Source organism: Amblyomma mixtum, chromosome 1 (genome assembly GCF_055824585.1).
Source record: "Amblyomma mixtum isolate Tamu chromosome 1, ASM5582458v1, whole genome shotgun sequence".
Taxonomy (NCBI): Eukaryota; Metazoa; Arthropoda; class Arachnida; order Ixodida; family Ixodidae; genus Amblyomma; species Amblyomma mixtum.
The window spans coordinates 18,092,322-18,156,411 of record NC_143012.1 but is presented as its reverse complement, the minus strand read 5'-3'; the positions used below and the strand labels follow the sequence as shown (position 1 = coordinate 18,156,411).

Here is a 64,090-nt window from a genome sequence, read left to right as displayed (position 1 = left end):
GGGTGGGGGGTGGGGGATTACAATGCATGTGTGGCATAAACAAAAAATAAACCGAACAAAACGTAGAGAAGAGAGCTTCACATTCTCGTTTATTAGTGAGAACGCCTAAATAATACGTTTGGTTTGGTTTATTGGGGTTTAGCGTCCCGAAGCAACTCTGGCTATGAGGGACGCCGTAGTGAAGGGCTCCGGAAATTTCGGCCACCTGGGGTTCTTTAACATGCACTGACATCGCACACCACGCGGTCCTCTAGAATTTCGCCTCCATCGAAATAATACGGCTGCATTAGTAGGAAACGTCTTTGCCGTCAGGTTTTGAAGAAAGCGCTCGGCAAATTTTGATGTGGCCGGACAGGTTTTAACAATCGCATTTTAGCTTTCCCGGCCTACGTCATCGGCGCAAGTGCTTCCGGTTAGTGGACAAAACATGCGACTTCTGAGAGCGTCGTGTAGAAGGTGCGATGTGTACCGAGGCGGCTGTAACCGGGAGATGAAAGGCGGCGGGGAAGTCTGGCAACATACAAAACCGAAGCGAAAGTGGGCAATTTCGCCCATCGGGCCACGCCCCTTTGCTTGAATCCGTGTAGCGTGCGCTGTGAGGGGTTGTTGTGTTCCCAGGTGTTCTGTCCACACTAGAAAAGAACAGCAGCCATTTTGCGTTGCTTGGAACACACACAAAAAAAGGTGGGAATCGCGCAGGTCCAGCGAGACGGGTCGAAGCCACCAGAAAACTCCAAATCATGCGAGGCAAATACATGCGAAGCGCTTGCATTCCAGAACAATTTTTGATGGGGTTGAATAATGCAAAACTTAACGTTGCAGCCTCATAATTACTTATATGAGCAGCTTCAAAGGCGACTTCTCGCACTTCATTTCATGGCATACAAGAAGCAGTCTGAATTGCACTCTTCGGCTAATATGCAACTGCAGCTCAAGATAAGCAATCCTAGTTGCTGGACAAGAAGCCTAAATGTAGAGTATCTGGTCAAAAGACTGCGCTAGAATATGTTACGCCCATTGCGAGAACGTAACGAACGTTTACAAGGCGCCGAGTTTCACAGAAGATGATGTACTTTGGCCTAAGAGACTCCGACTCACTGTTTAAACAATCTCTGGTGCCACCCTTTCTTGGTAGAACACCAAATTTGCGGAATTCCACGCCTCACCCAGAAAGCGGCACCGGCCATAGAGGCACTGCCAAAGGGTGCCAGGCCTGCCAGACGTCGCAGCGCCCTCAACTTCGGGTATAGTCTCTTCGTACCACGCTTCGAGCGAGAGCCCAATTCTCCCAACCTTACATTGAGCGTCCTGGTTTTGACACCAGCCCTACACTCTAAACACATACGCCTATATGGGAGTAAAGAGGGAGTAAAGCTGTCCTCTAGCGCACACCCTTTTATAAAAGTGAGTGCGCTATAGAACAGCATACTCTCTTTTTACTCCTTTCTGCTTTGAATGTAGTTGCCCAAGCCAGGACTTCATCCCACACCCCTCGGTGGTACTAACGGACGCTAAAAGGGTGCAAGCACCGGTTCCGCTTTCGCTTCCTTCTCACCCTCTTAGTCTACTGACACGCCCGCAGGCCTCAGTGTTTCCCGGAGATGGCCCTGGTCTACCGCATGCGGAGTGAGGACAGACCCGCGAGGCCACTGCTCGTGCCCAGTGGCCCCTTTCTCTTTTTCCAAAATTCGTTCATCTACGAAAACTGCGTACAACTCAAGGTCAGTTTTCAAACATCGTTCCAAGCCTAAATTTAGAGAGATTGACGACGCGCCCTGGCTTTCGCAAGACATATACGAATCGCCATGTCCCGTCACATCGCTTCTCCTCGTCTCTGCCGGGACAACCTTCTACTGCCAGGGTCGAGTCGATGCCTCCTTGGCCAAGCACTTCTGCAGGACGAGTTCGGAGTGTCTTACAGCGTGTGCGATAGGCTGTGGTTTATTTCGGACCTCACGCGTGTCCGAGATCGACACCATATCATTGCGCCGTTGTGTTCATAGTAAGTCGCATCGGGTAATGACGAAAGCTTCAGATCATGGCCTCTCCTGTTGCTCGTTGGATTGTTGTGCGTACGTGCGGCGGAAACGGGAGTGAAACCGGGCTGAAGCAGGCCAGAGAGGAGGTGCTTCAACATTTACGTGTACACAGTGGAACTGTCTATACAGGGTGTCCCAGCTAACTTGGACCAAGGTTTATAAAAAAACTAAGCGTTCTTCAGAACTGAAATCGCGTGGATGTTGTTGAGGTTTGTCTAAAGTTACAGTACCATTTTTTCGCTTCTCCTATTTGAATAATTAGTCGAGATAAATAAATTAACTTTTTAAATATAGCTTGCAACGTTCAGTCGTCAATAGGAAAGTTGTGGAGCTCCACAAATATCGTCCAATCCAGGCACTTCCAACGACATAGGCTTAGCGTGGCCGTTTTTATTCGGGAAAAACGAAAGCCCGCGGAGTTTAAAAAATACCACGTGACAGCGCGCTCCGAGCGCCCGGATGCGCCGCGATTACAGCGCTAAGAAACATCACCCGCTTCGGGCCTTTCATGCTGCCCAATACAGGGCTTCGCGATGCGCTTGGTTCCAAGATAAGCGCCAGTGGGTTCGGGCGGGAGTTGAAAGAAAGCACGGCTCTCGTTTCTGCGGCAATAAGTGCACACTCACGTTAGCAGAATGCATGCGGAGGAACGATGACAATCTCATGAGTTTGAATTTGGGAACAAGGTGCGAACAAGCAAACAAGCTTGATAACGTTGTGCGAATTACGCTGAAAAACAGGAGCCGCGCTTTCTTTCCATCGCCGCCCGTACCCACTGGCGCTTATCTTGGAACCAAGCACATCGCGAAGCCCTGTCTTGGGCAGCACGAAAGGCCCGAAGCGGGTGATATTTCTTACGAAGCACGGATGAGAGCGCTGTAATCGCGGCGCATCCGGGCGCACGGAGCGCGCTGTCACGTGGTATTTTTTAAACTCCGCGGGCTTTCGTTTTTCCCGAATAAAAATGGCCACGCTAGGTCTATCTCGTCGGAAGTGCCAGGGTTGGACGATATTTGTGGAGCTCTACAACTTACCCATTGACGCCTGAACGTTTGAAGCTATATTTAAAAAGTTAATTTATTTATCTCGACTAATAATTCAAATAGGAGGAGCGAAAAAATGTTACTGTAACTTTAAATAAACCTCAACAACATCCACGCGATTTCAGTTCTGAAGAACGCTTAGTTTTTTTATAAATCTTGGTCCAAGTTAGCTGGGACACCCTGTATATACATTGAACTCACCTGGATCGAACAGCCACAAAATGTTATTCGTCCCAGATATCCTGCCTGTACTCGCCCATATATATGGGGCCGACACTCCGGCTGTTATCGAAAGGGCGCACAATGAAGAAACAAATGGATAGGTGCAACACTATAAAGAGGCCCAAAAAGGGCAGCGCTGATAAGGGAACAAATAAGGCGTAGGAGATACCCTATCTAAAATTATGAGGAAAGCAACGGACCTGTAGGGTGGGGCATGTAATGCGCTGAACAGATAACCGCGATGGCCCGAGAGGATACCAGTGTTTAGGTGTGTGTGAATTATTACAATTTTTTTTCAATAACAAATCGAATATCCATCTATTCGATTCGGTGAACGAATCAAACATATGTGCATGATCGAAGTTTTTCGAAACGAACCGAATTCGTTCTCGAGATCGCGTAATAACTGGCACGAAGTCGACGGCAATTTCAAAAACGGGGCCCACTTTGACATACGCTGCAGTGATCGGTCTGTGCGAGATTGAGGGTGCATCGACGCTATATACGATCCATTCGTGCGGCGGCGTCCATGATGCTCATACATACTGCGTTCAAGAATGACAGACCCGACGGGGTTGAGCCAGCTTTAGCAAATCCTGCCTTCATGCCTGATACCGGATGCCATGGTTCAAACTGTCGTCCCTCTATAGTCAACTGAGATTTGGCGCTAGTTTCTTCGCTGTTGTCATCAGAAGCATAAGGTAATTTTTCTTTCCGTTTCACATAACGGCCATAAAGCTAATACACTGACTGCAAAATAGTGAAGATCGATGTTGTGTCTTATGATATATAGCTACAGCTTTCCCCGCCACTAAATATAGCGCCACTCATAGCGCTTCGCTATTCCGCATAAACGCCTTGTACGAATATTCGCACTAGTGGAAATAACTGCACACATATTCGGTTCCTATTGGACTCGCTTTTCACTGTTTGACGCTGCGGTGGCTCAGTGGTTATGGCGCTCGGCTGCTGGGTTCCATACTAGGGTACCACTGGGGTCCCATACTAGGGACCTCCACCTAGTGTTTGTAAGGATCGGTCCCTTACGGGCTGATCCAAACATACCTCCAGTTCATTCGAAATAAATGTTTTCACCACCACCACCACCCGAAAGACGCGGGTTCGATCCCGGCCGCGGCGGTCGAATTTCGGTGGAGGCGAAATTCTAGAGGCCCGTGTACTGTGCGATGTCAGTGCACGTTAAAGAACCCCAGGTGGTCGAAATTTCCGGAGCCCTTTACTACGGCGCCCCTAGGAGCCTTAGTCGCTTTGGGACGTTAGACCTCATAAACCAAACCAAACCAAACCAAACCGATTCGTATTCGATTCTTAAATGCAGTCAGTTTGCAAAAAGTAATATTCGCATACCCCTACAACAGTACCTACCAAGGGAAGGAAAACGTGGCAGTGCAATATGGGCTCCAATCAATGACGCCATGACAATGAATCGACGACATTGGTTGAAGGGCCTGTTTTGAGGAGAATTTGCCGTTTCGTTCTTAAAGAGACACTGACTACTTTCACTAAAAAAGATTTAATAAGCAAGAAAAAACATAAAAAACGAAGTAAGGTATTGCAGCGCCACCGGCGTTTTCACATGCAAACTGCGATGACGTCAAGGCGGTTTATTTTTAGCGGATCCCATAGGCTGCACCGCCAGTCGCTTCCAAAAAGTGCTCACGGAGTCACTTCCGTACTGACGTACACGAGTTTGAATAGAGTGGCAGGAACAAAACAACAATTAAACAAACAAAATTTAGATACAAATACTGATTAGATTAGTGTCCATTTAATTTGTATCCGAATATAGTTTTTTTTCCTCACAGTCTCTTTCTTTAACCAGCCACGTGTAGACCACTAATGTTAGCTTTGCTGTTGCAAACGCAATATATCTCACATCGCTGTCATACGATACGTGCATAGGCTTATTTATTTCCACAGTTCAGGAAGCGAATCGTTGGAAGTCGGCGCTAATTGTCCCCACACAGTGTCATCGTCCCGTCCAGCGCCGCTATCTTTATTCCCACAATCGAACAAGGTAGAGCGCTACAGCACGGCACATTATGAGACAGTGTAAACCACTGCTGTCACGAAACGGCACGCGAATAATTGCAAAATAAAAATCGGCACAGAGACTAATTAAGACTGCTTACGTGTGGGAATGCGAAAGCATTACTGTACCAGGGTGCACTGACACCCACCCATATACGTAGGCATGTATGACACCCCATGGCACGTTGCATGAATCATTGCAACACGATTTTGATACAAAAATTGGTTTTTGAGGAAAGGAAATGACGCAGTAACTGCCTCACATCTATCTCGACCGACGCCTCAACCGTGCCTTTAGGGAAGAGGTAAAGAGTCTGGGAAGGCATACAATTGAAGGTACACATGCCGTCGGTTCGAATCCTTGTCGCAATCTAGCCTACAACTTGACTACCATATGTAAGCTATATTGAATTGAAGTTGAATTGAAGTTTATTTCAGTATTATGAGTACTGAGGACACGCAGACAAAAAGCCATACTTGGCTTGACGAGGTCCGCGCTCCGTTACAGGGCATACAGCATAACAGCTTAACAAATTACATTGCACCATGAGAATGCACAGACAACAAATGCAGATCATTCTAACTGAGAGAACAACCAGCAATTATAGAGGCTAACACTAAGCATATAATGAGAAGCATTTGGAGGCACTTATACAACAGGTAAAGCGCGGGAATTTAACAGGGTTGGTAGTTTGTGCGACAACATTTGGTGTCCATAATTAGTGCGGGCTCTTGGCACCTGCCAGGGTACGTTCAGTCGCAAAGAACGCACACGTTCTTTTGCACTCAAACCTGACAGACATTGAAGGAATGTGTCATTGTGTTTAGTTGATGTTTGGTATCGTTTTAACAGCGTATCTTCATATAATGCAGTTACAGGTTTAAGATTTAATGACGTGAAAAGGGGTGCAGTATGGGCGTCGTACGGTTGATTGGCAATAAGACGCACCACTACGCAACGAGAAATCGCGTGACGCCACCCGCAACGGTGTACGATAAACGGTTGCGTCACAATTTTGTGTACGAATGTTGTCGGAAAACCTGGCAGCACAACGAGGTCAGTCAGTGAACGACATGTAGTCAGAAGAACGACATGTATGTACAGGATTGACTGAAGTAGCGGTGCTCGGCTTGCTGTGTGCGCCCTGCTGGCGCTTGATGACGTCACCCTATTCTTCTTGTCATCGCTGGGATTTTCTATGCAATGTGCGAGTACACGCTTTTCCCGTAATCGGACTAGTAACGCTTTCACATTAAGACAACCAAGACCCTACGTAAGAGCCCAGCAGCTGCTCTGCACAAGAAAGGTATTGCGCTCGCAGTTAACACAACGCTCCAGGGAAACAGATGGCAGGCCCTGTCGATAAGCCGACCCGATTGCCTTTTCTCCTACGCGCCATTTCCTTGTTCGATTCGCTCGAGACTCGAGCGCCCGAATGACGCACAAGCACACGAGGTCGCTTTCCAAGCAGGACGCAAACGCAGGTTGTGAGAGATAACTCAACCCGATAGCCATCAGCACGTGCGCAATCAATACACCCCTGCGAAAGGGGAGAGGAAAGGACTAAGTGCCTTTTTGTCCTCCCCCGGGGCTTACTCACAGGACCTCCTTGAGCACCGTGCATGCAGCGTCGGCGGTCTGTCTGGACGCCCCAGCCCGGCCATCAACAACGCCGAAGTACCCTTTAACAGATGCTTCTACCAGCTTTGCAGCGATCTGCGGGCTTTCTATCCGCCAAAGTTTCAACAATCATGAAAAACTACCTGCATTAGTTTAGGTTTATAGGTTTATTGGGGTTTAACGTCCCGAAGCAACTCAGGCTATGAGCGACGCCGTAGTGGAGGGCTCCGGAAATTTCGACCACCTGGGGTTCTTTAACGTGCACTGACATCGCACAGTACACGGGCCTCTAGAATTTCGCCTTCATCGAAATTCAGCCGCCGCGGCCGGGATCGAGACCGCGTCTTTCGGCACAGCAGCCGAGCGCCGTAACCACAGAGCCACCGCGGCGGGGCACTACCTGCATTAATAATATTTTTAAATAATAATGCTAAAAAAAGTAAAGCTTACGGTAACATGAACTTTACTTACGGGGCGGAATAATAATGTTACGCTCGCGCCACCTTGCGGACTGTCAGTGAAACAGAATAAGGATTGTTGCAATACTGTGGGAATGAGTGCGAAGCTGCGGCACTGCTAGCAATAGCTGCACGGCCCCTCCCTCCCTACCGCCCGCCCTATACTTGCCTCACGTTGAAGAGGATTTTTGCCCGAGTACGTACACACACAAGAGAGAACCGCACAGGACAAGGGCTGGATTAACGACTGAAAATTTTTATAGAAAACAGGCCGCCCAGCAAAAGCCACGCATGCGCCAAGTCAAGGTACGTAATCTATACGTACACAAAGTCATTAAAAAAAAATCGAATTCCTAACATGTGAGCGCTAGAGATGGAGAACTCATGCAAACATCACCATGTTTCGCTATCTGGAAGGTCTCAAAGATTTCGCGTGCATTTCGTGTTTTTCCACGACCTAGAACAGAAACATCTGCAAAACGCGGGGAACATTTCATGGAACATCTGCTTCAATGCCATGCAAGATTGCCGCCCCTCCCCCCCCCCCCCCCCCCCGGGGCCAATTTTTGTTCGGTACTTGCGCAACCATTCATTCACACAGTCACCCGTCTGTACTATGTAAAATGTTCCGCAGGTCAGCGGAATCTTACAGATTACTTCAGTTTCGCATTTTGCAAATATATTTATAGGCTTGGTAGTGCAGCGTTTGTTCCATCCGCCGGAGAGTTTCTGCTCAAAGACCTGAAAGTTTTGCCAAGCAAGCCTTGGCAATGCCCCTCCTGACTAGTTTTGAATGCTTAGAATCGTAGGGCAAGCGCCCTTTTTATGTTCTAGGTGAGTATACATGCAGCACGCTAGTCAAGATAGGTATTTCCAAGGCTTGGTTCCAGAATGCTATGAAAAATTGGCAGTGGTTTAGCACTGGTGAAACCTGGAGGATTGCGAAAGCAACGAGGAGAGAGAGAGAAAGGCGATGGAGAGAGCGCGGCAGCGGCCCCGGCACGCTAGCTGTGCGCCGCTACTGCGCATGCGCAAATGGCGAGCGCGGCGGCGGCACCTCTGAGCCACCCGCGCAGCGACGGCGGCGGCGCGCCAGCTGTGCGCCGTGTGACGTCACTGCTCCTCGCGCATGCGCAGTATGGCCTTTCGTCAGCTTCGCGAAATGGCTCGGCGACTCGCGTAGTGTTGCTTTCGCAACAAAAAAGTTGCTGCCATATTGTGCCAATCAGCGTCATAACGCAGAACAAACGCTTTTCTGGTGCGGGCTTTCCATCAGGAATGACAAGAACAGTAGCAGAATCAGTATTAAAGCAAATTAATGGCAGCGCTAAGAAAGAAAAGAAAGATACTAGTGACTACAGGAAGAAAATCTAAGTTGTGCCGTATTTGCACAAAATGACGAACAATATAAAAAAAAAGTTGCCTAGCAAAACTTTTGCGCAATAACTACCCCTTGCGAACGGAGCAAACGCTGCACTGCGAAACATAAAATGTTTGCAAAATACGAAACTAATCTGTAAGAATCCGCTGACCTCTGGAAAATTTTACATACGACATACGGGTGACTGTGTGAACGAACAGTTGCGCAAGCACCGAACGAAAACTGGCGCCGGTGAGGACGGCAATCTTGCATGGCATTGTAGCAGATGTCCCATGAAATGTTCCGCGCGTTTTGCAGATGTTTTTATCGTATACGTTATAGAAAAACACAAAGAGCACGCGAAATCTTTGAGGCCTTCCACATAGCGAAACATGGCGATGCTTGTACGAGTTCTCCATCTCTAGCGCTCCCATCTGAGGAATTCAGTTTTTTTGAATGACTTTGTATAGATGACCTGCCCTGGCTTGGCGCATGCGTGGCTGTTACTAAGCGGTCTGTGTTGAAAAAAATGTCTGTTGTTAACCCAGCCCTCGTCCTGTGCGGTTCTCCCTTGTGTGCCTTTTTTTTTTTGGCTGAAAAACAGGCCCACCATTCAGCTTTATTTGCGTCAGGTGACAACAAAATTACGCCTTCTCACTGTCCCACGTGACACCCGGTTCTCTACCTTCATTGGTCAGAACATGGTCATGAAGAGAGGCCGCTCTTAATGAGCGCATCACTGCATACAAATTTAGACATGGAGAACAGATATGTACAGCCCTTGTCAAAAGTTTGGAGCCCAGAGGGTTTGCTTCTGAAGCACACTGTCTGGTTCGTAATGCATCTCCAGCGCTCCAAATTTGCTGAAGGTAAGAAGATTTCTGGTCCTGCCTCCTCCAATGGGTACGACTACCACGAATGTTACAGGAGTCCCACTGCGAGGCTTAGAAGCAAACCCTCTGGGCTCTAAACTTTTGACAAAGACTGTACATATTTCCCTTAATGCAAAGAATGAATGGCGAGTGGAAGCTACAACGGCACAGACATGCGAGGGTCATGGGTTCTATAACTATCAAGTTTGCTGTCATTAAAAGCTATCCAGGCTAACGAAAGAAATCTCTTATTCAAGTGCGTTTTCTTAGCTACATTGGTAGGAGCGGCTGTCACAATTTCTGGCATGATGTGTACCAAACACTGTGCCATTCAGCTCAAGACTGACTTGCGTCTGGCCAAGATGTGACGTAGGGCTAGTTGTAGCTTTGGCAAACAGGAGTAAACTGTGCTCTACGACAAAGGACGACATGAAAAAAGGAGACAGTATACCACTGCAGACTCAGCGAGCGAAGCGCTGAGTCTGCACTCTGCGCTTCGAACCAGAGCGCAGTTTACACTACATTTACACCCTATTTTACACCATGCTATACACCGCATGATCCCACCATCTTTTGCGCCCCGTTTTACGCCCGAGATAACAATCTTTTACGCTATGTATTACACCCCAGATTAAGCCGTCTTTACACCATGACAATTACACCCGCAGTTTGCCTCCGCTAACCTCCAGTGTGAGGATTAAGCATTTGCACGACTTCTACACTTTTCAAACACACGTCTTTGGGTCGCGTGCACCTACACATCAGCCAAAACGAATGCTATCTCTCGTAAACCAGACACATAATTATGTTGGGTATTACAGCCCACTGGCGACCAAGGCTATCATACGTTAAATCTGTCTTTTGCTTCAAAGGTAAGGATTGTTACAGACGTTTTATAGACGCGACAGGCGCAGAAACGAAGGCTAAACTGTTTATATTTTAATCGTATACGTGACACGCAAGGCATTACTCAGTTAAACTAGCGCACAGACGGTACGATCATCTAATCATTTCTTTTCTTTTTGTTTTTTGGTGCAGAGGGAAAACCTGTCGGCGACTTTTGAGAGCGTGCAGAGGTTGTTCTCGAGACTCGAGGACCGGCTGAAAACCAGTTCCCTTCCGCATTGGCGACCCGTTCGCCCATGACTCAACTGTGTGTTTTTCCGGACGAATCAGCGGTTCGCATGCAGAGCGTGACAATAGTCAGATATGCCATTAGCAAGTGAAATGAGGTGGGGAGGGAAGACAAGAGAGCGAAAGAAGGCCCCCCAGAGTCGCGCGACACAAAAGAACCGTATACAGTCCAAACTATTCCGCACCTTTCACGCCTGAGCCTTTTATGTGTATCAAGGCCAGGCCACTGCGAAGCTGGCTTTGACGCACGAAAACGTATACGCTGGATGGCGACGCTGTTGATATTGTTTGTTTGCTTTTTTTTTTAACTATACGCTAAAGACGCTCGGGTGGCCGAAAATAATCCGGAACCCTCCACTACGTACGGCAGCTCTTATGGACCTATAAGTGGAGCTTTAGGGACGTCTGCATTTGCCATACCAACTGCTACTACGGCGTTCTCATTATGCAACTATAACGTCTGAAATGACGACTAACAGTAAAATGTCACCTATATGCCGTATTTCAGCGAATTTATATAAAAGCCGCATTTAACTAGGTGAATGAGGATGATTTTGTCGAAATTTAAGAGTTATTTCATTTCTGTACCTTGCAGATATACACGTACTGCAGGGTATCGAGGGACCAACGTACGGTGCAAACAGAGTACGTACATGCTATACGCAAGCATTATAAAGCGACAGTTGGTCACTTTCTAATTAATTATTCATTCATTCGTTCATCGGAGCGTGGTTAAATTCGGGTTGATACGGTAATTGTATACGCACGGTTATTTCTTTTTAATTGAAGCACATGCACCATTTGACTTTGACCTAAAGTGACCAGACGTCCCGATTTAGGCGGGACATGTCCCTCTTTTGCGTTCGTTGCCCCGCTGTCCCGCCAGCATGCATGTGGGACGGCGTTTTGTCCCGCCTTCGCTGCACTGGCTACACCCGCCCTGCCTAGCTCCACCGAACCAGCCTAAATAATGGAAGAAACAAGCCATAGCCAGGTGGCTCGCAAAAAACACCCGCGACCACGAGTCGCGCCTTTTTCGCGTTAAAAAGGGCTCCCTGGGCGCTGCCATATTGTTCACTGGACTGCAGTGGGCACCTCGCGCTAGCACGGTAGAAGCGGCGGCGGAACCGGTTTTCGGCAGTCCAGAGAAGGGGTGTTTCGATTAAGCTCTACTCATACCTTTACATCTATACAGTGCGGGTGGAGGCATTCAAGGAGTTTTGCGACTTCGCATCTGTAGAGTACCAGCGACTTCTGAGCTACAGCAAGACGAGGTGGTTGGCATTAATGCCAGCTGTTGAGAGGGTGTTTAAGCTCTTTCAGGCTTTGAAGTCATTCTTTTTGTCGGCAGACAAATGCCCCTCTCTGATTAGGTCATTTTTTGAAAACCCATGTGGAGAGCTCTGGCTCCACTTTCTGCACAACCAGGCTGCCATGTTTCAAGCGACTGTGTTGCAGATTGAAGGAGACTCGAAGACTGCCATCGAAGTTCACAAGGCCCTGAACGAGCTGCAGACCAAAGTCCAAGACAGACATCAGCAGGCATTTCTGCCATCAAGTGTGCGCTCCAGGGTAACATCACTTGAGGAACTAGGAGAAGTTAGAAGAGGATCGGTAGCAGAAGTAGCGAGGAAGTTCTACCAGACCTGCACGTCGTACCTCGAGCGATGGTGCAACCAGTTTGATGAGATCAGCAATCTCTCGTGGGCCTCTCCCGAGTCAGCACCGCTTTGGGACGATGTGCAAAGAAGTGAGCAGCTCATAACTTCACAGTTCAGTCACATCAGTCTTGATGAGAACGATTTGTTTGACGAAGCCTGTAACGTTTCGCGTTATGTCACGGCTCAAAAACTAGAGGGATGGAAGAGCCAGAAGAAGCCCGTCGGAGAACGGTGGGTAGATGTTCTTCGGCACTTTGAGACGAATGATGTGCCGTGCGACAACATGAGGGCAATTATTGAGTACTGCATGTGCTTGCCAGGAACAAATGCACCAGTGGAGCGGGTGTTTTCTCTCATGAACAAGATCTGGTCTGCAGAGAAGACGCAGCTTCAAGTGACGACCCTTAAAGCGATGTTGATGCTCAAAGTGAATGTGCACATGACATGTGAACATTACCACGGACACATCTGCAAAAATGAAGGGCTGCTGAAGAAGATTCATTCAAGCCAGAAGTATTAAGTGTGTGCGCCAGCTAGGCAAGAGCTGGAGGAAAAGAAATGCTGCATGATATAGATAAAATAATAAAAAGTGCATGTCTAAACTATTAGCCGTGTCATTAAGAGGGACCCCCCCCCCCCCCCCCCCCCCTCAGTGTCCCGCTTTGGGGTCTGAGGAATATGGTCACTTTACTTTGACCTCGCTACGCACAAGGAGAAAAAAAGAGAGAGAGAGAGAGAGAAGGAAGGGAATGTGTAAATGTTTGTTTGTTTATGGGGTTTAACGTCCCAAAGCGACTAAGGCTATGAGAGACGCCGTAGTGAAGGGCTCCGGAAATTTCGACCACCTGGGGTTCTTTAACGTGCACTGACATCGCACAGTACACGGGCCTCTAGAATTTCTCCTCCAAAGAAATTCTAGCCGCCGCGGCAGGGATCGAACCCGCGTCTTTCGGGCCAGCAGCCGAGCACCATAGCCACTGAGCCACCGCGGCAGCAGGGATATGTAAACAAGGCACAATTAAATTTAATGTCTAGAGCAGCAGCTGTAAACGTTACTCTATATCCTAGACACTGCCTAAAATAAACGAAGCAATAAGAAAAAGAAACGGCGTAGAATGAAGTCATGTATATGCCTCTCCTTGAGACCGCGAGGGCCAAGAAGGAGGTAAATATTGCTCACATTTCGTATGGCACAAAAGGAAGGAAAAAAGATCGCACTTGACACTGTCAAAACAGCCGTTGTTTGAACACCTGCGCCGACGAGGCAAACTACGCTCTACAACAGCCATATATCTTACCTACGGACTTTTCGGCAGCTGTCGCGCTGAAAGTTTTAATTTTTTTTTTCAGCCCTCACTGCGAACGCGAAAAGGAGTGAGAAGTATACCTCCGCTTTCGCCGGTACATTATACGTTACTTGTTTTCTCGTTGTTCCAGATATACCCTAGCTTTCCACAGCGACGCACAAACTGCGCGCGATCCGCTATAGGTATGTCACGAAATGGAACTCATGGCGTTGTATCAAACGTCGCATATATCGCGCCGTCAGTTCGGTCAATCATGGACCATGAGTAAACGGTAGTTTCGCGAGCCAAAGTACTGATGTGAAGCCGCGCCTCTGAAACGTAATTAAGCTGAGCCGATACGGTCCAAAGATTGTCTTGGGCCGCTATTATTACAACCGTCGAACGAACATCAATGAAAAATAAACGAATAAACGTCCTCCTTCACAGCATGTTCGACACTGCACGAATTACAGGTGTCATCAACGTTCAAGACAGACGACTGAACTACACGAATAAACCCTTTTCATTTTGTCTTTTGCGTATACAGCATATATCTCTCGAAAGAAATGAAAATCAAAGTTAAAATAATTCGTGCTTTTCCTCAACAGAGAGAGAGAGAGGGAAAGGCAGGGATGTTAACCAGAAAGGATTCCGGTTGGCTACCCTGCACAGGGGAAGGGAATGAGGGGAATTAAAGAGGAAAGAGAGAAGTAACGGGAAATAATCAGCAACAAAGGCACTCGACGTGCACTGCCACCTGTGCGATGGAGACCTTTAAAACGCTGGATCAGCGCTGAACGTGATGGTCATGTAACTATATATTACATGTGCAAACAGGATGTGCGACATGACCTCATGCACGACTTTGTTTGGTTTGGTTTATGGGGTTTAACGTTCCAAAGCGACCCAGGCTATGAGAGACGCCGTAGTGAGCGGCTCCGGATAATTTCAACCACCTGGGGTTCTTTCACTTGCACTGACACCGCACAGTACACGGGCCTCTAGAATTTCGCCTCCATAGAACATCAAACCGCCGCGGCCGGGATCGAACCCGCGTCTTTCAGGTCAGCAGACGAGCACCATAACCACTGAGCCTTGTCGACAAACAAGTGGTAAGCAGGTTGTAGAGAACTCGTCAGCTCGAACATGTATGAACCGATCTATCGCAAGCGCTCGATACCGACATGCATAAACAAGAATTGGCCACGCGAAAATGAGTAGGGCCCAGCACAGGAGACGATTATCTACCATCGTGGCACGCAGCGGGTAATAAGGGCCAGGGATGAATGCTTCGGCGCTCACAGTCAGCCTAATTAAGAACAGCTCCAATAAGAATAATTGATGTGCGCGCATCCCACACGCACATCAAGCAGTCGCAGCTCAAGTGTCGGAGTTCAGCGACGCGAACACCTGCAGGGTCTTTGGAAAGCTGCACGACGTCACCTGACCATCTTTGTAGACGCGCTGAAATGTGTCTGAACAACGCAGAAGTTCACCGTTACTGCGGCATCTGAGCAACTCACACTGAAACCCAATTCTCGCCGTAATTCACATCAAGCACCGCGGTTCAACAAATAACGTCGCGTTAGAGGGGCACTGAATGAATCATCACAGCTAATAGATTAACGACTATCTGCCATCCTGCCTACGGAATGCAGGTTTTCGCAAGAAAACAACGGAGTGGCGTCAGCCGATGCCTTGAGACCGTCAGTGGAGAACCTTGCGCGAAGCACGAACTGCGCGACCTTTTCAAGAAATGCAGACACGAAGAGACGAAAGCAGCAGCACACGATGAAACCACTGCGGCGCATTTCTCACAGCAAACACGTCATGCCGACACATAAGCCCTTAACCAAGGTAGCGTGAATCGCCCATCAATCCGAAGAAATCGCGCTGGCAGCACGCACAAGCTAAACTCGAGCAACAGACCACCGATATACGCATGCACGCTGCGAAAGCAAAAATACGTGCGGCGCGCGGGCTCGTGCGTGCCAAGCCAATCCCGATGCAGGGACGACACGCTGGCCCGACGATAATGACACAGTAAAGGCGTTAGTAAGCGCCGGGACTCACACATTTAGGTCGCTTATCCGGACGAGATAAATGTCGCGGCTGCGATTAGGCCTGCAGACGACCAGCTGACTGAATGGCCGCGCACTGCCCGAGCCTTGTGCCTTGTGGCGACCACAGCCGCTGCACTCCTGGTCGACGTTCCTTCAAAAAGCAATTCAAATTCAAGCAAAACTTTTTAACTTGCGGATGGTCGCGCCACCTAGGCACAAATTGACAAACTGCGCCACACTTAAAATAGAAATGTTGCTGCAAACTGTTTGCGTTGCTCAGAGATGGCGAGGGCATCTGTTAGGTCCAAATCTGACACGGCATTGCAAGGTTGCGCTAAGCGCTGAGCATGATGGGTGCGCCGGTTCCCCGTCATTTCACTCTCTCCTTCGCTCTTTCTCGCAGCAGACGACAAGGGCGTCCGCAGAACTTTTTCCAGGGGGGTGCACCCGATGTCTGGGGATGGGGGAGGCGGTAGGTTTGTAGTTGTTTTCTACTAGGGCATAAATAATATCCGTAATCCCAAGGGGGGGCAACCGCCCCCCCTTGCCCCCCCTTCCGGACGCCCATGGCAGACGACGGAAGGTGGCCTCCGCTAAACCTCCGCTTCACCCATCATTTTCGTCCTTGCCTGAAAACGAGAGGAAAAGGAAGGAGCTCGAGTCGTTTCATTGCCTTTTTTTTTTGCATTTCGTTCCCTTTGGACCGTGTGTGCCGTTACGCTCCTCCAGCTTTTCCTTGTCCAGCCTCAGGAGCGTAACAAGAATAAATAAAATTGTACTGGAACAATAATAACAAAGGACCGTTGATCGCAGAAACCGGTCCGGGCGCTTTCTCTTGCACGGATATCGTCGCTATGCAGGCGTTGTTTTCGGTCATATTCATTGCACGATAGGTCGGGCAACGAGTCCGTGCAAGGTTATGAAAAGTAGCACAAGAAAAAAAAGAAAGACTTGAGGATGTTTACATAGTTGCCTGGATACCGGTTTCGTCACACCGTCCCGAACTGCGCAGCCAATGGCGTTCACGTGCTTTCGCACGTTCTCAGCCGGCGTCTCGCCGTACTCTTACCAACTCGACTATCTGCACGTGTCCGTCATGCGAGCTTTTGTGTTTATCTTGCGCTACGGCGCTCTGTAATGTATGGCATGTGCCAAAGGACACTGTAGCTGTAAAACCGGCTGCCTGTGATGCTTCGGCCATTACTGTGTCTGCCATCGCCGCGACGGGAGCTTACAAGCTTACTCCGTTCGCTCGTAGCAGACCGGAGGACGGTACTGAAAGGTGGCAGCATTTTGGTGGTGACACCCACACACTGTACGAGGTCCTGTGCGAACATGACGACTTCGGTCGAGAAGACCCACAGTCCGGACGAAGTTCTGTATTTTGCATATGGAAGCAACATGTGGTCAAACCGCATGCACATATGTAATCCGACGGCCAAGTTCTTCGACATTGGCGAGCTTGAGGTAAGTTCTTCTGCGCTCGAAAGACTTGGAAAACAACCTCGCATGCGCCGCGCGACATTTGCCGCCTGACCTGCTGCTGACGCCGCATCCGATAAGAAGCGAATGTTTCTTATCGTAGGCTTTGATATGTTTTGTTATTGCAAGTGAGATATTTAGTTCTGTTAAGTGTGGCGTAATGTACTACACCAGCGAGTATGCATGCATTTGTACCTTCGTTTCGGGGGGAAGGCCGAATTTTTGTGATATCTTTGCAGCCCGCGCAAAATTTATAGAAACATCAGGATTAGCTAGAATCCTTTCGAGAGTCTAATTGCGAAGTGTATTTCGCAATCAGCTGCACTCAGGTACTGAATAGAAAGTGGTAGCTGCAATAAACTAATTTCAATTAGCCCGGCTCTGTTAATTACTGGTGATCTAATTAACCCACACCATCCCCATTAAACCTACGTCACGCAAACCAAAGCATCATTTCTGCTGGAACACAGACTGACATCACAGTATCAAGGGGCAGGAGTTGTTAGTCGGCACTGTTCTGAAGCAGCTAGGTATTCAATATTGACAGTTGTGGTTCTTGAGATAGAGAAGAAAAAGGTTTGTGGAAAACAATAAGATTTATAAGCATTTTCTCGCTGTAACCTAGCTATTATAAGTTTATTGTGCTGTAGCCATGTAGTAGCCAAGTAATTGAAATTAATAGAAATATATGACATTAACTCAATTAAACTACCTTATTTTATGCTGTACCACAAACCGTCATCTTGCAAATAGTCTTCTTGAGTGGGAAATAAGCCCCCAAATATCCCAACTTACTGAAGATGGGTTTGATTTTTGTGCAATTTTCAGCACCACAAATGTGGAAGCTTAGGCAGGTTGGTGGATATTCAAACTCTAAACAATGCGAACCAGTCGATGGAGGGAAGAGGAGACATACAAATGTGTGCTTTATGTATGTATTTTTTTTCTGTCCCTTGTCTGGTTCAGGCATGTTTTGAGCATGTATAAAATCTAGAAACAAAAGGCCCTGAGGAACTGGGGCACGAGTGAAAACCTGAGGCGAGGGCAGGGAGCATTTCATGACACTTGCCCAGTGGAATTCTGCTGACCTATTTTTGATAGCTGAGTCATAGCGGACACTACAATATAGACGAGCGAGTCAGTTGACACACGTAGCCCTACACTACAATGTAGACGAGCGAGTCAGTTGTCACACGTAGCCCTACACTGAAAGCAAAATTGGCGCACAGCTGGGCCTGTCTTGTGAAAAAGATATTGAGATGGTGATAGAATTTTTGTTTCTATTTTAAAAATTTCTAATTTCACTGCACATGTATTCTTCTAACTTTGTAGCCTTTGACAGTAAGACGCAGTCTGGGCATACTTTACTAAATGTGTTTATGGCTAATTTTTGACACCAACTACAAAGTTCAGTTTTCCAGCTACTCTACTTTGTACAGTGCTAGTGAAAGAAAAAATAACAAAAGGAGCATCAAATGGAACACAGCTGTTAATGCTGAATTGGTTTTCAGTAGTGTTTTTACAACTTTCAAGGCTGCTGCAGTTTGGCTGAGGGATGAAATCTTGCTTCTGTGGTGTAATGTGTGGGGAGAAATTGAGAACTTAAATGTTGTTTTCTGCAGGGATATCGTGTAGTTTTCGTCGACGAATATCAAAGCTGGCAAGGTGCAGGCGCTGCACTCGAGAAGGATGATCAACGGACCACACATGGTGTGGTGTGGACAATTCCAGAGAAAGAATTAGAACACCTCGACAAGTGAGTTATATTTATAACAATAACTGATGGGCAGTATGGTCAGACATGACACATTGTTTCTCAGAGAGACACGTTGGTTCAGCGCTGTTTATCGTTCCTTCTCGTCCTCTGGCCTTGTGCCGTTGCGCCGTTTCACAAGAAATCATGGAGTTATATTTGTTGACAACAGAAATCCAAAACTTGTTGCTGAGTCTTGCAACAAACACTTCACGAATGGAAACTACTAAACATTCTGTTCTGTGTGACAGCAAGATGGCAATTGATGCTTGTACTTATGTACTGAAGAATTTCATGCACCACCACTAGCAGGCTATGCACAAGACAGAAATGAAGCCCACAACACAATACCTTGCCTTGCAGTCTTCGTGGTCGTGCTTGAGAGCTTTGCATAATGTGCACTAAACCAAAACTAATCTAAAATCTAGTACTTTCGTATTATGTTTTCTAATCATGGATTTGTCGTGGACTTTTGACAAAAGCTGAATATGATACCTTAGAAAAGGGAAAAATGCTAGCTGAAACAAGAATGGTTTGTAAATGTGGTGTTGTGTCCTCAGGCATGCATTGCCACTTTGGATTTGAATGAATCAAGCACTCATCTCGTCATCACTGAGCATCTGTGAAAAAAGCAGCTGTGATTGATTTCAAGTAATTTTACACTGCAAAAATTGGCCTGGCCTAACCATTTTGTGTCTGGCTGGACTGCGTCTTAGGTTGCCATGTATTTTGCGTGAACCAAATGCTTATCGTTATTTTTTAACCTGTTTTCGGTGGCAGCAAGAAAAAAGGAATATCTGCATTTATTTGAATTCTGAGAACCCTGATAACTGCTTTGTTTCTCAATACTAATGTGCCATCTCATTTTTTTCTCCTCAAACACAGGCAAGAGAGTTCCTATGACGCAGGCAATGTGACCGTGAAGCTGTCCTCAGGAGAAAAGGTGGTCTGTCGTACTTATTTCTATAGCACCAAGAAACCTGGGAAGAAGTGTCTACCTTCGCTTCTCTATAAGGCGGTCATCGTGGCTGGAGCAATTGAGCACAAGTTGCCGGAGACTTATGTGCGGGAACTCATCAAACAGCCTGACAATGGCAAAACGGAAGGCATCAGCGTTGGAATTGATGTTGGGAAGCTGCGATCAGATGTGAATGGGTACTTAACTATATAACTTTGTGGGTTTCAAGTTAGGCGAGATGTCATTACTGAGCAATTTCATGAGCACTTGCTCAACCAGCAGCAAGTGCGGAAGCACGTAATTTGGCGTGAACGCCCCACTAGCTGCAGGTAGCACTCCAGCCAATTTAGCAATGGTACATTGGAGAGCACAGATGTAATGGTTTATATTAGTCTGGTCGTGCACCAACAGCAGCTGTTCAGTATGAGGTGTGCCGGCAAATGCTTGCCTGAACTTTGCTTTTTCATGTTCACGGCGGGAGATGTGATAAAATCGCTGCACGTTTCCTGTCATGCCTCTATCGGCTACTGCTATAATAAAAACGCAACGCTGTCACTCGGGTTTTTGCAATTTTTTGTTATAGGCTTTTTCAAGAGCGCATCGAATAAAGGCATTTCTTTTGTTGCAAAGCTGCAAGTTGTGGCTCCTTATTTCACATTTCTTGAAATTCCCTTCGACGAGATTTGGCATGCACGTGCTTTCCTTTTATATTTTCGCTGTCTTCTTCATGTGGTCGATCTAAACATTCTGCCTCTCTGCGGAGCAGCGACGGCATTCGAGGACGGTAATTTGAGTGTTCGAGGCCGCAAGGCGCGCGCTGGCATCCCCTGCGTGCAGATCAAGGTGATCTTGCCCCTGTCCTCGGCGGGTTTGCGCCGGTTTTCAGCCGTTCCGAGAAGATCTTACAGCTTTCAGTGTGCCTTGATAACCTCGCGCGGTGTTGCGCTATCAGCCGCAAAGATACTTCCCAGAGCTTTCTCGTGCTTACCCCAGCAACGGCAAGGACTATCATTCAAGGAGCTTTCCGAAGCACTTGCGGTTTTATCTTTCCCGCTGATTTCGCCAGGGCATTAAAGCTTTAGGCGCGACATTCAGGCGCACTGTCAAGACTGCGTCGAAATGCCGGCACCGTATTTTGAACGGCGCTGCGGTTCTTCGTGACTGCAAGTTTTTTTTGTGTGCGCATAAAGCTTACATGCTTGAGTGACGTTGCATATATTTCAATTTTCGGTGAAAACTTTGCTTCCTGTTTTTACATTTTATTAATCATAAAGTAAATAAAAAGTATTCTTAATGACGATAGCAAAAGACTACAGCAAGCTTTGAAAAAAAGCCTCCAGAGGGCGTTACTGCAAAACTAGTTTTGCGCGGGTAGGAGTGCTACTACTAACTTGCTCTACATATATGTAAAAAAAAACAGGAAAAAACACAAACAAGTGGCAGCAGTCAAGGAAGTGAAACCCATGAAGACAGCCCTCCTGGGTCGATATTGGAGCTGCGGTCGACAGGTTCTGAGGAACGTGAGCAGGCAAGTGGGCCGACTGTCATGAGCGGTCGGTTTCGTCAATGCTCTCCGCTGCCGCCCCACTGTGTGAATTGATCTAATTGATCGGTGGTCAATTCTCATTGGCTGCAGGCGTCATTACTTCCTTTCCTCTCCTGCTCAGACTCAGAAAGCCGGCGCTGATACCCGCCGTTCGAACTTTCGCCGCGATGAGTGGTGAGGCTGCACGTGCCGATGCCGTCGCCGGCCGGCGCTACGTGGTCCGACGAGGAGCCAGTGGCGCGACGGTGACCTACCGCCCGTTCGACAACGCCGAGCACGGGCTCGAGCCGGAGTTTCGGCTCCTGGGCCTGGCTGACATGAAGGGATGAGGCTGCAAGGTTCCCCAGGGGGTGCTCAACAAACTGCTCAATTCGCTGAGGGGAGACGGCGAAGCACAGCAGACCGTGTCGCACCACCCTGAGGGAACACAGATCGGTGCGTGAAAGCTTTGGAGCGGCTTGTTTCCTTTGCACATTGAACACTTGTGCAAATACTTCGTTCTTGCCTTCGCCTCATTGTAGTACAAGTACCAGGACGGCACGCTCAGTCAACTTGTGTAAGATTTTTCAACTCTGATGGAGCTTGAAACGCAGCAGCATTGCAAACGCAGCATTGAAACGAACGTACAGGGTCGTTCAAAAGTTCACAGGCCACAGGGTCTGCTTTCAAGCGGCGTATACTGCCACTTACGATAGCATCAAAGACATCAAGGTTCTCAGAGGTGAGAATAGTACTTCTACTATCCTCTACAGAGATTTTTGGCTCCAGGGGTATCGTAGCTGCCCAACTATAGCGCTCTAAAGCAGACCCTGTGGCCTGGGAACTTTTGGATGACCCTGTACTACTTGCTTCAGCACATGAGTGCTCATCGTCATGTTCTGTACTTGTACCGGCGCAAAGGTGCCCATTTGTTCACTTGCATCCCAGCAAACCAAAAACCTCTCAGAGACGTCTAGCTAGACGTCTCTGAGAGGTTTTTGGTTTGCTGGGATGTGTTAGTGTCCAATAGCAGTTGCTAACATTATTGGGCTCTCTTGTCACTTTAGTCCAGCATTCAAAGAATACAAAACGCATCAAATTATTATTGTTGATCATTTTTTTTTATCTAGGTATTTAATGTTCGGAACAGTGCACTCTGTCAACAAGCTTGCCATTTATGTCATGATGAAATGAAGCTTCGTTATAGTACCAGCATTGAAATGAATATATAATGTGAACCAAAATATACTTCCTGATCGTTTTGTTCCATGCTTCTGCTGTTTTATAAAATTGCAGGTGTTGAACAGTCATTGGTGAGAGAATGCCTCTGGCATTCAGTGTAATACATAGGTCACTGTGGGGCACAAAAAAACAGCAGTGTAACTGCTGATAAGTTTTGTTGTCATTCCAGCTTTTGAAGCAGGCTGGTTTAATTGTTGTAGTGAATTAAAACTATGTATCAGCGTTTATATTGCAGGTATTTTTCGTGCCTCACGTCACCTAAGTGTGAACCACACATCACATCCATCGTTCGGTTGATGAAACCGAATTCAAAACAGCATGAGAGAATAAATTCAATAATAAATTGTTTAGCGGTCGTCGGTGAATCCCACACGGTGATTCACGTATTCTAACGTCGACGCATCATTTGAAAGAAGAAAGTACGCAACTAAAATTAGGTGTCTATAGTCCTTTCAGTCATAAGGGCTACAAACATTGCACTGATAGTGTGCTGGCAGTTTAACCCCATTGAAGACGTTTTAGGCACCTTGTATGCTGCTTTTTAACGTATTAACTCTGAGTACTTTCCTGAAAATGTCTCTTTATCAAGTCGCTACTGATACCAACCTGACTAATGTACATCTTTTCTCCTTTCAGACATTGGCATGGATTCCAGTGTTGTGCCCCTTGGAGATTCTGGTTATTCCCTTGTTCAAACTATTGATTATTTCTATCCATCTGTTGAAGACCCCTACATAGCAGTAAGTGTTCAGCAGTGTAAAAAAAATGCTTGTGTGCATTTAAATAGCCTAATTTTAGATTGTATTCTCCAAGTTGTTTCTAACATCACAGTTCTTTGTTTTCACATTAGCCCAAGGTACTAGAAATGCTGTGTGTTAATCTTTTATAAAAAGTCATGTGTCTGTAGTGTTAATTCCAAGCGACAAAACTAAACAAGGCAGTATTAAATATATAGTTTTGTAAAGGTAGAAATATCACTAAACTTCTGCCATAACCAGATTTTGCAAGTACTAGGTTTGTTGACCTATTGATTAGTCTACATAACAGGCCACTTACTGGCCAGTCTTACTAGGCTCAAATGCACACTAAACATCTTCTTTCTATAAACCTGTAAATCTACTACAAACCAAACTATGAATTTTCTGAAAGTGTAATAAATCCAATAAGTGCATAGGGCCTCAGAGTTATCATTGCGCGCATGATTCATTTTGTAATGTGACAGCGATAAGTATGACAAAATGCATAAAAAGGCAAGGTGTATAGAGCCTAAAAGAATAGATTCAGTTTGATTTGATGAGTCATGACTATAGGGACCTATGAACAGACATGCTGGTAGTTGTAAGCTCTCGCCCTCTTCTCATAGTCACTGATTATAACTCTGTTTCTTCCCGCTTCCCTGTACTGCTTACAGTAGTAGCAGGTTAGAGCAGTCAACGAAAGTTGAACTCTCTGCCTTTCCATTCATAAAATACTTCTCTCTCTTGCTATATACAGGCATTCATTGTTGCCCAAGTCATTGTAAAATCTGTTATCAAACTTGTGGAGCTACTGTATTGAAGGTTACTGGCCTCACATTGGTGTGGTGTGCTGGCATCATGGGTACAGGATGTATTCCTTTTCAATTTTTTTTTTTTTTTCATTCTTTGCAGGGCAAGATAGCATGTGCCAACGTGCTGTCCGATCTTTATGCACTTGGTGTGACCCGCTGCGATAACATGCTGATGGTAATGGCTGTCAGCACCAAGCTCACTGAAAAGCAGAGGGATATTGTTGTGCCTCTTCTAATCAAGGGAATAAAGGTAGGATCAGGCCTTCCTGCAACAAATCACGTCCCTCACCAGCATCTCTTTTCCAAACTCTCAGCTCTGTCACTTGACCCGCTTCTCTTATCCTGGATCCAGTGTTTCTTAACTAACCGCTTGCAATTCACCGTCTTTGCCAGTCATGCATCTGAAACTACTAGAGTAATCTCCGGGGCTCCTCAAGGATCGGTTCTTGCTCCGTTACTCTTTTTAACCTTCATCAACGATTTGCCATCTGGTATTTTATCATCTGTCCGTCTCTTTGCAGACGACTGCGTCATTTATCGCCGCATCAACAATAGCAGTGATCAGGAATTATTACAGGATGACCTAAGCCGAATTCAGAAGTGGTGTTCCGACTGGCTAATGTAGCTCAACGTTTCGAAATGTTCATGCACATGTCAAGCAAACGTTCGATTCTTCATTTTTCATACTCCCTGAACTCCATAGCGCTGTCTCAAACTAACTACTACCGGTACCTCGGGATCGAGATAACAATCAACCTAACCTGGGCTAATCACATCATGAAACTATGTGCTAGTGCTTCCAGATCACTCAGATTCATCAGGAGATCACTTTCCATGTCCACCGCAGCCACCAGACAATTAGCATATGAAACGTACATTCGGGCTAAACTAGAATATGCCTCAGCAATATGGAATCCTCACCAGACCTACTTGATAGATTCACTCGAAGCCATCCAGAATCGGGCAGCACACTTCATCACCTCACAGTATAAATCTCGGCTCAGCATCACTGCATTGAAATCATCTCTCGGCATCAAATCATTAGCCTTTCGCAGGAAAATTTCAATTCTTTGTCTTTTTCACAAACTGTACTTCAACTTTCCAGCACTTCGAGAAAACCTTCTACGAGCTCCGGTACGATCATCTCGTCGTTTATTTAAGTCCTTAAGCGTACAGCGTTTGCACGGCTCCACCAATTCTTTCAAAAAATCCTTCCTTCCCAATGCGATAGAAAGCTGGAGTAACCTCCCTGAGCACATTGTCATTGAGGCTAATCCTTCCAGATTCAGACAGCTCCTAATCGACCATCTCAACGACAAATAATTTTTCCTGCACCCTGTGTCAGCTTCCAAGCCCTGCAAACTGACCAGCCTGTTCTACTTCCAAAGTTGTAATCTCTTTGTGTTTATATTTGCCACACTCTGTCATGACTTGATTATTTGAATTTGTTACTCTTGTCTTTTTTCGTCTTGTTCTACCTTTTTTCTATTCTATACTTTATATTTTCTATATTTTTCTGTATTTCTACATCCCTTCTATATTTATATTCATGTATGACTGCTGTACACCCCTGTACCACCTCCCCCCCCCTTATGTAATGTCCGTAACGGGACCTTTAAGGGTTAATAAATGATAATTATGAAAACAAGACGCGGGTTCGATCCCGGCCGCGGCGGCTGAATTTCTTTGGAGGAGAAATTCGAGACCCGTGTACTGTGCGATGTCAGTGCACGTTAAAGAACCCCAGGTGGTCGAAATTTCCGGAGCCCACCACTACGGCGTCTCTCATAGCCTTAGTCGCTTTGGGACCATAAACCCCATAAACCAACCAACCAACCAACCATAATTATGAAAACGTAAGGTGTTTGCGTCAATTTCACTTGGTTTAGGAACGCCATGGGTGCCTATCGGAACCAACCTAAGTGTGAGGACACTAGTTATATGAGCTCTTAAAATTTGAATGCAGTTTCAGATTTGTTTTTTCAGGCTAGTATGCTTAGTTTGCTGAAGAGATAACATGAGACCAGATCAAAAAGAGACACCCCTGCCAGAAGGCGTTTTTTGGTGTTTCTTTTTGTTCAAGCGTTTTAATTTTTAACTCTTTTAACTGCCTGAGTTTATGCCTCAGTACTGAAGCTATAAGCATGCCACAACTAGCTTGAATAGCATTTGCGTTTCCACAGGACTTGGCTGAAGAAGCAGGCACTAGGGTCACGGGAGGGCAGACTGTGCTCAATCCTTGGCCTATGATCGGCGGTGTGGCATCAGCAGTCTGCAGGGAGTCTGAAATTATCTCGTGAGTACAGTAATAATCTTTTTTTTTTTCTTAGTGAATTAGGCGCTGCATGCAATTTTTGTCTTTGTTCGGGTTTATGAAATGCAAAATGTGAAAATGGGAGCATTTCGGGCTTTGTTGAGCAGTATGTAAGACCGATTTTTTCAGCATGAGCGTGGTTTGTAAAAATTGATACAAACCCAACTTCATACTAAATCAAGGTATCAAGTGCTACCTTGCACCCGGCAACAACGCTCTGATGCCATAGTGCATTTCAGTGAGTCAGTGCTCGTGCTGCAAGGTTTTGCAAGTCAAGTACATGCAACAGCCCAGCAGGTCTATGGCATCGACAGTGATATTCTGAAAATCCCAGAAGAAATGTAAACAGAAAGAATTGAAGCAAGAACCCTCTAACTTTATGCCTTCCTGCAGTGTAAAGAACGACAGATATAGTCATCTATACATCATAGCGCTAAACAACGAAGACAACACAGAAGACAAGACAGGCCCTATCTAGAGGCACTAGATAGTGCCTGGCTCCATTACTTTAAGCTACAGTGATGCCATGCCTATGGTAACATCTTTGCAGAAAATTAGCTGGAGAAGTAGCCACTGCGTCCATAAATGCAAGCTGTACCAGGACATGCGGAAGGACTCTATAGGCTAAAACTGCAGTGCACATCAATGCGGACGTTTAACCATCATCATCATCATCAGCCTGACTACGCCCACTGCAGGGCAAAGGCCTCTCCCATGTCTCTCCAATTAACCCTGTTCTTCGCCAGTTGCGGCCACCGTATTCCTGCAAATTTCTTAATCTCATTCACCCACCTAACTTTCTGTCGACCCCTTCTTCGCTTGCCTTCTCTTGGAATCCACTCCGTTACCCTTAAGGACCAGCGGTTATCTTGCCTTCGCATTACATGCCCTGCCCAAGCCCATTTCTTCCTCTTGATTTCGACCAGGATGTTATTAAACCTCGTTTGTTCCCTCACCCACTCTGCCCGCTTCCGATCTCTTAACGTTACACCTATCATTTTTCTTTCCATAGCTCGCTGCGTTGTTCTTAACTTAAGCTGAACCCTCTTTGTTAGCCTCCATGTTTCTGCCCCATAGGTGAGTACCGGTAAGATACAACTGTTGTGTACTTTTCTCTTGAGGGATATTGGTAAACTGCCATTCATGAGAAAAATGTTCAACAGTTGTATCTTACCGGTACTTACCTATGGGGCCGAAACGTGAAGGCTAACAAAGAGGGTTCAGCTTAAGTTAAGAACAACGCAGCGATCTATGGAAAGAAAAATGATAGATGTGACGTTGAGAGATCGGATGCTAACCTGCTCCCTTTGCAGGCCAGACAATGCACAGCCTGGTGATGTGCTGGTGCTGACGAAGCCCCTGGGCACCCAGGTGGCTGTGAACGCTCACCAGTGGCTCGAGAAGCCGGAGCGCCGTGCTCAGCTCGACAAGGCTGGCATCAGCGAAGAAGATGTGCGCAGGGTCTACTTCCGGGCAATGGACTGCATGGCACGACTCAATCTCACTGGTCAGTGCTGATTTGCTGTCTGTAACTGTTTGTTTAGTTGTTTAGGAACTTATGTGCTGCACCCTCTGCAATAATAACTTAGGTCGTACAAGCTTCACCTACAGTAATTGTAACTGAAATACTGTGATTGGGTGATATACTGTGATTTAAAGACAGCCGCTTTAAGATGATAACACACTTAAGAATATGTACTAGCTACACATGATAGGTTCTGCAAAATATGCAATAGCAAAGGGCACTGTGACATGTAAATGTACCGAAAAAAGTAAAAGCACTGGGGAATAATTGAGAGAAAAAGAAAGGAAATGCAGGGGAGAAAAAGGACTAAGAAGGTAGAAGACAGGGAAGGAAGATGTAAAAGAAAGATGGAAGAAGTGTACGATGCTGTCGCAGCCTGAACAAGAGGTGGGAGGCAAGACAAGTGCTCTTGTTGAAACATTGGCTGGTGGACTAAAGCCTACATCTTTTGCATTTTGTGTTATGAAGCATCCCATCTTTGCAGCTCTCTCTCTACTGTCAAAACGTGTCACTCAAGTGTAATGCTCTCGGTAAGGGAAATAAAAAATAATAAAAAGCACTTAAAGGGACACTGAGGAGAAATTGAAGTTGGCTTGTATCGACAGAATACCAGCTCCTGATTACAAAAACGCCACTCATACTGACAACAAAGCTCTTGTAACGTAGAAAAGAGCAAGAACCAAAATACAGGTATCGCCGCCACAGGCCAAACTCGCAAGTACAAGCGTGATGAGATCATAGAACAAAACAGTGTTGCTAGAACGAATGGTTCTAGCAACACCAGGAACCGAGAAACCATGCATCACTGAGGCGCAGCCAATGCATGCGCAAATCTCCTTGACGTCGCCAGATGGCGCCACGTGCCCGGCTGCTACGCGCGCTCCTGAAGCATCGGGACAAATCAGCGCCTGTTTTCCGGCGGTAGGCGGGCTCCCGGTATTCCGCTAGCGGTAACAAGGTACACGGTATGCTAAAGGTGTCTATTTGCGAGAACTTCGTTGACGACTTCGAGAACGAGATCCATCGTAACGCTGGCAAAACGCCAGTGCAAACGTAATCGAAGCGACCGTAGCGACGGCCGCAATAGCCGATAGATGCCTTCAACGTGCGGCCGGCGGTAGCTTTCTTTTCGGCTGCTGCTAGGCCGCACTGCTGGCAGCCAGAAATCACGGAGTCTGCGTTACGTCATGTACACGTCATGTTTCACGTCTCTTAGTCCTCTGTCGTCATAGACGAATCCCAAGTTTGAATCAGAGCGGCGGGAAAAACTTTTTCAACTTCGAATCCAAATTTCTTAGAAATAAATGCATCTTTCGCTGCCGGCCAAGTGGCAACAAAGCCATGACATGCCGAACTATCGGATTTTACTATAAAAAAAATATTAATAGTGCTCTCCTCAGTGTCCCTTTAAGGCCTGTCATCAGTAAGTGGAAGGAGGATGCAGATTTGCCCAAGGCCTGACACAGCTGACCGGGCTTCATGCGTGAAAAGTGATTGTGGGAGCTCCATAAGGAAAAGTGTTGCTTGCAGGGGTGCAGCACACAGTTCGATATGTTGAATGTTCTGCTGAAAGGGTGTTTTTCAAGGAGATAATCTAGCTAATTCAGCGTATCCGGAACTGACTTTAGTACTTCAGTGTCTGCGCGCAAAAAAGGCTGCCATAAAATGCTAGTCTTTCGATGAGCATAACTTTTCATTTTGATGGCAAGTCTTTATCGGACAAGCAGCATTTTTTTTTTTCTTAGAGTGCGAACTGAGAAACATTGAATGAACATTCATCAGTTGTGTTTTTTGTACCTAAGTGAGCAGTAAAGTTCATTTCACACCTTCTTGTGTACAAACAGCATTAAACCCGTAATTTCTTTTGCCTGTGTTGTTTCAGGGGCTCGGCTGATGCACAAGCATGGTTGCCATGGTGCCACGGACGTGACAGGCTTCGGTCTGCTCGGCCATGCCCAGAACTTGGTGCAGGTGCAACAGCGCTCAGTGGGCTTTGTGATTCACACGCTGCCCATCATTGCCAAGGTTCCCGCCCTGCTGGCTGCCACAGGAACCTCCTTCAAGCTCATGCAGGGGTATTCAGCCGAGACCTCCGGTGAGCCACTCTCTGGCAACATGTCAAATTTTTTATTTTTTTAGTGCCTTGGACAGCTCTTTAAAACTAGACACGACACAACTTTGCAAAATTTTGCCTTCACGAAGTGCTCAAATATCTACAAAGAATTGAGTTTTATTGAAATGTTTCTTCTTGAGATCCTGTCTTGTTTCTTGGAAAGATATGTTGTTGTCTCAATTTGGGTGAAATTCATAGTGTGATGACCGACCACAGACTTTTCTTATGTAAATTACTTCCTCCACTGTCACCAGTAGTGATAAAAAAAAATTGGCAGGACAGTCATGAAACTTCATGTGTGAAAGCTGCAGTAGCAGCTAAATTTTTGCTTGATTACTTTGATGCTTTCATTCTAAGCTGAGGCTTCACGCACGTAATAGAATTTTTCTAGCGGGCTTGGAGTGGGATGGGGAGCTGGGTTGAGGATGGTGCTTCTGGAAAACAGCTGGCTTTCCCGCTTCTGTCGTTAGATTTGATTTGGGCTTCTAGTGTGTGAAGGCCTTGTGTAGGGTGGAGGTTGGTCAGTTGGTGGGGTGAGTGGGACTTCTGTTGGGTGGAGTTGATGTGGAAAGATGGGTGGCTGTTCTGTAGTGTAGAGGCTTCACTCATCGAGAATTCATACATAGAAAATGTCTTGTCTTCAAGCATATACTGCCAGTATTTTTTGCCAAGGGCCACTCTTACTAATTAGTATAATATAAAATTTTGTCAGAAACGCACGCAAGAGCATCATAATTTATTCAGTGAAGGGACTACACCTGCGATACACTAGTGGTGCGGGCGAGGTCTTCTTCTATCAACCTCAGCCTGTAGTAGGTGAAAGGACGACAACTCAGGCGATGCTTCCTAAAGAAACGTCGAGACGTTTTTCGAATTTTTAGCTCCATTTCGAAGGTGCTTGCAGCGATTCCAGAGGCCGCAAAATATTGAGTGCCAGTTAGGTTGGCTTCTCCGCACAGTGCCACCAGCACGCCACGCAACAACAGAAGGAAGCACTAGCTAGGTTGGCTTCTCCTCATTACAGCCACACTGCGTGGAAAATGGTATCTCAGAGCAAAAGCTATTGCTGTTTTCAACACCTCCATGACTGCTGACATGAGTGCAGGAGGGTTACTACAAGGCTGCATTCGTCCACGCCACTGCTTCAGGGGTACTGTTGACGGGTGTGAGAGGCGTGAATGCGTGCTGGCTGCCTGGCTTCAAACCCTCCTTGCTACTGTAGGCGAGTGCGAGATGAAGCGTGAGCTTTGCCACGATCGCTTGCCGCACCACCACCACTCACTTGTGTATCGTACCGAAGCCTGCCACTTGGCTCAAAAGAGCTCGATGTAGATTCGTTCTGGGGTCAGCCGCATTCTGTATATGAAACGAAAATTACACTTTATTAATAATATTTAGGAACAGTTTGATGCAGCCAATAAATCATAATACCTGTGTTCATTATGGTACCTAGGTTTGACTGTACATACTCTGGTTTTTTTCTTTGGAACTTGGCTTCAAACCTGCTTGGCTTCATACGTTTGGTGGGCATTCAAGTTTAAAAACATCATTTTGATTATTTTCTCAAATGCTGTTACAAATTGAGCGTGCAGAATTTCGTTTCAAGTGAATTTCGTAGGTTTTGTAGTAGGTATTGGCACTAGTGAGGTGCAAGTTTCCATTTTCCTTTCCTCAGGTGGACTGCTGATGTGCCTTCCAAAGGAGAAGGCTGAAGCATATTGCAAAGAAATTGAGGAACAGGAGGGATACCCAGCGTGGATCATTGGTGATGTTGTTGAAGGGGAGCGAGTAGCAAGGCTGACAGACTCTCCACACGTGCTCGAAGTGCCTTCAGTCGACAAGGAGTCTGAGCTGTGGTAACACGTGCTTGAGGAATAGGGAACAGGGAAAGAATTGGTTGTGAGGAAGGTTTCGAACCTTTAAAAGAGTTTTGAAACGGCAGAGTTTGAGCTATGAAGCTTTCACTGATGGGGTTAATAGTACTACAAATTTTAAATTCAAGGCATTTACTTTATAGCTGTAATATGCAACTGTGAATGCCATGTGCCTGAGTGGCCACAGCTTCGTTCATTTGCTGCAGGCCACTGACATGAGCACGAGTTAAATGAGCTCCAAGCAAACATTTTGTGCTGTGTTTGTGACATTTTATGCACTTTATAAGCACACTGATATTTTTGTTAGTCATGAAACATAGTCCTCTACATATGTTTGTTATGTATAATATTTTGCTTCTTATTTCATTTAGTGGTGTTGATGGTTTGTTCAGTTAAGAGACTGGCTGTTCCCTGAAGAGACCTTTATGAATCTGCACTGACTAAATATTATGGTGGTGTGGAGGATGTTTTGTCTCCTGTGGGCATCTCCCACAGCCTGTCATTGCTTAAGCCTGTTAGCCATTTGCCATGCATTGTGAATAAAAATATTTTGCAACAGTTCTGGATCTTGTCTGTGCTGAGCGTGTATGTGGGCACGATAAAGCTTTATTCATCGCTATCATCATAATGAACAGACATCACTTAGCACCACTAGGGACAAGTCACTCCATTCACGTCTTTTATGTGCATCGAATGACTTAACTTTTGCGAATACTTAATTTTTGCATTTTGTTGTGAATCACTTATACAATGCCTTGTGAAAAATTGCTTCTATGAATAGTTTGGGAAAAAACACTAATGGGCTTTTCACTTCTTCACAAAATTGAGTAGTACTCGCGAAATAATCCGATATGGCGACTTTACCCAAATTCGCGAAATATTGAGCTTGCAAAAAATAAGTCCCTTACAGTATCTCTTTCGGAACATGAACACAGTGCTTGATCCAGTGTGTACTTTGTGCTCTGCGGATGTCAACAATGTATATGGCACTCCCACATATTCCTGCATGGTGTACATAAACATGGATGTAACATGCTGTAACAAGGCTGACACAAACCAACCTGCACATGATGCTGCCATCAGGGTAACAATGGCAACTTCTGTTACAATTGCACTAAATACTGTTGAAGGTTCCCATATCTGATCATGGGTTTTGGTTGCTGTAGCATTTCGCTGCTGCGGCCAAGTTCAAGAGTTTTATTCCGGCTGCGATAACTGCATTTCGAAGGAGGCAAAAATAAATTCAAAAGCACACGTGTTCTTATATCTCCGTGCGCATTAAAAAATTGGCTGAAGGCTTAGCTTGGTTAAGCCTGGCTGACTGCGAAAGCAATAACACCTGGCTGCGCTTGGTTCTGCTGGTAGTTTCGTTTCTCGAATTAACACATAGCAGACTCGAACTCGCCTACTCTTATCTCTTGTTCTTCACGTCGCTGATTCACGATGTCACTGTCTCGAATCACCACAATGCTCTGCTCTTTCTTCCTGGCTGTATACTGCAATCTTCTTTTAGCAAGCCGCTCTTCTTTCTGTTCAGACGTTTCTTCCTCATGGCGTTTTCTTCTCTTGTGATTATATCGCTCCGCACTACTCATAGATTCTTCCTAGGCATGAAGTAAAATTAATTAAGTTAATTAATTTAATTGAGTTAATTAAATTAATTGAATAATGTAGATTGAGTAATAGAACTAATTAAACGAATAATTTAAACTAAGCAATTCGATTAACAGATTGGGGTAATTAAATTAATAATTAATTCGACTATTCATTACTTAATTAAATTGATTAATTTCAGTAATGAACCCGATGCCGTCACATCTCAAACGGCGGGCCGAGGAGGCCGTCACGTGGTAGCTGCCGCGCCGAGCGAAGGAACGACTACGGCCGAAGAGGGGGGCCCCTGCTCTCCTCTGGTCGTGACGTCACGCTGTCACGTGGTCGTGCGCCGGAGCGAAGGAACGACCTCCACCGACGGTAGAAAAGTGCTAGCAATATTGCTTTCGCAATAAAAACTGCACGTGATCAAAAACAGTCTGGAGCGCACCAATACAGCCTGCCTCACAACCCACTGTCTTGCTTAGGTGCATAAAAAGGCAGTGGCCAATAACCTTCCTCCATCCGCTGTCAGTCCAGATTTCTCAAGCAGACCTTTCTTGTCTGCCGTCAGTGAAGAAAACTATTGTAATGTGCGGGGCGCAAAATCGCTTTGTCCATCTGCTCACACAGCTTTCGCTGCGTGAAACGTCTCTTGATACATTCAAACATGCCAGCATACTACATAGACCGATATGCATCTTGGCTTCAATGTAAAACGTATATTTTGCATCCACGCGGCATTTATTAAATCTGGCCCCAAAAAGTAAGCGAGGCCCTACGCAGTCAAACGATTCCTTGCGCAGAAGGAACGTTTCTCCCGGTCGCTGAGCCCAGCGATTGTCACGTGCCCTTTAGGCCTAACCGGAGTCGCCTAGGTGCTCGCCGTAGCAGCAGTCCTCCGGGACGCGGCGGGCGTGGACGGTGACGCTGGCTCGGGCAGGCTGAGGTTCACCGATAGCCTCTTGATGGGCCGGTCCAGTTCGTTGAGCGCGTTGTGCAGCTGTCCCAGCAGGACATTGCGCTGGCCGCAATCGCCGTTGTAGTCGTCCATGTCGACGGTCACCACGGCGATGCCACCCATACGCATTCGCTTGGCGAACAGCACCTGCACGGTATTCGTCGACCATTGTCTAGAAGGCGTAGACAAGTTCCTCTAAAAAAATCAACATAAAGAAAAAGAGAGGGAGCCCGGACGAGTAACGCTTTGCCAGGCTTAACGCCAATTCAAAAGAAATGAACCACAAACCCGGAAGCCGTACTCGCCGCGACGGCTCAGTCGCTTTAGCGTCCGGTTGCTCAGCTCAAGGTGGCGGTATTGAGTCCCGGCCATGTTGGCCGCATTTAAATGAAGGCGAAAAACGCTGAACGCAATGACAGCTGTTAGCCGCGTTTCGCGCATGTGGTGCTTCGCGATGTTTTACTGCGCACGCGAAGAGTTTAGCTACCGCTTCTTTAAGCACTTTTATGCGACAGCACAAGAGCCCCATGTCCCCGCACCCAATGGTGGTGCCACACTTTGCCACCAGCAAGGTAAAAAAGAGGCACCTTGGCAGGTGCGAGAGCCACCTGCCAAGAACACGGAAGAGCCAGCTGCGACCTTTCACTGTTGGCAGAGGGCTGAGTGCAGAAAGGAAAATCCCCTCTCTTCTAGGGGAGAGGAGAGAGAGACCGCGTGGTGGCTATGGGAAGAACCTTGTCACCTGCCAAGGCTGGAACACGGAAGAGCCAGCTGCGGCCTGCTACGTTTGGCAGGTGTGCATGCCAGCTCACAACAAGGTTCTTATGCTGTCGCATTGTCGCATCTTATCGTGATTAGGTGCACAAGTCTTGCAAACGTTAAAATGTAGCTACATATGTTAACGTGTGCATGACTTCATTTGTCATCAAGTGTGTATTACACCCCCAACGTTGCTTGACTGCGTTGTTGCTGGAACCGTGCGGTTACCTCATCTCACATTACCACCGGTTCATCCGCTACGAACAGCACACCCTTGCGGTCGCCGAAGTGGTTGCAGATTGTGTCCTCTCCGTTTCACGCCCGTGTAGCGGTTACGAGCCTCTCCTCCTCGCGCCTAGCTTCCGTGTTCCTGCCGCGCTGTTTCTCCTTCCCCGCAAACTTTCATAGTGCTGCTCGCCAGCCGCGCCGAGCGCTGAAGGGGGTGTGTCTCTCATTCGTAACTTCCGTAGTGCTGAACGGTGCGGACGGCGCACGACGCCAGTTGTTTCGGGGGGCTTCGTGCCGACAGCTCTCGCTGTAAACCGTGTGCTGTGCGATTTAGGGGCACGTTAAAGAACCCCAGGAGGTGTAAATTTATCTGCCCTCCACTACGGTGTCCCGCATACCCCTATGTACAGACAGCTTTGGGACCTTAAACTTCATATACTGCCGAAACCTACCTACAAGCCGTGAACCCTGCACGCACAGTTACTGCCGCCTGCAGCTATGTGATGTGGCATCAACGTGTCAGCAATGCACTCATGTGGCAGACAGCATGACAATTTAATATTTCTGTATTCAGTTTAGGCCTACCACATAAGTGGGTGAGGGGGAGGACAATTCCGCATCCAGCTCCAGTTCGAGAATACGTCCGCGAAAGATTTACGGGCCTAACTCTGCGTCGCGGAACTTTTGATGCTGCAATAACAAGATAGGGCACGGGTCATAGCTTACGGAATGCAGGTGGCCACTAGCGGACAAGAAAAGGTTTTCGCTATATACACACGTGGTCTCAAACATGGCAGCCACTACCTGTGGTGTCAGTGCAAGCCACCTCGCCGGCATGTGCGGATGTATGTGCCTCCCTGATTTTGAACGCGGGCTTCACGGATATGTTTCACAGGCAAGCAGCATATCGAGCGCGACTTTTCGCAAATCAGAAACGTTACTGCGAGCTAGGACGCGCGCACCAACCTTGTTGAGAATGGTAGCCTTGTTGTCGTAGCCAATCCACTGTCCTTTGTCCCGGTTGACGGCGATCTTGCAGTCGGCCTCCTTGTCATACAGCGACACCCATAGGTCTGAGCTGAATTCGAGGCAGATCTGCGTACACGTCCACCGCCCGTGGTCAGTGGGCATCTTGTGTGTAAGGACATTGTGCACAAGCGTTGGGAGTGCGTGAGACGGTAGCAAATTTATTACGGTTGCACCTGGTAATACAGTGTTTAGCACTGCTCCGTACGGTAAGCACGCTAACTAGGGTAACTCCAACCGTACCGAAAATATGGCTAAGCAAGCATGGCAACGTTAGTAACTGAGATGAGTCCTGGAATTGAAAGTGCAAAAAAACCTACCATGGGGGGGGGGGGGGGGGGGGGGGGGGGGGCACATCCTAGCCGAATACACTGGGCGAAACGACGTAGCTATAACACACTCGGCTATAGATCCTCTGTGGCCATTTTAGAAAGTTACACGCAGTCGAACCTCGTTATAACGAAAGGGTTTACAATGAAATAGTCGATATAACGAAACAATGACAATTTCCCTTGGAAGGTCGGTCAACACGGGCTATAACGAAGCTACGGCTATTGCGAAGTAAGTGCCGGGTCCCCTTCAACTTCGTTATAATGAGGTTCAGCTGTATATCTAACGATGATAAGTGCCGTTGGCGGAGATATTGTGAAACATGCGACGACGCGATTAGTGCCCACGGTGACGACCAGGATGTGCGGCTGCGTAGAAAAGACGCGACATTATAGGCACCTCGAAATAAGCGAGCAGCCCCCGCTCGTCGGTGAACGGTCCCGGGGGTGCGGGTCCACGGACGGCGGCTCGTAGCTCGTAGCGCCCGCCGTTGCGTAGCCTGTAGGCGTAGCCGAACAGCGGCAGCGCCAGGGCCACGCGCTGCCTCGAGCGTAGCTCGCCCAGGAACGCCTCGCACGCCTCCACCTGCGCGTCATACATGCGGTCGACGCGTTGCCTCGGACAAATGCGAGCCGCCACGTTGAAAACGCTTGGTGTGGCAAAAAAAAAAGAATTTGATGACTGCTGCGTTGGATCAGTGCATGAGTGGAGTCATGAACACCTGCTGAGTGGGCATGACACTGTGCATTCAGCGGCGCTGTAGTGACTTTCCTCTTGACGGCTCGACACAAGTGGCCAACACACGCTACTGTTTCTCTCGAGAAATGAGTTATAAAAAGACAAACTTTCAGTTCTGAAGACAACAATGAAGAGGTGTACACCCCTCCCTCCCCGAGAGAGCCCGCGTCCAGGTTCATGAACCATTGTCTTGAATCACATGCGCTGCAGATCGTAGATTACTATTGGCAGTAAGTCTTGAACGCGGCACACACGGATTTATTCTCAGCCCAGGAATTGCCCATATGATTGAGGAGTAGGGACGTCATTGAGCAAGGCCACTATTGCAACGACGGCGCTATGAATTTAGGAAAACATCCCAGCCTGAACAAAAAACTCTTAGGCGATCCTCCGTGGATCGTTTAAATGCGTTAGCAGACAAACATTCGTTATATCCGACGTTTACACGATAAATTTCGTTATATCCGAGGTCCAGACAGGAAAGTATGTTGTAACCGAGGTGGCATTCGTTCGTTATACCCCAAGTAGTACACAAAGTTCTTATAGGTAGGACAAGTCCAGGATTCTTTGACATCAATTTTAATTCTGAGGCAACTGTGGGATTCTGTAACGTTCTGTTATAGAAATATTGAAAGGGATGATCCATTCTTCTGATGCGGAGCAAAATAATTTTTTTTTAAAATATGGTTCATCGCTCGCATCGAGTAGTTAAGACTGCCATAGAAAACCAATGAGGAACGATTTTGACGATAGTAAAAAAGTACATAGCAAAAATGCAAGTCTGCTGAAGGGAGTTCTGTGATTATATTGATTGTTAGAGTGTGTGGGTTCCTACGTGGACACAGGCCACCACCCACCGCGGGTTCGAGCTTCGCGCGAGCCAAGGGCCCCGATCAGCCGTCACCACACACCACTGGGACACCGATGCAGCGCACTCAACCTCCGCTGGGAGGAGAGCGATTCGCCGCAAAGAAATAGGCCTCCAAGTTCACAAAGGAGACGTTTATTCACGCCGTCCTTCAGCAGTACACACACACTCAATCGTCACCCCGTCCCGGGGCGCGCGAGGAGCAAGGCTCCGCTGCGCGCACGAAGCGACTCGAGTAATGCGCACCGCTAGCACGCCGCTGCAGGAGAATGTCCCCGCGGCAGTGCTGTGATCTCTCTCTCGTGTCGACCGTTGGGCCGGTTGCGAGAGAGAGTGGGCATTCAACGCAAGGTACGCCTGTCAGAGGTCGCTGGACCCCGCTGGACAGGCTCGAGCCGCTGCAGGTCAGAGGACACGTGCGGGCGAGCTCGAGTAAGCACTGGTCCGAACGGCAAAGGCCGGCACGGACAAACAGTAACGTACGCACCTTACGCTGTCTCGGAGGGATCTCTCTCTGGGCCCCGCTCGGACGGTCGCGCGGCGCGCGGCCGCCCAAAGCGGGGTCCCGAATTCCCGCCAAAAGGCGCCAATGGCAAAGGCCCTTGGGGAGCCGGGGCGGAGCTGTGGCTAAATGACAGTGATTAGTCACCCAGCCGCCTCTCCACCGCCTGAGGCGGGGGCAAGGGAAAGAGGAGAAACAACGCGGGAGGCCGGCTAGCCGCGCAAAGGCGACGGCGGAAAGCCAGATTCCCACATCCCCCTCTCCTTAAATGCCCTCCTACCCATCGGCAAAGCACGCGGCCAAATAAAGAAAAATCAATACACAAAAAAAATTAGCTACACTTCAGTTCCAAAACTAAAGAAATGAATACACAAAAAAACTAGCTACACTTCAGTTCCAAAATAAAGAAATGAATACACAAAAAAAAACTAGATACACTTCAGTTCCAGCCACAACAATGTAAAAAAAACAAAGGAAAAACAAGGCAAACAAACAAACACTGGCATACGCTTCAGTAAATCAAAACAGCTTGCAGATTATATACACGGTACACAAGAAGATGTGAATAAAACTGTACAGCTATGTGACAGGTGGATGTCAGCCTCAAAGTTCGATGGCACGGCCCAGTGGGCCTGTCGGCGACTCACCGCTCGCAGACTTCAAGTTGAACGGGTTGGGAGGGCCGACGACTGATGGCGGTCTTCTTTCCGTTGATGTAGGGTGCGTTGATGACGACGGGGCCGTGGCAGAGCACTGACCTCGCGCCCTTGGACACGACATCACGTTCGGGCACAAGAAAGTTAGTGCACCCCTTTCACGCCGGCTGAAACGGGCGAGGACGTTCGGCGGCGTCCAGATGTGTAACCTTGTCCACAGCGAGGGGTCCTTCTCATCCTCGCGCTCACGCAGAAGGACACAACGGCACAACTCACAGGCGTCGCCTTGGCTCATGGTTACGCGCGCACACAGCCACAGCCGCAAACACGCATACACCGGCACGTGCGCGGACGCTGGTCGGCGACAACGACCCCCCCATCAGAAGCGTCCATAGGCGCCGCGGCGAGAGTCAAAGGGTGCACTTTCCGCCCCCCCCATCGCCCCAAACGCCCCTCCAACTTCCCCTCCATACGGGCCGCACAAAACTCGCACCGCGACACACGGCTCCTTAACGAGCCAACCACCCACAGTCGGGCCGGAAATGAGAAAAGGCGCGCTGTACAAACGACACCTAATCCAATCTATTCCTTCTAGAAGATAAGAGCAAGCACGAGCGGGCTGAAGTTTGCCTATGTACATCTGGGTACGTTAGAACGAAAACAGACGTACAAGCGGGGAAACGAAAGTGGCTAGAAACTGACTCAAACAAAAAAAATAAATAAACTGATAAACACACAAGGCTGGAACTGAGCATGCTGCAAAAACAAATAACAAAAAAAAAATAACACACCGTGCTTCACCTGGGTAGGGCCTGACGAGAAAGCTCGCCAGCTAGCTGAGGCTGCGTGCCTTCGGTTGCGGAAAAGTCCGCCGTCCGGCATCAATCACACCGGTGACCGTCGCCTCAGATTGTACCGGTGCTCCGTACGCTTGCGTTCCGCAGCACCAGTTGTGCTTTTGCGCTTGCCTTTGATACCAATGGGTACCGGCGCAAGCTCGTCAGACCGTGACGCGTAGGCCTTCAGGTCAATGAACCCCTGCTTGCTCCTGGGGAAAGGCCCCATCAAATCGCAGGTGGCCATCTGCCACGGACGCATACTGTCAATCGGTTTCATCATTCCAGGCGGCTTGCCGCCCCGTGACTTCACCGCTTGACAGACATGGCAGGAACGGCAATAGCGGAAAATGTCACGCTTCATGCCGGGCCACGTCACCGAATGACTCAGTTTTGCAAAAACTTTGGAGCCACTCAGATGACCGGCCAGTGGTTCGTCATGAGAGAATCGCAAAAGTGCGCCTCTTAGACTTTTGGGGATAACCACCTAGAACGGGTCGATGGACTCGTCATCGGTGGCTATGTACTTCAGCACGAGCCCGTCATGGTCCAGCAAATATGACTCCCCGGGGTTCGCCGCGACACACGCTGGCTTCTGCCCCCCTGCGCCCGCTACAATACAAGTAGCGTCACGGCGCTCCGTCTCCCTGAGACCGTCGCTCACCTCGCGACAAAAGGGGTCATTTTGCTGGGCTTTCAGTAGCTCTTTACGGCTGAAAACGATTCCAGTCATCCCAGAGGGGAGCGTGGTCTCGTCCCCACTCAGGTTTGCAGCCAAAATTTCCGTTCGCGTCGGCAACTCCGAGGCGCTCACGAAGAGCTTCGCCTCTCGTCCTCTTTGCGAAGCGCTGCTTGCCTGGTTTGCGGAATGGGTTAACCCGTTTCCGGGCTCCCCCTCCTTGCCGCCCGGCGGCTCGTCCGCTGTTTCGCCCCCTCCGCCTACAGGCGTCAAAGCGCCGCTGGCGAGTGGGGCACGGGATAGCGCGTCAGCTACCACGTTTGTGCTCCCCTTTCGATACTGCACCGAAAAGTCGTAATGCTGTATCAGGAGAGCCCAGCGCGCCAGCCGACCCGCAGGCTCGCGGAGCCGCATCAGCCAACTGAGCGCACTGTGGTCTGTCTGCACCACGAATTGCGTTCCATCAAGGTAGACGTCAAATTTGCGCAGTGCAAACACGATGGCGAGGCACTCCTTCTCGGTCACGGAATAATTCCTCTCCGAGGGCAGCAAGGAGCGGCTGGCAAAGGCCAGCGGTTGCAGCACGCCATCGAATTCCTGTAGGAGAACTGCTCCTAAACCCAGATCGCTCGCGTCAGTCTGGACTACGAACTGTCTGGTCAGGTCGGGTAGCCTGAGCTGCGCTGTCTCGGCAATGGCACTAGACAGGAGGCGAAAGGATCGCTCTTGCTCGGGCCCCCATCGCCACGCTGCAGTCTTTCCCAAGAGCTTGGTCAAGGGTGCCTGCACGCGGGCACAGGACGGGATGAACGACCGATAAAAATTGGCCATTCCCAGAAAGCGGCGGAGGCCGCGTACGTCCTTGGGCGCGGGAAATTCGAGTATGGCTCGAAGTTTCTCCGCATCAGGCTCAATGGAGCCCTCGCCCAGCGTGAACCCTAGTAACTGAACCCGGGTCCGCGCTATTTGGGCTTTCGCAGGATTCAAAGTCATCCCAGCAGCCCGTACCCTCTCGAGCACGTCGGCAATGTGGCCTAAGTGCTCATCGAAGGTTCGTGAATAAATCACGATATCGTCCAGGTAGCACATGGCGTGGGACCATTTCGCTTCCCCCAGGACGCGGTCCATGAGCCTCTGAAAAGTCGCAGGACCATTGCAGAGACCAAAGGGCATACGAGTGAACTCAAACAGCCCTCTGTGACACGTGAACGCGGTCTTAGACCGGTCAGTGTCAGCCATCTGGACCTGTAGGTAACCTTTGGAGGCATCTAGCGTGGAAAAGTACCGCGCGCTGCCCAGGTTTCCTACGATTGAGCTGATCGTCGGGAGCGGATAGGCATCCTTGCGAGTCAGCGCATTTAGACGGCGATAATCCACACACAAACGGTGGCTGCCATCTTTCTTAGGCACCAACACCACCGGAGACGCCCAGGCGCTGGACGAGCGGCGGATAATGTCCGCCGACAGCATCTCATCCAGCAACCCATCAATCACCTGCCTTTTCGCAAGGCTGACGGGTCTAGGGTTGCACTTCAAAGGAAGCGCGTCTCCAGTGTGGATCTTGTGGCTCACTAACGTGGTACAGCCAGGTTGATCCGTGAAGAGCTCATCGTACTGACGCAATAGCGCTGTCAAACGAGCCTTCTGTGTGTCATCCAATGTTACCGCACTGGCGGCCAGCGGATGTGGTGCCTGGTCGTGCCGCGCCGCTCGGTCCCAATGGGGAGGCTGAACGACGGAACGCTCGACACAAGGGCGTGGCCCTGTCCGCTGAGCGTGGCACTCTCCGAACGCCTTCACTGCGCAGGCAGATACTGACGCCGGTGGGCTAATGAACGGCTTAAGCTGGGAAAATGGTCCGTCGCGACAGCCGCCATTCGCAATGTCCACCACGATCCCGGTTTTCAGGAGAAAGTCCCGTCCGAGAATCATGGGCACACTGAGCCCTGGGAGATGGATGAAACGCGTGCGTCTCGTCCGCTCTCCCCACCTGACAGCCAGCCTCGCGGCGCCAGCCGAATGGGCTACGCCTTTCGCAAGGTTGAATGCCGTACGGCAGTCCCGCAAGCGCACAGAGTGCTTTTGCAAGTGGGACAACACCTCTTCACCGAACAAGGAAGCGCTGGCTCCCGTATCCAGTAACGCCGAAAATTCGCGGCCAGCAATGGTGACCGGAATAAACGGCGCGTGCGCATTAGCAAGGCAGCTTGCTCTGTACGCAGAGGGAATTAGCAGAGATTGGGCCGGTGGTCCCTTTACGACCGACCCCCGCCGCCGTTTCCCTGCCTCGCAGGAGGCCTGGCTACGGTGCATTCTCTTGCTAAGTGGCCCCTCTCTTGGCAGCGGAAGCAGCGCACACCGCCGCGAGCTTGGTCGCGGGACAATGGCGCCTCTCCCTGCCTGGGTCCGCCCGCTGCACGACCAAAGGGTCGGCCGAGTCGGGTTTCCCCCTCCGCTGTGCGTTGGAGCGCTTGGCGCCCCTCAGCACGCGCTTCAGAAAACGGTGCAGCGCAGGCTGCCCGTCTCCCGTACGAGTAGGGATCGAGAGCTCTGTCGCTCAACTCCCATGCCTCGTTTTGCCCGCTAACAGCTGCAAAGGCAGGTTGTGCGGGTGGTCGCCGGTTGGGTAAGGGCAAGGCCCCTCTCCATGCACAACGTGGCTCAAGGGCCTCGCTTGCCGGCGGTGGCGGACGATAGGCGCGCGCGGCGAGAATGTCGCCTTGAATGCGCTTTGCCTCGGCGGCCAGCTCCTCCAAATCTCGGAATCGGCCGCCGCGCAGGTAAGCCGAAAAGGTCGGATGTGCCTGCCTGATCGTCCTTTCGACACGCTCCTCGTTCGAGGCTCTGGGCTCGGCGATTGAGAAAAGGTCTTCCATCGCACGAACATACTCTTGCAGCGACTCATCCGGAGCCTGAGTACGGAGCTCCAGCTCTCGCCGCATCCTACGCTCGTAGTCAGCGGGCAGGAATTCGCGCAGGAATGCTGCACGGAACTCCTCGAGAGTCGCTGCCCGGTGGCCGGAAAGCCGATGCCACCGAGCTGCCGTGTCAGTCAGCGCTGCGGGGATGATGTGTGCAAGCACCACCTGCTCAGTGAGACCCATAGTTCTCTGATAATGGGTGAGGGACTCAAGGAAATCCCGGGCACTGAGTAGGTCATCATACCCGCGGTATGTTGGCATGGGCAACTTGACCGCGGGGTGAGACAACTTCGGCGTGGCCAAAAGCGTCCCAACAGCCCCTGACAGCGACTGGATCATCTGGGCAGCACTGGCTAGCAGCGCCTGCGCCCCGGCCTCAGTGGAGGCTTGGGCGGGCTGCACGAACGAGGGAGGCAAGGCTCCTAGTTCGATGAGCGGCGCGGTTTCCGCAGGGACCCGGGCCAGCGCCTCGCCGTTCCCAGAGCAGAATTGACTGCTCGCGGGGCACGGCTGCTGCTGTTCGAAACTGCCGGTTGCGGCAGTGTGACACGAACTGCTTTCGCACTGGGCGCAAAGCGTGCACAGCTGAGGCATGTGACCAGCGGATGCACCGCAGGGTGCTTCCGATACAGCTCCAACGGGAGCCGCGTGGTCGACATTTTGGGTTGTGTCGCCGTAAACCCCAACAGGGGCCGCGGCCAACCACGGTGTCTGGCTATTCGAAGGAACAGCAGCCAGCGGATCAAACGACGCTACAACTCCGTAGGGAGCCGACATGTAGCTACCGAGTGCCCCGCTGGGGGTAGACATGGTGCGCAAGCGTGATCGGCAAGGCGACCTGCTCGGCTAATGTGTCATCAAAGGCGTAAGCACCAATGACTTATCACGTTGGGCGCCAGTTGTGAGTTTCTAAGTGGACACAGGCCACCACCCACCGCGGGTTCGAGCTTCGCGCGAGCCAAGGGCCCCGATCAGCCGTCACCACACACACACTGGGACACCGATGCAGCGCACTCAACCTCCGCTGGGAGGAGAGCGATTCGCTGCAAAGAAATAGGCCTCCAATCTCACAAAGGAGACGTTTATTCACGTCGTCCTTCAGCAGTACACACACTCAATCGTCACCCCGTCCCGGGGGCGCGCGAGGAGCAAGGCTCCGCTGCGCGCACGAAGCGACTCGAGCAAATGCGCACCGCTAGCACGCCGCTGCAGGAGAATGTCCCCGCGGCAGTGCTGTGATCTCTCTCTCGTGTCGACCGTTGGGCCGGTTGCGAGAGAGAGTGGGCATTCAACGCAAGGTACGCCTGTCAGAGGTCGCTGGACCCCGCTGGACAGGCTCGAGCCGCTGCAGGTCAGAGGACACGTGCGGGCGAGCTCGAGTAAGCACTGGTCCGAACGGCAAAGGCCGGCACGGACAAACAGTAACGTACGCACCTTACGCTGTCTCGGAGGGATCTCTCTCTGGGCCCCGCTCGGACGGTCGCGCGGCGCGCGGCCGCCCAAAGCGGGGTCCCGAATTCCCGCCAAAAGGCGCCAATGGCAAAGGCCCTTGGGGAGCCGGGGCGGAGCTGTGGCTAAATGACAGTGATTAGTCACCCAGCCGCCTCTCCACCGCCTGAGGCGGGGGCAAGGGAAAGAGGAGAAACAACGCGGGAGGCCGGCTAGCCGCGCAAAGGCGACGGCGGAAAGCCAGATTCCCACAAGTGGAATCTTAGTATATATGAAAAAATTGCATTCATAAACAATTTCCGGTTGAAAAATGCGCTCGCCCAGAATTTCTGGGTATGCGTGGAAGATGGGCCACCTACCCGTGACTACTGACAGACGGCGGTCGTCATTTCCGCTTGCACAGACCCTCCTAATGTTAACGAATTAATACGGACTTTAGAACAGGGCGCATCGCCGCCCCGCTATTCCCCTATAGCGTATCCGAGAGGGTCACCCTATCCTATAAGTCATTTATAATCTGTTAAACCAGAAATCCGGCCTGAGGACTATCAGATTTTTTTTTCTTGGGCGTGGGAGGTCATCATTAACATCACCAGCAGCAGCCTGAATACGCTCACTGCAGGGCAAAGACCTCTCCCGTGTCTTTGCAATTAACTCTCTCCTTTGCCAAGTGCGGCCACCGTATCCCGGGAAAACTTACCCTCTGACGAGGGTCTTTAAGGTATTGAAGTAAGCTGTGAAGGGAAATGTAGCTTGGAAGGTAACAGTGCGAACAGAGAACAGTTTTTTTATTCACATACCCTAAAGGCCCTTTACAGGCATTACATAGGGAGTTAAAGAAAAACAATAAAGCAATCGTATTACATAACACAGTGAAAAATATCACAAAGCATAAACAAACATGTGCTCAGATAAATAGGGAAGACAACAGGATAAATAAAGTATTTGAAAACACGCACACACGTGGACCACATTGTTCAAGACAATCTAAAAAAGAATACACTTCTGATAATATTCCATTAAGGGCCAGCAAAGAGTAAGCTCTTCAGTTTGTTAAAAAATGCGTGGTGATTGTTTTCGGAAACGATTTCTGCAGGTAGTTTATTCCAGTGATAGATGGCAAGGAACAATGGCGAATGACGCATAAGTTCAGTGTGAGCTATCTTGGGTTGCACTTTGAAGCAGTGGTCTAATCGGGGGAAAATGCGATGTGCTGGTTTGATATGAGAATCTGTGAATGGCGAGTGATTGTGATAGATCTTGTGAAAGTGACATAGCAGGGTGACAAGTCTTCGCTTTCCAAGAGAGTTTAAATTTAGAGATGATTTAATATCTGTGATGCTGGAGTAGCGCGCGTATTTCCTTGTGATAAACCTAGCAGCCTTATTTTGAAGTGATTCCAGTTTATCCGCAAGATAAGCTTGATGTGGATTCCAGATGAAAGCGGCATATTCTAGTTGTGATCTGACTAAAGTTGTGTATGCTAAAAGTTTGGTCGCCTGATTTGCAAAGTACAAGCTACGCCTACACTCTAAGAAAAAAACCGGCTCAGAGGGGAGTAAAGACAACTTTAGTCCTAAAAAGGGCTCTTTACTCCCTAAATTTGCACACGACACACTCCTTGCCAAAAATGTGCGCCGTGCGTAAACTCAACGGACTAACTGCCGAGAAAGAGACTATCGGGGGGCGAATCGCAGCATAGCGGCACGCGAAAATCGCGCGAGAAGACCCTGACTGCAATAGTACTCGATTTTTTAAGCGCAGGGCGAGGTCTAAGGCCAGTGAGAGCACTGCCGCTGCCTGTGACGAAGCGGATACCCTTCTGCGTGAGAAAAAGGCTTCGTGCCACCGAAACGGCTGGCAGCTGTACAAGTGCATAAACAATTACTACGAGCTTCAATACGTGCCAAACGTGAGTTATAAAGGTTAGGGTTGAGCAAGTACACGTAGTTTCATGCCGTTGCCGTTATTTACGAGCTTATGTGATGCTGTGTAAGTATCGGCGACACTTAGCGAATCGGTGAGTGGAAGCAGTCAATTCCCTGTCACCGCGTCCGCCGGTAACAAAAAACGAAGTGAACCATCGCCTTCTACATTTGTTTTCAACAGGCTGTAATGTGCAGCTGCCAATTGCAAGGAATAAGACCACCTTATACGCAAAAAAAAGAAACAAAAAGAAAACAACTGTTGTGGTTGTGAAGTACCGGCCGTAATGTATACACAGTTCAGCACTTCAGTGCACGTAAAAGAACCCCAGGTGGTCGAAATTTCCGGAGCCCTCCACTACGGCGTCTCTCATAGCCTTAGTCGCTTTGAGACGTTAAACCCCATAAACCAACCAACCATCTTTCTTTGGCCAAAACGCGATTCAGACCGTTGTGCGTGCGCATTAAAGCTTACCGCAGGTTGTTTCAAAAGCATATGACACCAAAATCACCACACTGTGCTGTAAACAGCAGTGTGTTGGATAACAGTTTGAGCGCTAGACAGACAGTGTGTGTGTTTCGCATACAAGGCTTTTATTTTCTACCGTGGACCGTCCGCTGTGGTGGCCTAGTCATATCCGCGCTCGGCTCATAATCCAAAGGTTGTCGGTTCGAATCCCGGTGTTTTCATGTATGTTTATTTCTGTTTCCTTTATCGTTGTTGTATGTGCAAAGTTTGTCGGAAACTATCCCGCTCTAAATTACGCTGGAAATCACGCGTCGTTTGCATTTTTTCATCAAATGTCTGCTCGCGGGGGCTAACTGTTGCACCCTTTCCAGGGGACCAACAGTTACACCCTTTGCACTTAGTCCCGAAAAGGACGATTGCCAGTGGCAGGTCAGTTAGTCCCCAAAAAGACTAACCTCTCGACCCCTGTTAGCCCCTTTTTCCTAAGAGTGTAATGAAACCCAGGGTTTTGTATGCTTTAGTGGTTATATATTCAATGTGTTTGTGCCATGTTAAATCAGAAGAAATGTAGACACCTAGGTATTTGATTGCAGGAACTTTTTCAATGGCCATGTTACCGATAGAATAAAAGATGGGTTCAGTGACTCTAGCCGTCGTAAATGCTACAAGTTTCGTTTTCGAAACGTTCATTTCCATATGCCATTGTTCGCACCTATCCTGTCTTCCTTCTGTAGTGATTCTGACATTGGATGGGCGGACAGTGGACTCCCAGAGACGCCTGTGACCCTTAGACCGTGTTGTGCAATGGCTGCTTCGATTTCTTGCCGGTCACTCAACAACAGTATTGTAGCTGTACTAGTGGCCTCGTTGGAGCCAGTCTACAGGCCCGTGCTCTTTTTTTTTTTCTTCATATGGTCACAGCAGGAGCATTGGGCTTTATGGGCAGCCGAGCACTTCGCGCTGAGCCTGAGACAGCTTTCAGTCTTGAACATTTATTCAGCGAAAGGTGCTCTTCTGCCTATACCTGCCTATATCGGTTGCCTGTCGACTGGCTCCAACTGGGCCACTATCTCTGCCACACTCTAAACACGAGTACGTCCATATGGGAGTAAAAAAGAGAGTAAGCTGTGTTCTAGCGCGCACCCTTTTGAGGGCAAGCTATTCTGCCCAAGTTTCGGAGTAGATTTCGATCCCTAAATGTACGGAATGCTTACTGTAGGCAAATGTGATACAGTCCCTCTGCTAACCATAGTAACTTGATGCAGTTGGCAATGGGAGGCAGCTTTTAAACACGGCACCAGAGGTCTTGAGGTTATCAAAGAGAAGAGGTTGAAATTTTGGTTAAAATCTGCGCAACTCATAGAATTTGCATGTTTTGAAAAAGGGAATCCGCTTCCGTCGCCAACCTTAGGGCTCATTCACACTTGCGAGTCGCAAAGGGCACGCGACCAGCAGTCGCTTGAGACCAGGCAGCAGCTCGACAACACCGTTGTTCACACTTGCAAGCGCGACCAGCGGGTCGCCTTCTCGTTAGATTCTCGTTTGAAAACTCTCGGGAATGACGTTGTTCGGGCGCTTTCGAGAGTTTCGTCTGCTGTGGCCGCGCCTCCTGCACTCGCGCCCGGTCCTCTAAACTGGTATGAGCAATGTACTACAACGACCCGAGCGAAGATGAGGATGTCGTGACGGTTTTGATGTGCACCGCGGTCGTACAAGCCTCATGATGACAGTATGCTGGTGGCCGGCGTCAGAAAAATGCACCAATATTGCTTGTTCGCGTTCATACCAAGCCCTTGGGTAGAGGAATGTAAAAAATGAATCATTCTTGAAGATCGCTGGCCAATGCCGAGTTGCTGGTAGAAGTGATGGCTGCGACACAAGCAAATTTTTTATAGCCGCTTTGCTGCTGCTGCTCAATGCGGCTCGACTGTTGTCTGCTAGCCCCGCTGCTGAAGTCGAGCATGCTTTGATATTTTTATGGTACGAGGTCCACAACAAAGCGATGACGAAAGCAGCATCTTAATTATTAGCGCTGGCCGGGATCCGAAGCGCCCTTAGCTGCGGCATCGATATAAAACCGGCTAGGCTTGCAACGAGGCAGTCAGCTGAGCAGCGCAGGCCGTCGCCCGGCGCGCCCGCGAGCGGTGTCGTTGCCGGAAGCTTGGCTCGCTCGCTGATTGGTTCAGCGGTTTGCGACTAGCAGTCGCGAGGCTGAAAAATCGAGCAGCGAGCGACTGGCCCGCGACTGTCGCTTTTCGACCAGGGCGACCGTTTGCGACTGTCGCTTTTCGACCAAAACGGTCGCGCGACCTCTGCGACTCGCAAGTGTGAACGGGCCTTCAAGTATTCCGTATTTTTAGTGATGGAAATCTACCTCAGGGCTTGGACAACCCTGCCCTGCAAAGGGAGTGGGCTAGAGGAGAGCTTACACCCTCTTTACTTTCCGTTTAGAGTGCGCACGCAGACAGAAGAGAGTTGAGAGGAATGTGAGACGAAAGACTGAAAGAAGACTCGCGTGTCGCAACAACCACGACCGCCGAGCCGAGGGCGACGGCTGCTTCGTCCCTATCACTCTCAATCGTTTGCACCGCAACTCGGTAAGACATTCTTGGTGCTGCTTGCGCTGTAGCCACTGACGACTCCTCATAGAAAGCCTCAGTGGGAGCAGACAACAGAAAGCCGCCTACCAGGTCTTCCTTGAAGATGATTGGTGGGACGGCTGTCTTGGGAGTATCTTCCTTGGAGTACGTGTGAACGATCAGCAGGTCGCTCATGCTACAACGAAGAGAGGAACGTCGACGTTCAGTAGGCAGCTTAACAGTACTGCACCGACACGCAATACACCAAAGACAGGGGTCAATTTTCGGGTAACATTTGGAGAGGTAGTAGTATCTGCACTATTTACTTTACGAATTCGGCGAAAATGTTAGTATCCTATACGGATTTCCCGGCAAAAAAAAATAATACTAAAAATACCGCACCCGGGGAGACCGATAGCCCTCGTTTAAGTTTGCCGCTGACCAAGGCAATGGCAACGAGCAGGCGCATGTTACTTTAACCTGGCCTCTCGCGTCACCTGACCGTGACAGCGTCTGTTAAAGACACAAGAGAGTGAATCCGCGCATTAAACTCCTCTCGTTATGCCCTGACCTCTTCATTGTGAGCGCTTTAATTCCGAAGCTAAGTCCTCGTAATGAAATCATATCTTGCCATTAGTTTGAGCACTGCTCTCTCTGAGGGCTTTTTGGAAAAAAAAATTCCTCTGCTTAAATTAAGCAGAGAGCATAGGCTTATAAAGAAACCTTTTATATATTCCCCTCATTCACGCATAGATATCTCTAGTCTTCGGAACGCGGTAGCCACGATAAAACTCACTTTCCTGGCTTGTTGGAGGCGTGGCCTAAGAATGAGAGGTCTGCTATGCAGATAATGCAGAGAATTAAGTGCAGAGCACACCTTTCAGAGCTCTTGGCAGCATGCATACACTGCCAAGCAAGAGCAATTATAGACACTTTCGTGATTTCTGCGTTTCCAAAACCTGTACAATAGCAGAACACATTTCGTGCACCGGGGTGCTTACAAATGATATAGCGAAGCCAAGACAACAAAAAAAAAAATAAAAAAAACGGACAGGCTTTACCTCCTCTTTGGTACGAGGAAGTGATAACTATGTATGATAGACTCATACAGGTAAAAATGTAGGTCACTGTCAAACTTTGTATCTCAAGAAAAAGAGTACAGAAAAACTCTCACGAAAAAGCTAAAGGGGCACTCAGGACTGCTGCATTCCATTATTGTTCTCGGTAAAGATTTTTCTCGGGCTCTTTTGGGCATGTTCACGCTTGACCGACAGCAAAAAAAGAGCATATGGAAGGGAGAATAGAATTCAAAAATTTTCCTGCGACTCCGCTCAAACTCATGATTTCCACACCGACTGTATAGGCCAACTTACCATACCATACCATACCATACCATACCATACCATACCATACCATACCATACCATACCATACCATACCATACCATACCATACCATATGTCATACACCGTACCGTACCATACCTAACGATACCATACCCCAGCACACCATACCATATTATCTACCATTATCAGTAGCAGTGCAACATATTCAGAGCCCAAATCAAGTGTTCGAAATGCGCTTTGCCTGCCACCACCTGGCCGACCTGACTCTCTTCACGAGAAGAAGCCAGTTAGGTATGCCTGGAGAGAACTGCAGTGAGGGGGGGGGGGGGGGGTGGTAGAAAGGAGACTTAATAGTGACAGGACTGTGGAAGGGCCAGTGCACTACCATTGCGTTAACTTACGATTAAGATAGTGGAACAGGCGGCAGATGCTAGACCCATAAGCAGCTTCAACGAAACAAGATGGTGCTAGTGCATTTGCAGCATACGTTCGGTTAGGTTAGGTTAGGTTAGGTTAGGTTAGGTTAGGTTAGGTTAGGTTAGGTTAGGTTAGGTTGCAGCATACCTATGCAGGGCTTCCACATTGTATGAAGGTCCCCACTTCATGTGAATACTGACAAGCGTCAGCAGGCGGATCTTCTTCGTTGCTATACGCATCGCCTGCACAAACGAAATGGGCGCTTAGCATATAGAGAAAGGGAATTGTTACGCGCTTAGTTCTCGCAGGTGACGGGTCCTGTGCAAAAAAAAAGAAATTATTAAAAGGAGATCACTCCAGACAACCATTTCGATTACGTTCTTCGTGAACTTTTTGAACAGTGTTCTTTTAACAATCAACACCATTTAGCACGCTTTCCACCGTGTAAGTCATGACTTTCCGTTTCCTCGTTTGTCGGTGCCACCTGTGTTTGCTGATGGAATCGTGTGCAGATTTGTTTTATGTACGTCCGTATGGTGCCTGAGATGAGCTCAAAGTTTAAACGGTTCACGTCGTGGTTTTCTTGCGGTATCTTGAAGATCTTTTTGCGTGTTTCCTACAACACAGCGAAGATACGCAGTTGCCAACATGACGATGTGGGAATTGCAGTAGTGACGTTCGCTTTGGCTATTTAAAACGCCTAAGCAGTACCAGGGAGTCCGGGAACAATAAAATCGTCAGTATGTTACCAATCAAATTTAATAATAAGGGAGGTAAGCTGCAGTTTCATCGCTTACCTAATCGCTTACTAATCTGCTAAATTTGTTTTTCTACAAAACCATCAGTTTATAGGGTAACGCGACCAGTACATCATCATCAGCCTGACTACGCCCACTGCAGGGTAAAGGCCTCTCCCATGTCTCTCCAATTAGCCTGTCCTTCGCCAGTTGCGGCCATCGTATTCCCGCAAACTTCTTAATCTCATCCGCCCAACTAACTACAGTGTAAGTTATGAACGGGGAAATGCGGTACAAGGACTCACCAAAGGTTCAGAACAAAAAAATATCAACGGCTTGCATGTGCACTACACTCCCAGTCTGTTGAAATGGAGGGTGTCTGCTGGATGTTTTGAGGGAAGCCCGCCACTAATTTTTAAAAATAGGCCTTCTTGCGGCATAGCAGTATGAGTGTTGGCAGATACCAGAAAACAGCTGAATCATATGAACTATAGTCAATTCAAGAACGAAGCGGCTTTTCCTCGTCAAAGGACCCCCGGCTGTCCAGCCAATGGCGTCGGCAGATTCTCATGAGCCTGCTGCTAGCATGCCAATGTAGGGAGGCCACTATCTCCCACCATGGGAGGAGGGGACTATGCCGTTTCATTGCCCACTCTCTGCATTGTCGCGCTAGCAGGCTCATGAGAACCTGTCGACGCCGTTGGCTGGAAGAGGCTCTTTGAGGGGGATGAGCCACTTCGTTCTTGAGTTGTATCCGACTATATGTAAGTTGGTAAATCTGTGAAGTTAACTTTTTAACTATTACAGTTAAACGCCTGGTTGTAATTAGAGCTTTGTAGCTGGCTGTTAGTGCAGCTATGTCAATTTCTAAAGTTTTGAAAGACGAAGTACTCTAGGCGCTGCTGTTCAAACAGTTTTGCCCATCGCACGCCCCTTTCGAAACCCTGGCGAGCGCAAAGTGACGCCCACCGGTACTATGACGAACTACGGCGAACTTTACGGCGAACTTGACTCGTGCGCCAGGGAGTGGCGTGTACTGGTGGGCGTTGCCGCAACCACTCATCAACACCCACCTGAGCGCAGCCGCACTGGCTTTTTTTAAATTTTTTTATTCACATACCCTAAAGGCCCTTTACAGGCATTACATAGGGGGGTTGAGAAACCCATAGTCAATGTAGTAAGTACATAACAAAGTAAAATTTGAAACCTGGAAATGTGAAAAGCATAAACAAACGCGCTCCAGTAAAGAGTGAACATAACTGGGTCAATGAAAGGCTTGATAACACTCACACACATAGACCATAATGCAGGAGACAAAACTCAATCCTAGAAAGAGTGTAATAATAATAACTAAGCTTTGAGTAAGCACTTCAGTTTGCAAACAAATGCGTCGTAATTTTTTTCGGAAACGATTTCTGCAGGCAGCTTATTCCAATGGTAAACGGCAAGGAACAATGGCGAATTGCGCATAAGTTTGGTGTGAGCGATCTTGGGTTGCACTTTAAAGCAGTGGTCTAATCGGGGAAAAATGCGATGTGCTGGTTTGATATGAAATTCTGTGAAGGGCGAAGGACTGTGATAAAGCCCGTGAAAGTGACTTATCAGGGTGACAAGTCTTCGCTTTTCAAGTGCGCTTAAATTTAGAGATGATTTAATATCGGTGATGCTGGAGTAGCGAGCCTATTTCCTTTCCTTTACTATGGCTCATGTGTATGTTGATGTTAATTAGGCTCACTCGTGGAGCGTACCCTGACTAGGTCGACGTAGACGGGGTTGAGGTCCGCGGGCAGCCTGTCCCAGTCCAGCTCGACGCCATCGAAGTTGAACTCTCCCAGCCAGCGGGCCACGCTGTCGGCAAGCTGGGCGCGCCTCGAGGCCGCTTCAGTGCCTTCGGTCAGGTTCTGCGGGCCGGAGCCCACGAGCCGCACAGACAGCACCAGCTTAAGCTGCGGGTGGCTCGTCTTCAGCGCGTCCATGTCGCGCACGGACTTGAGCCCTGCGGAGCAGCGCACCACCTGTCAAGTTTTCTATACGTGTAAGCACATCTCTATTTTTAGCGTGAATGGTTTTAGCTCCTCTTCTCGACAAACTCAGGCGAGCATGGAACAGAACATGGCGCCGAACCTGACGCGAACATTGCGAAACTTTTCGTCCGCACATGAAAGGAACCGGCGTGCCGCGAGTGGAAGGGCGCCATGCGGGACTTCGAAGCCTATACCATCACTGTGAAGATTTGGTTGCCAGTGGCAGCATGTAGCACAGCGATTCTATCTCCTCGGAAGTGACTGAAATGTTGATTGCGTAGCCCCAGTTTGGGGCTCAGTGTGGGAGTTCAGTTTGACTGGAAGCAGTAAGCTTAAGGGCAAGAGCGTACGTTGTTGGGCTAGTCGGTCAATCATGGTAAATACAAGGGGGGGTACTGCGCACAAAAAGACAAGGACAAGAAGATAACACAACAAGCGCAGTCTCGCGCAGTCGCGAGACTGCGCTTGTTGTGTTATCTTCTTGTCCTTGTATTTTTGCGCGCAGTACCCCCCCCCCTTGTATTAACCAAGCTTAAGGGCCTGTGTCGTGGGCTCGTCAGCGCTCATCATGAGTGGTGCGTCTCTGGCTCGTTACGCGCTACAGCGAAGTCGGCGGCGGAAGTGCTTTGTGGTGTGATATGGCATGACCGGTTCTAGACCGATTCCAGTGATACTCCGTAACCCTTCACAGACAGTGCTACACCTGTGCTTCAAAGCACCGATTTCATGCTTACCGAGGAAATTATCCAGTTACTGCCGGAAAATAAACCTGTACTGAATTAAGAATGCACACTTTACAGTCTCAACTCGCAGTGCTTTTGAACGTGGCGAGCTCCGGTCCTTTACAAGCTGGCGCTGCTAAGAAATATACATAGTTTTGTCATGAGAATACTATAGAGTGAAATCTGACTCTATGGTCTGCAGAATCAGCGATTATGGTAGGAGTTCATCCTTCATGCACTTTAAACAGAAAGGTGTAAAAAGGGAGTAAGTTGTCCTCTAGTGCACACCTTTTTATAAAAGAGAACTCGCTACAGGACAGCCTACTTTCTTTCTACTCTCGTAGAGTCGTATTCTTGTTTACAGTGTAGAGTTCACGGAACATAAAGTTACCTAAGTAAAGCAGCCAGTACTGATACTCGTTAAGACAAGAGCTACTTGGCCGGTGTCAAGAATAGTTTCGTGTGTCCAAGGAGCTCCGCAGTTTTATTGCTCCTCCTCACTTCGTAGTTTTTCGCATTGAACCAAAGCGTCGCTATTCCTTGCAGGCGCAGAAAATGCGCTTGCTCACCGGTGTCGTCCTCCTGGAACTGCAGCCGGAGTCCGTTAGGGTCCACGCGCGCGCCCATGTAGACGAGGTGTGTGCAACAGTGGACGCACAGCTTGCTTAGGTCGTAGTCCTTGGGCGCGGCCCTCAGAAGGCTGGACGAGTTCCAGTAGCACACCACCGCGGTCCGACCGCCGCTCATACCGGGAACGACCGCGTTGGCGCCCATCCAGCTGGAATCTGCGACGTTGGAACAGCAGCCGTAATACGAAGGGAATTATTGGAGGGTGCACATAAGCTCCGCCATAAGGGTATGACGCGATAGCGTAATAGTTCAATTAAATCCCGTATATTCAGAAGGTCGTTCTCTACTTTATATTCGTAGATCCCTGAGAGTCCTCATACCCCTACTGGCGCAGTGGTGCAGCGGTTAAGCGATGCGCAACTGCTCTGCGATGCTCCCAGCGGTGGGCCTTTTGAGGCCCACGTTACTCTTCCCGAGCGACCAATCATTAACTGCCACCTGCCATGGCTATTCGATGGGAAGGTTGTGATGACGCCGCAATGTCACGTGACCTAGGTGACCCAACTGCCTCCTAGGTTGCTCTCTGGGGACCACATGTCAGAGCCATGCAGGTGATTTGTCGTTCACAACTACAAAGCCGACGCCGGATTATCTGACTATAGAAAGTAAGAATTATTAAGTAGGGATCGTGGAATGAGTCCGCATAACGAAATAGGGCAGTTTCAAGCAGCAACTTGGAACGGAAATATGACGAGGATAGAGATGAATGCACGGGTATTGTGAGGGTATCCTTCACGGTATCTGCCGCTGTTGACCAGGGCAGCTGAGCGCACGCAGTGGTCACTGCGGAGGCAGCAAGTTTTGGTGCCAAGGCCACATGTCCGCGAACACGTGCTGGAAGCAGTGCGGTATGGTGGGCTGCAATTGCTTCCACGGCATTTATTGGAATGCCTCTTGCGTCTGGTATTTGCATAGTTTGCACAGCGCGGAGAACTACAAATTGCATGGAAGAATTTTGGGGAACTGCACTTTTTATGAAGCAATTCAGATGTTAAGAAGAGAAGACGGGACAAGTTTAATGAAAAGAAGGGCGAAGAGGCCGGCCGGAAAGGTGGATCTCTGGCCTGCTACTCTGCGCCGGGGAAGGGGAAGAGGAGGGTCGTAACTGGTGACGATGTGGTGAGAATGGAGATGAGAATATGTGCGTGTACATTTGATGGCGTCACAAACGCGAGTCGAGGCCCATGTTAACAAGGCTTCCGTGCGGAAGACGAAATGTATAACACTTTAACAACAACCTTTTGGTCGGCGCTCCTTTTTCTTTCAGTATGAGCCTACTACCCGACCAGACGAGACGTCGTCAAACCTTAGATTGCATCCTTACAAGCCCGTATGACTGCCCGTCTCCTCAAACGTACCGTATGGCTGTGTGTGATCTCGGTCCGCTCCACCTGGGCAGTGGGTAAATGCACAGAAACACACGATCAGCTGTTGTTGTCCATAGTTACGAAAGTAAAAGTAGCTTATCTTTCGCGATCGATCGTCACAAACTTACCGACGGTTTCGAGGTGGTGGTCATCAGTGGCTAAAAAGGTAAGGAAAGGAGGAAAATGCGTCATTGGTTTCTAGTGAAAGTAGTTCCAGTCTCTCACAAGCCCAAAACAAAAATTCACCAGATTTGCGGTTTATGTTGGTTTCATATCCCAAGCCGACTAAGGCTATGAGGGACACCAGATTTGCGGAACAAACTACAGCCTGCTTTAGCAAAAGTGTACACCCATAAATAAAGCAGCCGAAGTTTTCATGCTGTGTTGTAATAGTATTCAGTGGCAGCAGCTATTAAATCAGCGCTCAGAATATGTATTATTTGGAGAATTTGAATATCAGATCAAATTAAATCAAATCAAGTTTTTATTTAGTACCATCCTTCTCCTACAAGCTGAAGAAAGAAAGAAGATACCAAGGATAGGAACAAAATGCTACAGGCATAGTAGCTTCACGGGGCTCCTGCCCCTGTCTTGGCATTGGTGGTGAACAGACCAGCATGGAACTCTACATTCTCAAAAGGTAACAGGTACACATCCCATATAGACTGTACAATTAAAGGCGTCTCCCTGCAGCCTGAATATAACGCATGTATTCTGCAAATACCAAACATAATATAAATGTTCAAAGCAAGATATCAATAAGAGGACAACAAGACAGTACGCACGCATGTTGAGCACGAAGAAGCCAACGACACCGATGAGGATGGATACGGTGACGAAGGCACCGGCCAGCGAAGACAACACCCACGTGAAGCCTGGGGCGGTGCTGGACACGTCGAGGTAAGGTCGAGGGTCCATGCCTGCCTCGACAACGCGCGGAAGACCCTGAAACGCAGGACGCGGTGCTGTGAACGACAGCGTAGACTTGCTGAATCTTAGGCTCAGCCCTTCGAAAGCTGGCTTTCAAGAAAGAGCACGTCTTCTTCTGTTCTAACTTTCATGTATTACACGTAGGGGCCCTTCGCTGTCAAGAAGTTCCACTGTGCCTCTCGCATGTCATGTCTTAGTACCATCACCTACTGATCACAGCAGTGCTGTAGCTCTCACATCTTATGGACGTTTACGGAACAGTGACACGTACCATATTAAGGACCATAGCAGCAACATAGGGGGATAGCAGCCCCATGCGGTTTATGCAGAGAGTGAACCCGCCAGGCCGAAACTCACTGAACTTATGGCAACATTTCTTCAGCTGAGGATTAGATCCGAGATCGTTACGTCGCATACTTCCAGTAGTCAGACACTTGCTCTCCTGTTGGTTCTCTGGTAGCCTCACAACACATCAATTAAATTCCTGACTGTCCCTCTGCATGGGGTTATAACCAAGAGTGAAGGGACCGATCCTTTCATGCAATAAATCTCACACTATATACGGTGGTGCTTCACATAACCAACGATTCCAGTTATGAAGTGAGAGTCCTGACACCTAACATAGGCTAATCTGGTCACGCCTTCACTCCTCGCAATCGGCAAACGACGGAATAGACGCGAAAGACGCTAAGGAAGCGGCGAAAAATGGCCGGTGATTGAATGAAGCACAGGGAGGTACCAAGGAGAGTTGTTTAGGAGCTCTGCAAGGCTAAGTGCTAGCGCAGTACCATGTCTCCCGCTTGCAGCTGCCGCCGAATGTCGTGGCGGTGGGCGAAACGGGTGGCCTGCTTGCGCACGCGGTGCTGCTGCTGCGGCGGCGCTGCAGGGAGCTGGGAGGCCGGAGGAGGAGCGGGCGCAGGAGCAATCACCACCACGGGAGTCTCCGGTACTCCCTCAGGACCGACTGTTTCTTCCTTTCTCTCGACGACGACGACAGCGCCACCCTCACTGTGCACGAGGACGAAGAGGAACAGACTGAGGTCAGATAGCACAGTCTGCGGTACATTACTGAACCTTCGTGTAGGAATTGTTCCGCATGTTGGCCTGTCACGGATGCTGAGCGGACATCAAGTGAAGGGGAAAGTAGCCTGTGGCGGCAGGTGCGGAGAAGAGATAAGGAAGGCAGGGCTAACTGAGTTTTGTTTTCTAAATGAGCCCAATTTACCTTGACAAAACGGAGAAAATCGGGAAGTTTCTTGTCTGCAGCAACGAAAATGCTTTAAAATGCTAGTTACTTGGCACATTTAATATTGGCAAGTTTTTGATGGGAAACATCCATGGAGGAACTTAGAATTACAGCTGAACTTCAGGCTAGGAGACGCTATCCAACTCCCCGCTCTAAATTAACTAAGGCACAAAGTGTAATTTTGCATCAGCTTCTAACATGCACGCACCGGTGCCTCTATATGCTGAGCAGAATGCACCCATCCGCGTATGCAGACAGTATAGCATGCGGGGAAAGGGCCACACTGTATTACACTACATGTGCCTGTCAAAGAAATACGGCGGCACCCAACATACATAATCCCTCCCTGGATCGATCGATGATCAATCAATCAATCAATCAATCAATCAATCAATCAATCAATCAATCAATCAATCAATCAATCAATCAATCAATCAATCAATCAATCAATCAATCCTGAGGCTTCACATGGGCTATAGACGCCGCGGCGGAGGGTTCCGAATAAATTTCGACCACCTGCCATTGCTCACCACAAAAATTTCCATATGCTGTGCACGTTAAAGGACCCCAGGTGGTCGAAATTTATCCGGAACCCTCCACCGCGGCACCTCTTCCACTCTGCCTTGTTTTCCTCTCTTCACCCCTCGTGCACAGAGTAGAGTGTTAACCAATTACTGCGCATGTTCCCTTTTCTTGTAACACCTCTGCGTTTCCCTTTTTTCCTCGCGAGAAAAATCTGCTCCATATTTTTCTCACTTTCGGATCCCGCGCGAACAAACACGACATTACGTTGCTATCGTAATCCGTTCCTCAACTGAAGGTAGGAAATACAGTGACATTCGTTAGCACAACAGGAGTGTGACTTCGGGAAAGAGGACTTTCATCCGCAAGCTTAATGCTTAGGTGCTCAAGGCTTAAGGGCCTATGTGCTTCGGCTCTAAGTGCTCAGGTGCTTGATGCTCAAGGCTTAGGCGTTTCTCTGTTTCGGTGACCAGGGCCTAGGTGCTTGGATACTGCACTGCCTGCTTACCTGACGACCCGCTCGCTCGGCTGCCGCACCGGCCGAGTAGCGATGTTCGGAGACCGCGTCTTGCGGACATCCGTGCTGCGGGCGGGGCGGCGGCCCACGGCGCTTACTGCAGGACGACGCTCCGTCATTGGCCGGGAAGTTGGCTTTTCCCTAATACTCCTTAGCTGTCGTGCGTCCTCGCGAAAAGCAGATGCTTCGCAAGCGGGGCTGTGACAAGCGGCTGACGCTTCTCTTTCTTCGTCTTTGAAAAGTGATGATGGTGATGCCTTCAGGCGTAATGGCACATACCCACTGCGGGAGATTGGCCAGTGTGCATAAAACGACGCCAGAGGGATAAGGTTGATGAAATGTGACTGGAACGGTTGGGGTATGTATCAGAAATTGAGATGGTTGGTTGGTTGGTTGGTTTATGGGGTTTAACGTCCTAAAGCGACTAAGGCTATGAGAGACGCCGTAGTGGAGGGCTCCCGAAATTTCGACCACCTGGGGTTCTTTAACGTGCACTGACATCGCACAGTACACGGGCCTCTAGAATTTCTCCTCCAAAGAAATTCAACCGCCGCGGCCGGGATCGAACCCGCGACTTCCGGGTCAGCAGCCGAGCACCATAACCACTGAGCCACCATAATAACTGATCAGGTTATTTAAGTTTATAAATCTGACTTTCCTTTTATTGATTTACTTATTATTATTATAATCATTTTTATTGTTTTTATTACCTTTATAAAGTTTAATTTTATTTCATTTTTAAACCTTTTTAGCACCTGTCAGTCGCCACCTGTGACTTGGTCAATCCCCTGCAGTGGGTACGCGCCATTATTTTGGGGACAACAACAACAACAGCAGTATCAGAAATGAACGCCATTTGATTTTCTCATGCAAGCGCATAATTTAGAGTTTGCCGCTTTCAATCATTCATTTTTTTTCTGCGGAGATATTTAAATTATTTTGTTCCATGCTCTGTCTCCAGTTTACGTCAGTATTGCTGGCACCAAAAGGTTTGCATCGTCACTGTAAATTGCTTTCTTAATCCTCACTAAGACGGCGAGTTGAGCTAGTTAATGTATACTGAGGAAAATTAGAGAACACGGGGGGGGGGGGGGGGGGGAATTAAAGAACACCGAGATCAATTAGGCAAGAATGAAGGCAATTAGGAGTTGGCCTGCATCGACAGTGAACCGCATTCTTATCATGAAGGGAGCGCTCTCATCGGAAACGGGGATTTTATAAGCAAGAAAAGATCAAGAAACGAGATATAGCTGTCGCCACCACTGGCCGATTTTGCAAGCAAAATACATACGTCGACACTGAACTTTGGGCGCGGGTCTCAGCTACGGTACACCGCCATTCACTTCGAAATGATGCCAAACCGGCCTTTTCTGTAATGACGTCACGAGTTGGAATTGACTGGCGAGATCTTTAAGCACAATTTTCCCGCCGATAAATGCTTTTTTTTTTTGTTGACGGACAAACGTCAGCTTAGTCAGAAAGTGAGAGAGATTTACTGAGAACTGGATGGATTTGTTCCCTGTGTTCCTTTACATCGATAGGAAAGTGCTCACCAGTGCATGGCGCTGTTAGTATCGGCAACAGCTGCCCTTAATTTTTCCTTGACAATGTCGAGACATGTGTTGCAATGCTGTAGGTACTGCACCCATGCTTACTACACCAAAACATGATGCACTCCTTGGAAAGAGGGCATCACAAGTTCTCACTTGGATGTTGGTTGGTTGGTTTTATGGGGTTTAACGTCCCAAAGCGACTAAGGCTATGAGAGACGCCGTAGTGGAGGGTTCCGGAAATTTCGACCACCTGGGGTTCTTTAACGTTCACTGACATGGCACAGTACACGGGCCTCTAGAATTTCTCCTCCAAAGAAAATCAACCGCCGCGGCCGGGATCGAACCCGCGTCTCTCGGGTCAGCAGCCGAGCACCATAACTACTGAGCCACCGCGGCGGGGATTATGACGTAGAATTAAAACGGGGGCATATTCGTATGGATGTGAAAATTTTCCATTTCGCACAAAAAAAAATTGCCGACGATTACGTTACTTCCTAATGCGAAATTTGAGCGCCGCTCGTCAGCTGTTTAAGCTTTTCGATAGACTGAGGCAAAGAATTCGAGCAAGGAATGAATGTACAATTACTGACAACTTGCTATTTTTCATACATTTTCCTTCTTCAAGAAACATTCCCTCTAACAGTTCTTGATCGTCATGAGGAAGCGTTGTGGTCGGAGAAATAGATGGACATATGCTCCACTTGCTGCAGCAATGCCTGTTTCTCAAAGACGAGGTCTACGCAAGTATTAAGGCGGAAGCCTCTAATGCCTCATCGTTGTAAGCAGGAGCTGTCGACAGAAATGTCATGCTTTTCACTTGGTCGAAATGGTTGTGACGTCACAGAGCACGAATTTCAAACGGGGCTTCGGCTAGTATCCATGCAACCAGTTAAAGGATGGTATAGTGATTCTCCAAGTAAATAAACAAAACCGAGTAGGAAATTGGTCGAGTTGGGGAATCGAACCAGGGTCTACGGAGTGCGAGACGAGCACGCTAACCACTCCGCCATACCAGCTCGATAGTTTGGAATGAACAAAGGCGCGTCTAGTGAATTTCCTTTCTTCAAAGACCAATTTACCGACGAGCAAGGCGTAGAGCCAAAGGGCGATGGCGTTCTGTGGACTCTCTGGCAGCGTTGCAAGGCGCTGTCACGTTCCACTCCTAGAGGCGAAGCTTAACACCTTAACCACACATCGGTGACACAAGCAGCAAAACCGCGCTTAAGGCTTTCGCCTCACCGCAGGGTCGACACCACCCTAGCCAAACTTCGCACGGTGGGAGACCAGGTGGGCCGCATGGTCCGCCGGGTCTCCAACAAGCGGGGCGGATTACGAAGCAAGGATGCACTGCGGCTTGCCCATGCTTTCGTAACGAGTAGAATCCTCTACTCAACCCCCTACTTGCACCTGCGCAAA

The 64,090-nt window shown here is 48.6% G+C and overlaps 4 protein-coding genes across 4 annotated transcripts; 2 read left to right on the top strand and 2 right to left on the bottom strand.

The window, feature by feature from the left end:
• The first annotated feature begins 16,798 nt into the window (after positions 1–16,798).
• On the top strand, positions 16,799–20,633 carry LOC149365619 (gamma-glutamylcyclotransferase-like). The gene is made up of 3 exons (XM_089544655.1): positions 16,799–17,278; positions 18,916–19,049; positions 19,932–20,633. The coding sequence occupies exons 1-3, from the start codon at positions 17,000–17,002 to the stop codon at positions 20,215–20,217; spliced, it is 699 nt and encodes a 232-aa protein (XP_089400781.1). The 5' UTR covers positions 16,799–16,999; the 3' UTR covers positions 20,218–20,633.
• Positions 20,634–21,381: 748 nt separating this feature from the next.
• LOC149365618 (inactive selenide, water dikinase-like protein) lies at positions 21,382–32,704 on the top strand. The gene is made up of 8 exons (XM_089544642.1): positions 21,382–21,532; positions 21,672–21,985; positions 23,408–23,511; positions 24,421–24,570; positions 26,504–26,616; positions 27,948–28,141; positions 30,042–30,254; positions 31,948–32,704. The coding sequence occupies exons 3-8, from the start codon at positions 23,416–23,418 to the stop codon at positions 32,130–32,132; spliced, it is 951 nt and encodes a 316-aa protein (XP_089400768.1). The 5' UTR covers positions 21,382–21,532; positions 21,672–21,985; positions 23,408–23,415; the 3' UTR covers positions 32,133–32,704.
• Positions 32,705–34,447: 1,743 nt separating this feature from the next.
• On the bottom strand, positions 34,448–58,028 carry LOC149365616 (endochitinase-like). The gene is made up of 8 exons (XM_089587362.1): positions 57,898–58,028; positions 56,479–56,694; positions 54,912–55,159; positions 52,574–52,668; positions 50,774–50,861; positions 37,443–37,628; positions 36,654–36,782; positions 34,448–34,847 (listed from the first exon to the last, which is right to left on the bottom strand). Exons 2-8 carry the CDS (start codon positions 56,681–56,683, stop codon positions 34,614–34,616), a joined length of 1,185 nt encoding a protein of 394 aa, XP_089443488.1. The 5' UTR covers positions 56,684–56,694; positions 57,898–58,028; the 3' UTR covers positions 34,448–34,613.
• LOC149365617 (uncharacterized protein B0403.1-like) lies at positions 46,712–48,782 on the bottom strand. The gene is made up of 2 exons (XM_089573542.1): positions 48,580–48,782; positions 46,712–47,219 (listed from the first exon to the last, which is right to left on the bottom strand). The coding sequence occupies exons 1-2, from the start codon at positions 48,780–48,782 to the stop codon at positions 46,712–46,714; spliced, it is 711 nt and encodes a 236-aa protein (XP_089429668.1).
• Positions 58,029–64,090: the final 6,062 nt, after the last annotated feature.

Coding starts and splice junctions, on each gene's coding strand:
- LOC149365618 (XM_089544642.1), top strand. CDS start 23,416: ATGGATTCCAGTGTTGTGCCCCTTGGAGATTCTGGTTATTCCCTTGTT. Junction 23,512..24,420: donor TTGAAGACCCCTACATAGCA/GTAAGTGTTCAG, acceptor CATTCTTTGCAG/GGCAAGATAGCATGTGCCAA. Junction 26,617..27,947: donor AGGGAGTCTGAAATTATCTC/GTGAGTACAGTA, acceptor CTCCCTTTGCAG/GCCAGACAATGCACAGCCTG.
- LOC149365617 (XM_089573542.1), bottom strand. CDS start 48,782: ATGGAAATGAACGTTTCGAAAACGAAACTTGTAGCATTTACGACGGCT. Junction 47,220..48,579: donor TACAAAACCCTGGGTTTCAT/TACACTCTTAGG, acceptor TTTCTTAGAGTG/TAGGCGTAGCTTGTACTTTG.
- LOC149365619 (XM_089544655.1), top strand. CDS start 17,000: ATGCTTCGGCCATTACTGTGTCTGCCATCGCCGCGACGGGAGCTTACA. Junction 17,279..18,915: donor TCGACATTGGCGAGCTTGAG/GTAAGTTCTTCT, acceptor TGTTTTCTGCAG/GGATATCGTGTAGTTTTCGT. Junction 19,050..19,931: donor GAATTAGAACACCTCGACAA/GTGAGTTATATT, acceptor CCTCAAACACAG/GCAAGAGAGTTCCTATGACG.
- LOC149365616 (XM_089587362.1), bottom strand. CDS start 56,683: ATGGGCGCCAACGCGGTCGTTCCCGGTATGAGCGGCGGTCGGACCGCG. Junction 50,862..52,573: donor AATGTGGAAGCCCTGCATAG/GTATGCTGCAAC, acceptor TCTTCGTTGTAG/CATGAGCGACCTGCTGATCG. Junction 37,629..50,773: donor TCATCTTCAAGGAAGACCTG/GTAGGCGGCTTT, acceptor TATGACGCGCAG/GTGGAGGCGTGCGAGGCGTT.